Source organism: Dipteris shenzhenensis, chromosome 14, assembly GCF_047967505.1.
Source record: "Dipteris shenzhenensis isolate YYH24624 ecotype China chromosome 14, Dip_SZ_1.0, whole genome shotgun sequence".
Lineage (NCBI taxonomy): Eukaryota > Viridiplantae > Streptophyta > Polypodiopsida > Gleicheniales > Dipteridaceae > Dipteris > Dipteris shenzhenensis.
The window spans coordinates 51,512,008-51,584,096 of NC_141609.1; the positions used below are offsets into that span (position 1 = coordinate 51,512,008).

General features: G+C 40.8%; 2 protein-coding genes across 4 annotated transcripts; both read left to right on the forward strand.

Moving 5' to 3' along the window:
- Positions 1-3,537: 3,537 nt before the first annotated feature.
- LOC147894794 (uncharacterized) lies at positions 3,538-16,974 on the forward strand. 3 transcript variants are annotated; one of them, XM_087385380.1, is made up of 8 exons: positions 3,538-3,603; positions 3,737-4,085; positions 4,269-4,678; positions 4,872-4,991; positions 13,604-13,743; positions 13,921-14,818; positions 14,952-15,145; positions 16,477-16,974. In XM_087385380.1, the coding sequence occupies exons 2-8, from the start codon at positions 3,803-3,805 to the stop codon at positions 16,580-16,582; spliced, it is 2,151 nt and encodes a 716-aa protein (XP_087241506.1). In that variant the 5' UTR covers positions 3,538-3,603; positions 3,737-3,802; the 3' UTR covers positions 16,583-16,974. The 3 variants fall into 3 exon arrangements, with proteins under 3 accessions (XP_087241506.1, XP_087241505.1, XP_087241507.1); XM_087385379.1 differs by having other exon boundaries at positions 3,547-4,085; XM_087385381.1 differs by having other exon boundaries at positions 3,547-4,085; positions 16,480-16,974.
- A 42,760-nt stretch (positions 16,975-59,734) lies between these two features.
- On the forward strand, positions 59,735-62,236 carry LOC147894795 (protein trichome birefringence-like 18). Its single transcript, XM_087384591.1, has 3 exons — positions 59,735-60,218; positions 60,586-60,863; positions 61,161-62,236. Exons 1-3 carry the CDS (start codon positions 59,807-59,809, stop codon positions 61,941-61,943), a joined length of 1,473 nt encoding a protein of 490 aa, XP_087240717.1. The 5' UTR covers positions 59,735-59,806; the 3' UTR covers positions 61,944-62,236.
- Positions 62,237-72,089: the final 9,853 nt, after the last annotated feature.

The window sequence follows — 72,089 nt, forward strand, 5'->3', positions numbered from 1 at the left end:
ATTCAAACAAATGGTGGATACAGGCTACCTAGAAATAGAGCAAAAATTATATGGTGCCAAGGCTTTACAATAGGATCGACTGGCATGACACAAGTTCCACGGCCACTGGATTACATGCATGGCATCCCAACTGTGTGATCACAATAAGCCATAACTCAAGGACGGGTAATAAAATGTATTCGGGAGTATGTTGTCTATGTGACAACATGGACTTAGGTAGTACAGAATGCGTGTGTAGAGTAGTAGCAAAGCTCCACTTGTACTTGCATAAGGCTAGGAATAATCTCTATTAGGAATCCTCAACATGCAAGTTCTACTTGCAACTCCTACATGCATGTTCTACATGCGATTCCTACATGTATGTTCTACATGCGAGTTCTACATGCAACTCCTACATGCAACATTGAACATGCGAGTTGTACATGCAACTTGCAACTCCTACATGCAACTTCTATATGCAAGTTCTACATGTAGAGAGAGAATGTCTTACAATTTCTTCTCTAAGTGTCCATGCTTCCTTGCACTCCATGTCCAAAAGCATGTCCTAACCTTGCAACTCCTCCTCCCCTCTCCTCCAACCTTGCAACCCATGCTCTCCCTCTCCTCCTCCCCCCTCCTCCTCCTCCCGCTCCCTCCTCCTCCTCCCTTCTCCTCCTCCCTCCTCCTCCTCCTCCTCCTGCCTTCTCCTCTCTCTCTTTCCCCCCCATGCTCTTACACCTTCTTCTTCTCCCAGTCCTATGCTCCCCCTAAATCCTTAGTTCCTCAACCCTTGACCTCCATGATCTACGAGGCAGACGAGTTCTCCACCATGTACTCTACCCTGAACTTTGGATCCTCCTTCTAACCCTTAACCCTCTTCTAAACTCTGGAACCTCTTTCTCAACCTTGGAACCTCCTTCTAAACCCTGAACCTCCCTCTAATCCTTAAACTACTCCTAAGCCCTTCAACCCCCAATGAAGGCGAAAGCCTTCATTACCCCAACCATGATGATGCATGTTCGTTTCACACATGCATGCACTATGTTTGCTTACCACACTTAAGCCTACGTCTCTCACTAGAATACGACCTGAGGTTCTAAGCTATACTTATACTAGTAACAAATGACAACACCGATATATCTGTAGGTGACAAAAAGCCTCAGAACCCTGCATACTGAGAATACCCTGCTCTTCCTATGGAAGCCGTAGGAAAGAGTCAATAGCCAAGAAGTAGAATTATCGTTGCCCCCCTTGTACATGGTAATTGCAGAGATGTATCAAAAGTAGAACTAAGAATCCAAATAAAATGATGCTATACCTTGGATTTTAAATTTCAATACTAGCATTGAGAATTTATAACCATGTTTAACAACGCCTGCACTAAAAAGATCAAGCTAGACATTGCATCAAATTAAAAAAAGGAGGGAATGGTTGCCATTTCCCCCTTCTCTCCTCTCTCTCTCTCTCTCTCTCTCTCTCTCTCTCTCTCTCTTCCACTAAAAGGATCAACCTAGTCATTGCTGTAAATTAAAAAAAAGAGGGAATAGTTGCCATCTCCCCCCCCCCCCCCCCTCTCTCTCTCTCTCTCTCTCTCTCTCTCTCTCTCTCTCTCTCTCTCCACTTACATCCATTGCAAAATAAAGAAGATATGATTTCTAATATTCCCCTCTGAATAGGCTTCTAGAAATTGAGACACTCAAGGCTACAATTATGCTTCCAACAATTACTATATTTAAAGCCAACAATGATAGTTCTCCAATGATAGTGATGCCCAAATTAATGATAAAGAGAATGGGAGTATGTGATGAACCACACCAAAGCCAAGCAATATTTATAATATAAAGCAATTATATGAAGAAGGGAGGCATTTGGAATGTAGAACAAACTTCTCCCAAGAAGAAATTTGCTCATGTAGGCAAAAAGTAGAAGTGTGGGATGAACCTTTCAATGTAAAACTTATCACTTAGAAGTAATTGCATGAAGAAGAGAGGCATTCAGAGTGTAGAACAAATTTCTCATGAGAAGAAATTTGCTCTTGTAGGCTTGACTCAAGAAGCATGGCATGAACCTTTCAAAGAGAGAGAGAGAGAGAGAGAGAGAGAGAGAGAGAGAGAGAGAGAGAGGTATGAGCCAATCTAAAAGTACTGAGCAACTAGGCAAACAACTAGAGGACTTAAACAGTGCATGAGATAGAGACATGTAAGGGAGCCTATAAGTTAAAAGGTTGCACAACCACTAAGTTACTGTATTAGAATATTGTAAAGTGAGAATAAAATAAATTCTTCCAAGAACTTGTACAAGAGAAGAGCAGCGAGAAAAAAGCACATGAAGGTGAATACATATGGGAGGGGAGGAGAGAGAGAAAGGGGCTAATAAATGTTGGAGCTCATTTTCATAAGTTCTCATGCTAAAAGCACCATTTAACACTTTAAAGTATATCAAGGTAGTCTAAGCCACTTTTAATAGGGCTAGGTTGACCCAATAGTCATGAACAAGCTGGAATGACCACTAAGTTAAAAAGATGTGAAGTTAGAGAACTTTACAATAGAATAAAATCTTACAATATTATGTAAAAGTGAAAGACCACATGAGGCAACTTGGGATGGAAAAAAGCAATTGAAAGTAAAATACATATGGGAAGAGGAAGATGAATGAAAAGCGAGGGGAAGGAGACTGGCGAAAGAGGGGGAAGGGCCACGTGGACCATGGAATGGAACCTATTTACTTTAATTAAACTTAAGATTCATTTAGTATTTAATGTTGCCTTTAGCATGGAAGGTTAAGGTTTTTGAAATGTATTACACTCTAAACCACTTTTAATAGGGTAAGCTTGACCAAATACATATTAGGCCTTGATTAGGAAAAAGCATGATCCATAGTATAACAAGTTGAATTTGCATTCACTGGCCTGCCCTCGAGGAAGTCTGAGAACATGTGGCATGACAAAGTGAGGTATACAGCGAGGTATGCCTTGAAATAGAAATAGTTGGAAGGAATAGAAAGAAGAGAAAAGGAGGGAGAAAATGGTGGAGTAGAGAGAGAACCACCACTCGCACTTTGGCTCGTATCTTTTTACATGTCTGAGTGGAAACCTTAACTATAGCCTACCTAGAGAGCGCAGGCAAAAAAAAGGGGAGAGGCCCTAAACAAGTTGAATACATTCAAGAGTCCTGCCCTGGCAAACTGAAAGCTGAGAGAGAGAGAGACAGGGAGAGAGAGAAGAAGAAGAAGAAGCTTAGAGAGAGAGAGAAGAAGAAGAAAGAAGAAGAAGAGAGAGAGAGAGAAAGGGGGAGAAAATGATGGCCAAATCCGAAATTACTAAAATTGGATTTTCTCTTGTTAGAGAAATGGCCATGGGTTAAGGCCTAGCCCGGGGCAGGCCAAAAACCAGCTAAATTCCAATTAACTCAAAGCCAAAAAGGTGTGGAAACAAAAATATAACGTATGCATGCTATATCTTCACAATCTTAAACATGTATGGAAGAATAAAGATTCCCACATATAACGTCTTTCTTTGCCTGATTATGACCGAAGGAAGCTTGTTCGTGAATTTAGCTGATAAAATTCTATTTTTGCAACAGCTAGAGATCTCTTCAACGTGCATTGGAAGCAGCTCACGAACAGGTTTCTCTTTGTATTCCTTATATTCTACCTCAATACACTGTAGCGTCTTTGGATGCCTCGGTCAGTCTTATGCCCATATCAAAATGCATGGGGCATGCGAACATTTTGCTGATGTATATGGGCTTCGATGCAGTGGACGTCGCTTATTGTTAACAGACAACGATCAAGATCACAGTGTTCAGTTTCGATCTGCACTTAGATGGCCACCGAGATAAGCGCGTCGAGACCGCCTCCAGAATATGTGGTCAATGGGTCTACCGGGTGCAGAGATGCTTTTCTACAGTCAACCGTTGTTGGCTTCGATGCTTCTGACATTGGGGCCGACAATCCTCTGGTTGACATTCAGGAATTTGCAGAGATTTCCAAGGTGACAAGTGACCTTAGTGCAGCTCCAATCCATTCACAAAAAGTTTCTGCCGTGCCTATGATGTCCAGAGCCAAGTCTTCGATTTCTAATGGTGGTCCGTTTTTGAATAATGGAGGTATGTCAAGAATTGTTGGCTGTAGAGCTTTTGTAATCGAATTACCTGAAGCCGATACGTCATGCCAGCCTTTTGTAAAGATCCGTCAACCCAACCTTTGTAGAAGCGTTGTGTTTAGCTCAAGCATAGTGACGCTTGCAGTTGAGTTATGCTCAGGGGGGGATGCTCTTTTTTAAATGACAGGTGGTCCAACGCCTGTCTCAATCGAGGAGTCTACAGATGTTCTTACGAAGGATGTTCATGGTGATGGCGTTCTAATACAAGAGCAACAAGATGGAAGCTTTCAAGAATTCCCATTAGAGCAAGCTGCTCTTATAGCCGAGCCATCCAAGGCCACCGTTTCACTAAAAGATGGACAAAACTGTGCACTGGGATTAAATGCTATTGGCTGCCAAGATAAAAGTAGTGATGTTACAACAGTAGAAAAATTTGAGATCCCTAAAATCCTGGAACTGAAACTGGAGGAAGAGAGCTCCAACCCTTCAGTAGCAGAGAGCAGGCTAGTTTCTAAGGTTGAAGTGCTGCCAATTGTATCTGCTGAGGTGCATGTGCAGGATCTAGGAGAACAGACACAGCGTGCTGTGGAGAATGAGGTGGGTTGCAACTCCTATAGATGTGTGTTAATCGAAACTCTTAAAGCTCATCACACGATAATTAACTCTTGTTCGCTTTGCCATTTCTTCTGTTTAAATAGATCACTTGCTCATTTCGAACAGATGTGCAAATACCCAAAGGCGTGTGTCCATACACTAAGAGCATTAATATATTGAATGTTTTGCCTTGCAGCCAAATGTGGGCCAGGAAGTTGTAGACGATTTTAAGGGCAGAAAGGTTCTTAAACGTTTTGGAACAAAAGACTTTATTGGAGATGTCGTTAGCTATGAGCCCGAGTACAAGTGGTTCAAGGTAAGTGTTTGTCATTTGCATGGAATTACGGGAGGTTCCATTGGCATTCCTGTAAAAGTTAAAAGCTCTGTATGATGTCTGTGAGGATGTACAAGATGTGATTTCAATTGTAAGCAACCTTAAGGGTGATTGAAGGAGGCATGCACGAAGTATTGGAGACAGTAGGGGATCGTCGTATGTAAGATTCAATACAGAAGAGCTACTAGGTTTTAGAAGATAGCTTAGTTGGTCACATGGCGTAGAAATAGCTACTACCTCAGCAGCGCTTTAGAAGACAGTTCCATATGCTTAGTAGGAACATGGTTTGGGATAGTATTGTATTTGTAAAATGACCTGGCATCACTCCATTTCATTATAGCATTGATGTGGGAAGTTGCTTGGTGGCGCTTAGCTCTCATTGGGATTCATTTGGTGGGATACTATTATATAATCTGTACTGCTTCTGCAGTCATGACCAGTCGATTCCGTATCGCCAGCTAACTTTAGAGTTGCCTTGTGTTTGTGTGACGCATTGGGCAAATGCATTCTGAATTCGTAAATATAGCTTTAATTTGTTTTAATGGCTTCCTAAAAATTTATTAAGGTATGGTCAGAAATCCCTGACCTGGCCTTGGGGTTCAGGTGAGTTTTTCCCCCTCCCTGATTGTTTTTTCATACAGGTCTCATTTGTCACACTATTGTACATTGACTGGTTTGCCTGATTTATTAGGAAATCTCTTGAAGGAGTTTGCTTCGCTCTGTAAACAATCACGTATGAGTCAGGCAATCAGTGGGGCCTCCATAGACCCGTGAAAGAAAGATGTCAACAACCGATCGGTTGGATTTGACATTTTATTCACATTGATCGCAAAGCTTAGGCTCCAGACCATAATAATCTAAAGGAACTATGAGGAACTACTCAACCATGAACAATATGAGTCTCAAATTCTTGGAGTCTTTGACCCAAGTCCAAGGCTCCAAGACTTTGAGACTCATAGAGTCTCTCTAAATAATAATCTAAAGGATGCTTCATTTTTCAACAATACAAGAAAAATGTTACTTGTGTACACAAAGTGATATGCTTGATGTGGTTCTAATACTTGAAAAGGACCACCTAGGTGCAACACACCTTCCACTCTTCCTACAACTATTATAGAAGAGGAGAATCCTCCCCATCCACCTCTACCTTCTCTAAAGTTTCTTCTCCTCAAAGTTTGCAGTCCAATGGCATAACCCTTGCTTAGGGAATGGGGGTGCCGAGGGGTGGGGTTGAGGGTGGTAGTTGTTTAGAGGGGATGAATTGGCACCAAGGCTGCAGCCAACTCATGGTTTTGGCACCAAGGCTGCATGCAGCCAACTTGGGGTTTGCTTCATAAGAGGGCTCAGTCCAGGTAGGGTCTTCTCAGCCCAAGGGTCCCACGGCTTGGCACACTATGTGGCCTGGTAGGCTTGCTCGGCGTAGAAAACTTGTGCCTGTGAGATGCTTGCCATGTGTGAAAGGATGCACTGAGTGGGATTCCCTGCGCCTATCTCGGTATGTCCTGATTTCTCTCAATTTTTTATAATTGAGGCTGATGCTAGTGGAAGGGGCATTGGAGCTGCCCTAAAGCAGAGTCATGGAGTTATTGCCTTTGAAAGTCGGAAATTGAATGACAAGGAGTCAAGTTTCCACATTTATGACCAAGAGATGTTGGCAATACTTCATGCATCAAAAAGTGGCACCACTACATTTATGGCAGCCATTTCAAGGTCAAGACTGATCATAAGACTCTCAGATATTTTCTATCTCAGTCTTCTCTATCACCCAAGCAAAGGAGATGGCTATTTATTGTGCAAAACTATGACTTTGACATAGATTACAAGATGGGCAAAGAAAATATTGTGGCAGATTCTCTTTCCAGGATATGGGCTTGTACTTTATCATCTATTACTGAGGTTTATAAAGATTGGATCCATGGCATTCAAGAAGAGTATCTCAATGATCCTCAAGCAGCTGCTATGTTCCAAGACTTGCAAGATCCTGACTGTCAGCAATATCCCAATTTCAAGTTGCACAATGGGCTCTTGTGGTATAATGATAGAATATTTCTTATTGAAAATTCCTCCATAAGTTGCTAATCTTGCAGAAATTTCACTCATCTCCTATGGCTGGGCATATAGTTCTCAACAAGACGTATGATAAGGTAAAACAGAGTTTTTACTAGAAGGGGCTTTGGAAGGATGTTCTTGCTTATGTTCAAAGCTGTAAGCCCTGTCAACAAAACAGGGAGTTGAATTTGAGGCCAGCTGGTCTACTACAACCTCTACCTATACCTCAAGGTAAATGGACACATATCAGCATGGACTTTATTACAGGTCTACCAGTGACCTCTAAGGGTTGGAACAGCATCTTTGTGGTTGTTGATAGACTTACTAAAGCTGCCCACTTCATTCCTACTAAGACCCAATTTACAGCTTCCAAGGTGGCTAAGCAATTCATGGAGAATGTGTTTAAATTACATGGACTTCCTCAGGAGATTGTGAGTGATCGTGATGCTAAGTTCATGGGGCATTTTTGGCAAGAGCTTTTCAGTTCTATGGGAACACTTCTTACCCCAAGTACAGCAGATCACCCTCAAACTGATGGGCAAACAGAGGGGGTTAACCGCTGGTTGGAAGAGTATCTAAGTCATTTTTGTTTTGAGACCCGTGGGATCAATGGTCGCATCTAGCTGAATTTTGTTATAATACCATCAAGCATACTTCAATTGGTATGAGTCCTTTTGAAGTCATGTTTGGCTGTAAAGCTCATGTCCCATCAACCATTATTGATCAAGCATCGACAAGCCAGCAAGCCAAGGATGATTTGGCTCACATGACTACTCTATTACAGCAATGTAAAGATAATATGGTAAGGGCCCAAGCAAGGATGAAGGATTATGCTGATGAGCATAGGAGAGATCTTCATTTTGAAGAAGGGGATTATGTGTTTACATAAGTCCAGACATGCTTCTTTGAAAGGTAATACCAATGTTAAACTTGCTCATAGGTATTATGGACCTTACAAGGTTTTGAGGAAAGTTGGGGAAGTGGCTTTGGGGAAGTGGCTTATGAGTTGGAGCTTCTATCATCCTCTAGAATACACAAAGTATTCCGTGTGTCACTTCTCAAGAAATATTTGGGACCTAAGGAGCAAGTTATGGAAGAGCTACCTCCTATGGATGAAGAGGGCCAGATTGAGTATATACCTGAGAAGATCCTTGGATTTAGAGATCATGTGTTGAGGAACAAGTCCTACATGGAATATTTTATCAATTGGAGAGGTCTACCTGATGAGGAGTCTTCTTGGCAGCCATCTACAATTGTGGAGCAGTACCCTCATTTGCTTAGCTGATTTCTATGGCCAAAATTGCATCTTTATGGACAGATCTGATTTTCTTTTGCTATATGGCATATATGGATATGTTGCGGCCAGCATTTACTATTTTTTTCAGATCAGCATGTCTCTCACTAGATTATATGATCAGATCTGTTATATTGGACAGCATAGCTCTTCCACCCTGTTGCTTGGTCTCTTAGGAATATTATATGATCCATTTACAGATCAGCATGCCCACAGGGAGGTATTTGACTAAGAAACTTCATTGTTCAGCTGATATGACCAGAATTGAGCTACTCGGGTTTACAAGGAGAATTGTATATCCAAGTTTCAGCCTTTTCAAATTTGAGGACAAATTCTATTTGAGGAGGGAGGATTGTAACAGAGGGTGACTTTTACTTAGGCTAACAGTTAGTGGAAAGGCCTTTATTGGCTTGTAAGTGTTTGTCCTTTCTTTAGGGGATACCATAAGTTGCCACATGGCATCCTAGGAGGTAATCCCATATGCAATACTGCTTTGTACTCACCTGGGCCATACCTATATAAGGGCTCTAGTTGTACTTGGCATTAATTCATGACTTGTACTTCATTACTGAAATAGAAATTACAGCAAGAGTTCCATACTCAGTTGAATTCTAAAAAGGATTGACTTCCTCCTGTCCTTGTGCAGCCCCTCACAAGTCTCTATTGTAGGTCCAGCCCATATGACCTTCCACTCCTGCCTTTTTCCTAAAACATAAGGTACTTCACTACTCTAACTTTCCTGCACATTCTACCAAATTTAGGGGTGTTTACTGTCAGTTAGGAGCAGTCCTGTTGCATCCGGAGCTTCTACAGGCTGGACGAGTTGCTTTTTGTGCTTTTGGGGCTGTGTTTTTACTGGCTGGTCTGTCTTTTGCTGATTTCTAACAGAGACCAGGTTGTGGATGCCGTGGTTGGTCTATTGTTGGGCAGCTAAAGGCTGGTCGTTGAGATTTTGAGCTGTTTACAGGCTGGGCTGTCTTTTAGGTGATTGTGTGGTGAGATTACTTGCAATTTGTCAGCTAGCATGCCTTGGTGCGCATTGCAATCCGTCGGTTATTAGTCATGGGGCACTGTAACTGCCAAGAGCTGAATGCTGGCCTTGCTTTTCACGGGATTGATGCCGTAACAACTAGGTAGGGCTGAGATTATTGAGTGATTCCCACAGTGAGCTGGCAGCAGGTTGTCAGAAGGGTTTTGTCAGGGATTGGATGCCTATATGGTTATGATTGGTTGAGTTTGTTGGACGCAGAGGCTATGCTGTGGTTTGGATGCCTACGAGGCTTGTTGTTCGGTGAAATAAATAATAAAGAAATACCGCAAGGGCGCCAACTTACTGTGTCTTTGAACAGGAGCATTCAAGCTCCCTTGTGTTTTGTATTTACTGTGGGTGTGTTGTCAGTGGGATAATACTTGCTAAGTTGTGATTTTACCGCCGTTATTTTATTACTAGGCCGGTTGCATGGTTCCATTGCCGGGATATCACCAACTTTCCGAAGAGATGATCTCGTGGCCGTGTTTGGGAAGCAAGTATTATTGACTGAGTCATACATTACAGCAACATAACTCGCAAGAATCATGGCACACAAGGATACTCAAGTGAGTAATGATTGGGAGGAGGATGACCCAGAACAGGGTGATGAAGTCTTTGGTGAAGATCAATCCATTCATGAAGGAACTGCTGCAGGTGATCAACATGCGGACGAGCAGTCGGAAGTGAATCAATCTGACGCTATCAAAGATGTCGAAGCAAGGAGGGGATGAGGCGGATTCAGATGCTTTGCTTCGAGAGCAATATCAGCTCACCCAAAATCCATGCTTTGTAGAATTCATGCAAGGCTCGAGCCGTCTAAGGTTAAGGGGTGGACGGCCTCATCAAAGGAAAAAGGGTCAAAGGGTGATCAAAAAGCATCTTCGGGGCCCATGCCATAGGAGGGATAGCAGACTGCTGAGCAGATAGCACAATTTGCTTCCACACAGCTATGCTAGGTTTTGGAGTTGATTTGCAAGGCTCAAATCAGAATTTTCAGTTTGCAAAAATGGGACAGCAAGCTTTTCCTTATGCAAGTGCTCATATCAGATATTGGGGGAGGATCCGTGTTTTAGGCTATGGCTGGTCAAGCCGAAGGAGGCCCAAGTGTATACGGTAATTATGGAATGTGTTTCCAGCCATGTATGCAAGGCATGTTAGGGGGTATGCACTGTGCAGTCCAATATGATGTATGGTAATATTGGCATGCGGCCAAGGATGCAAGCAAGAATGCAAGGGATCCTACTAGTGTGCCAAATATGCAAAGTTCTGGGGATGCCATGCCTAACGCAGAGCAATGGGTAGTGATAAAGCCAGCCAGAATGTCAGTAATCCTGCTCTGATTCTTTTGTTGGAGCCCCCTGTGATAATTTGACTCCGAAAGGGAAAGCTAAGGATTTCAAAGAGGCTCAGCTATCAAATTTGAGACTTTTAATGATGTACAAGATAGATTGAAAGCTCTAACTTTCTTGCAGCAATTTGATGCGGCCTATTCAAGAGGAAACTTTACGGGGTCCAAGAATAGAAAGGTTGCTACTCTCTTGAAAGGTATTGGGTTGCAATGGAGGACGAACCTTTTGTTGCAGAACAGTGCACCTACCTCTTGGGTGGAGTTTAAACAGGTATTTTCAGCTTCCTGTTGACCACTACCTTCGAGGTTGTGATAGCCTGGCATAACTTAACCGCAGCCAGCTGCCATAATCTCGAAGAGTATAATAAGAAAATTTGGCAAGCACTATTACCTGCTAGCTACCTGCTAGCTCATATCGGCATGTGCAGTGCACTAGCTGAGCAGATTAAGAATATTGTTGTGGATTGCCTAAGAAGATCGTGATTATTGCACGAAGACATGTGTCACAAATATGTCGCAGTTGATTGAAAATGCCACAACAGCTTACGCCTTAGTGCAGGGGAAGTCCAGTGGATGGAATGGTTCTAAGAAAGATGATGTAGGAAAGTCTGGAAGGGCTGTTAAGGCCAATTTTGTTGCCAGTAAGAGGGCAGTGGTCCAAAGCATAGTTACTAGGGAACGGGGGGGTCGGAACGGGAACGTTTCGAGAAAGGGAAAAACATTCATTGATATTCAAGAGCCCGAGTCAAAACACAAAGGCAAGTCGTCCAAGCACCTCTCTCTCCACATACAGAGGGAGATTCACGGGATGATGATGCTTCAGTTCTTTCTATTCACAACCATATAGAGGGACGCTTCATGGGACTTTGCCCAAATGGTATATGCAATCAGTGTAGGATGCCAAAGTGAGACATTTGCGAATCAGTGATCATGGTATCGTGCATTCTCAATGCATCCAGGATTGAGTCTAGGCACATGTTGGATACATAGCTCTAGTGTCACATGATGTGGAGCCTCACACCTTCTTTCTAGCCTAGAATAGCTTTTATAAAATATAGCTTTTATTGCTTTTCTCCATAAAGAAAGCACTTTTGTCCAAATGGGGCGCCTTTTATTGGCTTTTGACGCTAGTGGGCCCCCATAAAGTGGGGCGCCACTTGTTCTTGTGCTTTGGATCTTGTGGGAGCTGTGTTTTGGCACTTGCCCTTTGAATTTCGGGCCTTTTTGCACTCTTCTTGGTCCTACATACTTAATAAGCATTTTCCAATACTTTAATCCCTTAGAGGTTAGTCAATTGCATTCTTGGACTAATCCCAGTCCCTTGTGGGAGTCCCCATAGTTCTATGCAAGGCAAAGTAAATAAAACTTATTCCAGTTAACCAAAGGCAAACTTTCTTTGACCAAAGTCAATCTAATAAAGACTCCTCTTTATTTCTTGGGAGAAGTACCAATTGGTGATAGCTTGTAGTCATTTCTGTTGAAGATTGATCTACTTAATGGAAGATTACAGCAGTGTGTGTTGTTTTCCACATATCTTCTCTGTTGTGTCTCAAATTTGAGGACAAATTTGGACAGGGATGAAACAGGGGTTAGCTACTCTGCCTTCTACAGGTAGCTTTTTGTTGGGCGTACTGGACAAGCTTGACTTGTCACTAATATGAACTGGAGGAGTATTGGTGGAGTTAATTATTTTCTAAGTCTAGGTCTACACACACACACTGTTTTTTTTGGGGGCGAAAAGCAGTATCTCATTTAAAAGGAATGTAAATTCATAGCTACCCTAGATGAACACACACACACACACTTTTTTTGTTCATTTGTCATTATATTACAAGAAAAGTCCCAAAGAGAGGGACAGCCGGTTACAAGCATAAGATGATATCATTATATATAAAACACACACGCATGCATGCGCGCACGCGCATGTGTGTGTGTGTGTCTGTGTGGAGAAATATAGTGGCAAATGAATGGATTATCCCACATATGAGAGTGACAGGAACAACAAGCTAGCATGTTTTACTTTAAGGTTGTCATAATCTCACATACATTAGTGCTTCTTTTGTATGTGTTGTGTGTAGAGAAATATAGTGGCAAACGAATGGATTATCCCACATGATAGCGATATGAACAGCAAGCTAGCATGTGTCACTTTAATGTTGTCATAATCTGACATATATATTAGTGCTGCTTTTTAACAGCCAGCCTAAAATCTGTAAGAGGGGCTGTGTACCTATCATTTTTTCGGAATCAACTGAGTTTCTTGCTCATGCTCTAACTTTACGTGGAGTCGCTCGTACGTGTCCATGTGTAGCTCCAACATTGCCCTGTTATGGATCCAGCCAATTACATGTACGTTTAAACTAAAAGGTACCTATCTTACATTGCTCACACCTCACTCTCAAAAATTTGCCTAGATACAATCCAATAGCTAGACGATGATTCACCCAGCTCTCAACATGTCAAGCCAACTCCCACCTGAAAAGCTCATCGTTGCCCCTAATCATCTCTGATAAAGTTAGTAAATTTCATTCGGATGAAATTTAAACCAAGTGCAAGAATGTCCAGAAACTTGCAGTGTGTTCAGTTTGATACAACCCTCTCTAGACCTCAAGTTCTACCAGCTTCTGGGTTGGTGCCGTCATCTCTCTATAGGACTGATCAAGATAGAAGGGAAAGGAGAACCAAAAGGTAGGAAGAGGAAGGCTCTCGGGCAAGAACAGTCTAGTTCGCTAGGGCTATGGAGTTATTGGAAGGGCTTTGTTTGTAGTTTTCACGTCAGCAAAATAAGCTGCAGTTGTCATTTTGACTCTTAGGTGAACCTGCATTCATTTAAGGTGAATCTGTATTTCCTTAGACTGCATTTGTGTTTCTAGGTTGTCTATGAAGATGGAGATGAGGAGGACTTGGAAAAGGAAGAACTTGAGGCAGTCTTACTTCCTCTTGGTGCAATGCCTGCACTTGCGTCACGGAAAAGGCCCCCTCCTGGTGTGGCTGCTGAGGGTGGAATTCAAAGGTCATTTTTTTCTTTATACTGAATTTTTAACTTTTGTTGCACAATGGACTGAGATCTGTATTAAATGTTTGATCAATGATCACAATGTGACTTTTACCAAGTAGCTTGCCTGTTGGGCTACAAGGAAGTTTAATTCTAAATCTATATATTCTGAGTACTGATTGTGTCTTTGCCTAGAGACTTCAAGAAAACGAAAAATTTGGAAGTGGGGAGTCCCCACAGAGAGATAAAGAGGGCAAGGCTTCAGGGATCAACAAAGTTTTGTAAAAATTTAGCTGTATCAATGTCTCGAGGATGTAAGGGCAAGGAAATGCTTGATGAACACATTTCTGCCAATAAGCTTAAAGGACTGAGAGGAAATCACACAGGTTTTGATATCAAATCAATTTCCAAAAAATTAGGAAAGCCCTCCAAGCGAACTTTCCAATTGGATAAAGAAGGTGAGGCTGATCATGGGAACCTCTATCCTGCACATGAGACTGAGAGAGCGCAAGAAAGGGAGAAAGGTTTGGATGCACCCAGATGTCAAATAGGGTTCTCCTCAACTACTACGGGCCAACACAAATTGAAATGTTTGAAAGGGGGAAAAGCAGGAAAGGGAAAGTTGTCACTTGAGTCAAAGATTGGAAAACAGCCGTTGCTTGAGCTGAAGGATTTGATAGGAAAGGGTCCTGGGGCTGCTAAAGGCGGGGTCAAAACAGGAAGGAGATCAGAGACAGGCATAACACTTCAAGAAGGTATAAAAAGGTACCTGCAGAAAGTCGAGGATACACAACGGAGAGTTATGTATGGAATTAAATGGAAGGGAGGTCCAGAAGAAAGCAAGAGATGTCAAAAGAAGACTTCAAAGAAAAGAAATATACACATACTAGGTGGTGCAAGTATGTTCAAGCTTGAAGGAGCTAAACGTTCTAAGCCAGGGGCCAGAGCCAATAAGCATTTGGCAGTGGAAAGCCAATACTCAGGTGTTGAACTAGGAGCTGCACTTCTGGGAAGGTCTACAAGGAAAAAATTCAGTGGAAAATTCTACACGGGAAGTGTGGTCAGCTATGATAAGAAAACAAAGTTCTACAAGGTGTGAGGAATTGCGTTTCTCCTGTGTTTCTTCTGTGAAAATATGAATCTCTTGAGTCAAACCAAAGTTCTGCACCTATTTCTTATGTTTTTAAGTCAAGTTCCCATAAGCTTGTGGAATTTTGCTTTTATAGGTGCGATATGACGATGGAGACCAAGAAGACCTTGAATGGACTGAACTAGAACCCACTCTTGTAGTCGAAGGGAAGTGTGATGCTCTAGTAAAATCGAATTCTGTTGAGTCCAACTCAAAGACAAACTGTAACAGAAGGAATGCCAAAATTAAGAGAGGAAGGGCAGCTCGTCGTCTGCCTGAGCCATCATCAAGGTGAGTCGACTCACAAGTATGGTGTGTGCAGCTTTTGGTAAAAGGCTTGATTAGCCAGAGTTTGCCCTTCCAAAGCATTCAAAAGAGAAACAAATGCACATACAGTGAGCAAAAACACTGATTATCTGGTATTTTAAATGTTTTTCTTTGGAAATGTGTACCTATTTCTATAGTCAGCGTAACAATCTGGATTTGTATGGCTTGGGGCATCAACAAGATTGGCCAAACGGATTGCACCTTAGGGTAATGCTTGCTTTAGGGACTTTTGTTGTGAAAAGTGTTGGCTGCGGAACACCAGAGGCCTGCATGTTTGTGAGTTCCAATTTTTGTATTGAATCGCTGTCAACTAGTGTTGCAGTAATGCCCCAAAGATGTCCTTCATCGTCTGTGTGTTCATCACATTCTGACCTCTGGCTATCTTATTCCCCATCATCTCCTTCTTCATCATTTGTGTGTTCATCACTTTTTGACCTCTCCTGCTACTCATGTCTCCTCTTTTGTCTTTCTTCGATCATTGCATTGTATACATGGACTAGGATTGGGAGTCTTGTTCTTGTATCAACCGGCCTTCCAGTTTTCTTTGTTCTTGCCATATAAATGATAGTGGGGCTATGGGAGATGTGAAGGTAGGAAGGAATGTACTAGTACGAGAGACTACTATGGTACGGAGATAATGAAGGTATTTGCATTTATATAGAGGTACATTTATTTTGCACGTCATTATTAATTATCCCTCCCCCCCCTCGGGTCCCCATTCGCTTTTTCAAAGGTGGACGAGCTAGCTTAGCAGTGCTCAACAATTTTTGTCAATTTTGTACTGCAGGAATACGTAAGAGAAATGAATAATGGAACCAAATGATGACATGTGGATTCTCAAATCAAATGGTTGCTAATATATGGTGTCTTCTTCTTATCGTTTTTCTAAATAAAAACTCTATACTCCATGCCTAGTTGTGCGATTTTGAACTTTTTTTTGGGAGCTTGTTGGGTCACATTGGTCCCGCAATGAACTTGGGAAAATCAGTTGAAATTAGACTTGCCTGTTCTGGAAGGTCCGAACTGCACTCCTTTTCCCTGTTTTATCATTTAGCAAGCTGCTTTCTTTTAAAGAATAAGCCAGGTTCTATTACAACCATCTGTACGTGGTTTAGCAAGCTTCGATTGCAGCTCTACCCACTTTGAAATCACGGCAGGGAGTTTCTTTAGGTAATACGCCAATTAAAGCAGCTTATGCAGGGTGATTCTGGCCGACATGCCCTTTTCTGCTGTGCAAGTTTCTGGAGGGTGTTCATGCCTTCTGGCATGTTTTTGTGTTTGCTGGTTTCATGCAGCAGTAGGACAGACGGTAATCTGCGGGGCTGGATGTGTTTCTGTCGGTGGCTTATTTCTGTGCAACTCTTTGCTTTGTTTACCTTCGACCAGAATGGGTTTTGCTGATTATAGGGTGCCAGCAGCTTCTTCCAAACCATAATGTTCAGGGAAGCTGGGCATGGTGTGCTTTTTGAGGCTTTATCTATTTGAAAGACTTTTCTTAAGGAGGCTGCTCCACAAAATAGAAGAGTGTCAGACAAGACAGCTGCAGGGTCGGAATTGTTTGGACTTTGGAGGGGTTTCTTGTGTCCCTCTTCTGGTTACAGAAAAGCTCAGACTCTGCTGGAATTGACTCTCTGGTTTAATTGGTGTCACAATGTCATGGTCGAAGGAGGTGAAAAAGTGGCTTAGAGGTGAAAGTGCCTTCTACAAAGGGTTGACCTTGATGGGGTCCTTATCTAGAAGCCCAAGTGAACAGGAGCACCTTCTTGTCATTAAAAGAGAACCCAAATCTTTTGAGTAAAAGTGTATGCTGAACATGGACATGAAGGTGGATGTGGAAATAGGATTCGAGGATGAGGGCTTGGTTCCTACATAATGGGTGGTCATCCCTGTTTGTATGGTGTGGATATTCCTACCCTTCCGTGTTATGAAGGCTAATAGCTAATCCTATCTTGTGAATTGGCTCCTATCTGAGTGGTCCTCCATCTCTCTCCGTTCGACTTGTGACCTTTACCTTTCTTTGAGCACTCTAGCATTTGTAACATGGTATCAGAGCAGGTAGCTCCTCCTCTCGTCTCTACCTGGTCGTTTGGAGCTCCCTATTTTCTAGTGGTTGATTTTTTTTTTTGGGGGGCCAGAAAAGTTCGGGTTGATTTTTCAATGTTAAAGACTCTATGTCAATAGGCTTTCCTTGAAGGCGGATAGTTTCCTAATGCTGTTTTGTGGTTACTAAAAAAGGCTTTCTTTTATCATAGTCTTTAAATCCAGGTGACTAATGAGGTTTCTGAGGATTGCCCATTCTCTCTTGTTTGAGCAACTTCTTTTGGCAGCTGGGAGCTCAGCTCAAGCAGCACAGACCTGTCGAGTTATTCCCTATGTTAAGTGCCGTTGCTCAGCTTCATTAGAATTTCCCACTGTTATATTTCGTCATCATACGAAAGGTTTTGTTGCTAGGAAAGCTTAGTCTGCAGGCGGCCATTGATTAGTCATCTATCAGAAGGTGCTTTCTTTTGCCTATTTGAAGCAATGTTCACAGTGGCACCACGTTTTTTAGAAGGTTCTTTCGTTGGGTGGTACATTTTGTCTCAGACCTTCACTGAAGGAGGGATTGCAGAAGCCACAGATTTTTAGAACTCACTGATGCAAATAATAGTTGTCAGAAGGGAGCTTGGACTATTATATCTTATTATCTTCAATCAAACAATTTCACAACAGAGTTGCCTTTTCTTTTTTGAGCTCTTTATTTGCTGCTTTGTGAGATGTCCCAATCTTTCATGCCATAGATGTGTATTAGAAAATCACAGATTCAGCCACGGCATTAGCTTCTCTAGCAGCCTGTTGTGCATATATGTCAAGATGATATAGCCCTCTATCAAGTGTTCTAGTAAGTACAATATAGTTATCATACTGATTATCATAAACGACACAGTGGTAACTGTAAAAAAGAACTCTAAAGCCATGTGTGGGGATGGCTGAGATAGAAATCAGATTCTTTTTGATACTTGGAACATATAAAACTTTCACAAGTGTAATATTATCACACTGTAGTGACAATCACTTCTTTCACGGGATATGTTGCATTATTTGCACAAGTGACAGTACCCCCCTTTGGAATGCCACTCAATGAGAGATTTTTGCATGAAGTGCTTTGAAGCATCACTATCAAAATACCTGTCTAAGGCAATCTGAGATTGCACAAGTTGAATCATGTAAAGTAGGACGATAATGACACTCTACAAGAAATCCCCACTTATCATGAGCAAGATTGGTTGGCTGTCCCTGCTCCTTCTCGGAAGCAATACGCTTCTGGCACTTGGAGATTTCATGACCTGGTTTCTTGCAATAGTTGCAGCGTTTCTTCTTCTTTCCATCAGCAGGAGAAGAAGAGGATGAGGTACCAAACGTAGGTTTGGGCTTGCTGTAATTTCCCCCCCTTCTCCTTTGCCCCTATGATTAGTAGAAGCAGCGCTGTTTTGACGACTCTGCTCCTCCTGCAGGAGTAGAGAAACAAGCTGATCAATGTGTCCGACCGGGTCAAATTTGTGAGTGGTTTTTCCTGTAGCTATTAAAGCAAAGATGCAAAGAAGATTCTTTGCTCAGATATCTAAACCTGAATGCCACCGTGACACCCTCCTCGTCGCTCGTTCTGTGCTTGGGCTCTGCCAATTTACATTTACATTTTCTATCTCTAAAGACTTTATTGTTGTCATCCATGTGGGGACAAACGCTTCTACGCTTTTGATTTCGCCCATCAATCTTATGCTACCAAATTGAAGCGATATTTTTTGAGCACTTTGGCAATAGTGATTTTGGCTCCTGTTCAAAGAAAAGATGCATTAGTAGCTACCATCATTTTGTTTAAATTGAGGAGTTTTTCACTGTTTTTAGGGGATGTTTTCATCATTCGTGTCACTTGTAGTTCAGTAGATCACTGCCTTCATTTCTTATCAGTTTAGGGATACTTTGAGTACCATGAGTAGTTTGGACAGAATTTCCAATGGTGATTTTTTGAAGAACAGTTTGAATTTACAGTATAAACATTGACTCTATATAAAGGACCTATGAACGGCCTTGACTGATACTCGAAGTATGTGAAAATATGCATGGAGTCCCTAATCTCCTTCTCAGGTTGGATGTTTTTTTGATAACCTTATGCTAGGAATCTGACTAGGATGAGCTAGTCCTTGGAGAACAGGATTACTACACTTAATGGAGGGTTTTTTTTTGTACATTTTGACATAATGACAATTTGAGGAACAATGCCATCTGTTATGAAATGGAAGAAATGATTGTTTTTGCAATACCTTATTTATGAATGGATTAGGGAGTTAACCAGGTAGGGTTAACATGGTTATGGTCAATGAAATCATAGAAAAGGAAAATTAATTATTTCAGCTCTATGTGAACGGGATTGAACATTAATAACAAGGATTAGGATCAATGTTGTCGGAAAACTACTTGAAGATGACTGAATGGAATGGGGTGGACACTATTCAATTTTACAAGGACATATATCCTTAGAATAGTGGAAAATAGAAAATTAGTAAACAGAAAAGGAGGTATGGATGGGAAATAGCTTGGCATATTACCTGCTTTATTGGGATTGGAAGAAAAGGAGGATTATGTGTATAAGAATGTATGGAATTTATAGCTAAGTAGATAGGAAAAAACACACACACATGTTTAAATGATATAATGCCATAGTAGCAGCAAGGTTTCTTACTCATCATGGACTACATTATGCCATATCATTCGACTTACGCTTCCATGGATACATAGATGCTGATTGGGTAGAAAGTGTAAATGACAGAAGATCCACATGTGGATACTGCTTTAGTCTTGGCTCTTGAGCTTTGTCATGGTGGCAAAGCAAGAAGCAACCAACAATGGCATTATCTTCCGCGGAAGTAGGGTATAGAGGATCCACCAATGCAACATGAAGTAATTTGGTTCAGAAGGCTTCTTTGAGAGAATGAGATACTTTCTGGAGACCCTACTGTGCCTATTCAGATAATATGAGTAGCGTCTAGGCTCTAAGGGGAGGCTTTAGCCTTGCATGATTCACCTATCTCTCCTTGTCAAATTTGTCTATTGGTTGCTTGGCTTTTTCATTTGCAATTTTCATTTTTTTTGTCCTTGCTTTTTCGCCAACTCACTAATTTTTTCCTTTTTTGCTATCCCAACCGTTTTGCTATGAACAATTTTGCTTGGTTATTTTGGCTTGCTCCTTCCTATCCTGGTTCGTCTTCACAGAGTCGGTTCTTGTTTTCACGAGATTCGAGTGTGCACTGGTCTTTTGTCTGGTTTTTCCTCTAATAAGTTCTATAAGGTTTGAATTTTCTATCTAATTTATTAAGCTTAATCCTTCTAAGGTTTTAAGGTCCTCTAGTTTGCACAAATCCCTTGGGGTGTTTTGTTTTCTTCTCTTTCCTTTTCTCTAGGGTTTCTTCTCTGCCCCTTTACTTTTATCTTTCTATTTTGAATTCTACGGCGTGATTTTCTATTACTTGTGAGAAGCTATGACTTCTCCTACTTCTCGCCAAGACATTTCTTAGGATCCCAAACGTTAACATGTTGATGTCTCCATTGATAGCTTCATGCATATGGAAACTAAGAATCTGGCTTCTTAGGCAAGCCAGATGCCCAATATGTTTATGACATCCTGCATGAAGATTTTTGACAAAGTCATATGAGCTAGGATACACTAGTATCGGCCTTCACTTACAAGATCTCTTTGTCCTCTATTGTAGTTCCAGTTAAAGAATATTTAGAAAACGCAATTATCATATTCTTACAAGGAAAGATGACTTTAATGGGGACGATGTTGCAAAATGGATAAAAGCTCTATAGTAGGGACAAGTGGTTGGGGGTGTCTATTTTGCTGCTCATGGATTTTACAAAGTTCTCCTTACTAAGCCCAAGCATCGGAATGTTTTACTTGAAGCAACACCATTTATGTTTGGTGTGTAGATGGTTCATGTTTTATGGTGGTCTCCTACCAAAAATTATCAGGCCAGTGTGGGTGAAGATAACCAGGTTAACCTCCCTGAATATATGTGGAAATATCTTCCTTTCATTGTTTCCTCTCATGGTAAAGTGGTTTTCCCTCCTCATCCAACATGGAGTAGAAATCGAATCTGCATTTTATGGGATGCAGATAAGCCTATTATAGCTTCTATCGCTATTGAGGTTGAAGACGTGAATATGAGAGCCAAGTATTTTGAACTCAAATGGGGAGTATTTGCAGTGTCATGCTTAAATTTGGTGTCTACAAAGTGTCCTCTTTGATTGCATTAGCCCCCCTAAGTGGTAGTACTGTAGCATGATTTGCCCCTGCCCAATAAAGTGACTACTGCGGTGCAGAATAGGAAAGTCAAAGGTAAATGGGTATTATATCTCCCACTGGGCCTTTGCCTCAAGACGTGCATAATGTTAAAGAAAATAGTCAAGAAAAGGGCAAAGAAAAGATACAACCAGATGGAGGACACAACCCTAAAAGACAAGCATCATCTTCTATGAGATCTCCAATATCATGACCTTGGATGAGTGTGAAGATACAACCAAATGGAGGACACAACCCTAAAAGACAAGCATCATCTTCTATGAGATCTCCAATATCATGACCCATTGCCACATCCCATAATGTTACCATGGTTGATGCCCTATGGACTGACATTGTTGAAGGGAAACACAATATAGCTGCTTCTATGCACCTTGGAAATGATATGGTTGATAGCATTGATGTCATGGCTCATGATGCCTGCTAAATTTCTTTTTTTGTTTTTTCCCACAATCCTTTCTCTTTCATGTATATACCTCTAAAGTTTCTCTCTTGTAATGTATAGGGCATCCGTGATCCCAAAAAATATGGAGGCCTTTTTGGCATTATGTTTTAAAACACAGTCGCATATAGTCTGCTCTCAAGAGTATAATCAACACATGCTTGTTGGAGAACATGGATATTTGTAGGGCATGATATATTTTACTCAAGTTGTGATGGATACTCAGGCACATTGCTGATGTGCAAACGATATCTCAATCCATGTCTTGCTTTCAATCATCCCAGTGGTTGATGTCTCATAATCCAATGCCTGATCCATGGCAAAGTATATGAATTTGCATTTGTTTATGCCCCACAAAATTTTGCCCTTAGAGTAGATCTATGGTCAGAGATTGCATCTTATTCATGGCATGGAAATGCTTTCGCATCTTATTCATGGCATGGAAATGCTTTCCTTTGTGGAGATTTCAATCATGCTCACAACATGACACATCGATATGGTATGCTCACTACAAAACACTCTTCTTATGCTACTATGCTATATGGTTTATATGCTTATGATATTTGGGTTTTGTCAAAACCCTCTGATAAAGGGTTACATTCCATCACAATGCACATTGCCAATACTAGGGCCGATTGGATAGGTGGTATTTCTTCTTTCCATGCAATACTCAGTCAGACACACGCTTCATCATGGATGCTTTAGAATTATATGGATTGCATGCTAGGTTACATAATTAGTTTTTAAGAAGTCTAAGCTTTTGACCTTTGACTGCAAAAGATTGGCATGAGCTACTATGGCTGGGCCACATTTTGGAACCAAAACAAATAGTAAGGTATTTGGGATATCCGATTGGCTGGTCTATATCTTTAAGGGAGGAAACTTCTTGGGTGATGCAATGCACACAACAAAAGATGGATTACTGGAAGCTCTCTACTTGGTCGTGCTGCATGTGTGCTCCCCCTCAACAAAATCAAAAATTAAAAATAACAATGACTAGGAAGATTACCTAAAATCATCCATCTACCAAATCATTTTTATATCCAATAACATGAACTCCACAATAAAATGTGTAGCATAGAAGAATAAACTATTTGTTACACAAAAGATTCACTCTCAACCAGTACAAGCCTCACTTAATTAAGATCGACTTGCCACTTTTATATTAACCCAAAAATTAATCCCACTCATAATGAGAGAAGTAAGAAACCACTAGGAACCAACCGAAGGGTATAACGAGAACACCATCTAAATTAATGTACGAGTTATTCATTACCATGTTCTTTTCAAAAATCTAAATAAGCTTCAAAGAAAGAATGAAAACTTACTTTTGACAAGCAAGAGACTCCTATAGGCTTTGCTTCTTATTTCGCTAGACCCTTATAAGACTAGAAGAAATAATAAACCAAATTACACTTCCAGCAAATAAAGCTTACCCACCGAGCATTTCTTTTTCTTTTAAACTTAATTCCTTCAATAAGCATTTCCTCTCTACTCATGGCCCAAGACATAGTAGAGAGAGTGTCACACAGCTTATTGACTTAGACAAAGAAGATGCAAAGAATTGATGAAAATGTTCCAAGGAAAAATACCCCAAGTAAGACCTCAATCAACTAATCAAAACACAAATCCAACCACATCCAATCATCTATCAAAAAGTGGGGTACTAATATGTATACGAACTATGTTTCTAGAGCAATATAAAATGTTCACAATGGATACCATGTGAAAATTATTCACCGTTGTTCATGTGATTAGCTTTTATTCAATGTTGTTCAACACATATTACTTAGTTTTTTGGCCAAGAAGCTTTTTGTCAATATTACAGGCAAAAGGTTGTAACATCTATATTTTCGTCGATATTATCATTGTTTGTTGTAGGTAGCATTGATATTTCGGTCACAAAGGCCTTTGGAAAAACAAAAAGTGTAAAAAAAATGTTGATATTCATCCTTGCTAAACCCTACAAAATTCAAATCAAATTGAAATGTTTTCACATTGCAACATATATTAGATCAATGTTATTTTCCATTTGTCAATCAACTGAAGCATCACTGGAATCTTCGTTGTGATATTGATGCTCATCCTCTCAATCATCTTGCTGGGATATGTGTGATCAAGGGCTTGCTAGGTGCATGTGTGCATTCACTAGTAGTCATATGGTTATGTGTGTGTGTGTGTGTGTAGAAGAGGCACACTTAGTGCTATAGGCCATGATACAAGTGATGATGTAATGCAAGGCCCCCCACATGGGGTGGTACCTATGATTGTGGAGTTCCTATGATTTAGGAGTTACCTCCTTTGATGTAGGAGAGGTGCCATTGATTTAGGCCACCCTCTCTCCTATTCTACAAAAGAGAGGAATTCCTCTCAACTCAATGGAACATTTTGCCATTTGGTTTCCACACTCTTCTCCATGATGTCGATCTTCTCTCCCACTCCCCAACATGTGGTATCAAAGCCTCCTTGAGCCTCTAGTCCATTCTAGCTCCAAAATGCCACCTTATCATCTTCTTCTCCATCCTCCACCTTCTTCCATTTCTACCCCCTTTCTCTTTAGAATTGGCTTATCTTTGTTCTCTGCTCTCATGCGACCTTTCCAGAGCCCTCTTAGCTGAAGTTTCCTCCCCTTGGGGTGCACCTCTGGCTCAAAGTGTTTCCCGACATTTTGCCTCTGTCGCATGTGCTGTGCTCTGCGACTTTTAACAAAATTGCACCTCTATAGATAGAATGAAATTTGGCCTACCCTTCAAGCACAATTTAGGCAATGTTAAGAGCTTGCTCCTGATGAAATATGAGCTCAAATGCTTGTTGGAGTGTGGAGAAACAACTAAAAGACCAGTCGAAGAAGGCGCTATTCTCATGAGCAACTTTGCACATATTTTTGGCAATCCTCCTAGGTGGACAAATCTCTGGTATAAGATCTTTAAATGTGCATTAAAATCCCTCTAAGATATGCTTCATAATGTTTCAATTTGGTTGTTGGATGCTTGATGCAAGCTTGGAGATGACTTATTGACAGAAAATTCTTACTTAATAATGCCTAGCTCTTGTTCATCTTCCATTGCTTCATATGTGAAAGCAAAGAACAAGAAACAAGCACCTAGATATGTCAGTAGGAAGGTAACAAAACTTGTGAAGGAAAAGTCACATAAACCATATTATTATTTTGATGCAAAAAGTTTAGGATTTTTTGATTTTATGGCTTGCAATATGCACTTGTATGATTGAGACTCATAAGCCATTTGTAAGAGAGCAAACACTACCTAAACATAAATTTAAGACCCTCTCATGGCCACCTTCAAGATAGACAAGTTCAATGGCCAAGGTTTTCACACTTGGCAAATGAAAATCAAATTTGTGCTTATGAAAAAGAATTTGTGGGACTTGGTCAAGCCAGGGAATCAATCATCTCAAGAAGGTGAATCCACCACAACCAAAGATAAAGGGAAGGTAAGTGACTCTTCTTCAACTACACCTATAGATGCTAAAAGGCTAGAGAAAGCTTATGCAATTATTGCATTAGGTTTGGGAGATGATTATGTGCATCATATTTTAGATTTGGAATCCCCTTCTGAGGCCTGGCATAAGTTAGATGTGTTATTTGGTGCTAGCCCTCATACTTCTAAGTTGAACTTGAAAATTAATTTCTTTGAGCTTAAGATGACAATGTTGCAGCTCATGTTAATACTTTGAGGAGTCCTATGACACAATTGGCCTCAATCAACTCTCCAGTTACTGAAGATGATGCTATGGTTGTGCTCTTGAAGAGTATGACTCAAGACTATGATTATGTTGTGACTACCTTGAAGAATCTTCCCCAACCCACACTAGAGGGCATCATCAGAGGAAGAGAGAAAGAACACTTCAAGAATGGGTGAAGTGCACACACAAGCACTTGCAGTAAAGTTTACATCAAAGAGCAAGTACAAGGCATGCAAGCATTGTGGAAAGACTAATCATCTTGAAAAAGATTACTACAAGATCAATCCTTGCACTTATTATGGCAAGAACAATCATTTAGAGAAGTTTTGCAATGAGAAGAAGAAAAACATGGCAAATTTGGTTGAAGAGAGAACTCCATCAGCAAATGAAGAATCAAACTTTGTGGTAGAAGATAAAGACTTTGTCTTTTGAGCTTTTTTTATCATCACTTGGTCAATTTTGAGGTTCTCTGCCTGAAGTAGTACTTCAAAAAGAATGATATTGTTTTGTGTTTTGTCTTTTGTAAATCACCTCTGGTCAACAATATGATGTAGGCCATGTGATATGTGTTTACTCCCATGGTATCTCTTGCAGACATGAGAAACTAGGTCCACAAAAAGGCCTAAGATTAATCCTTGTACATGCAAGGGAGGGAACCATTTGGGGGGGTTCTATCCCATTTTTGTAAACCTTGACCCTTGGGCATCTTTGCTAGCATGAGATCCAAGCCATGGATTTATCCTTGACCACCATGAGATGGCTTGTGAAAATATGTGACTAGATGTATCCTTGACATAGCAAGAGGCAAACCCTTGAGGGGGGGGATGTTGGGATATGTGCGATCAAGGGCTTGCTAGGTGCATGTGTGCATCCACTAGCAGTCATATGGTTGTGTGTGTGTGTGTGTGTGTAGAAGAGGCACACTTAGTGCCATAGGCCATGACACAGGTGATGATGTAATGCAAGGCCCCCCACATGGGGTGGTACCTATGATTGTGGAGTTCCTATGATTTAGGATTTACCTCCTTTGATGTAGGAGAGGTGCTATTGATTTAGGCCACCCTCTCTCCTATTCTATAAAAGAGAGGACTTTCTCTCAATTCAATGGAACATTTTGCCATTTGGTTCCCACACTCTTCTCCATGATGTCCATCTTCTCTCCCATTCCCTAACACATCTGTGGCCAAGTATCACACATCTTTAGCACGTAGATCGAGGTCTCCCAAATAGATCTAAGAAACCCTTTAACGAGCTCAAACTATATTCACTTTCCAAAACTCTGGTAGAAGGGGTATTGGAAGTGCTAGCTTCCAACCCATCTATTTCTTACTCTTTCATTTCAATCTCTGCTTCCACATCTTGAAATACATGTTGGTTTCTAGGTGCAACTTGAATCACAAGCCACCATTGGTTGTCCACTTGATCGGGTTGAAAGACCACCTAAAACAAAAATCCATGATATGTCCATACAATCTTTGATGAAGTTGAACGGCAAATGATATGCATACAAGAAATGCTTACTTGCTCGTAGTGTGTGGGTAGCACAAATGTGTCACTAAGGTCATCCCAAATTTTTGTTGAGTCAATGATAAAAATCCAATTGGATCCTTCCTGACTGTAGCCTGAGCATCTGTACATACCACTTTGAACCATTTCACATCAAATATAAATACTTGGAATTTCCTTAAGTTCACTTGCAAAATATCTTGTATGGTTCCAACATAATTCATTTCGCCTGTGATGAGATTTGTATCCCTTGCACTAGCTCTACTCTCTTGTGAAAAATTGGCCATGACTCCTTGATCAGATGTGTTGCACCTTACATCAATTTTCTCTACTCGTCGGTAATGATTACCATACACCCACAATACATCATCCCCCCTTGGCTTCATAATGGAAAACTTGGATGAAGTCACATAAAAGAAATAACATCAGTTTAGGAGGACTATCCAACGCTGAGTACCTTATAGACTCAATGAAAAACAAAATACTCAATACATATCATTTTAGGGGGACTACCCAAGGCAGAGGACCCCAAAATACATCAAGCTGTAGGAATAATAAAAAATAGATCTCTTAGGAGTAAGAGATGTCCTCCAAGTAGCCACTATACATATGTGCACATCCCTGCTAGTCGATGACAATGTTGATGAAGCACTAGGCATGGCATTTACTCCTTTCTTGAAATGGATCTTAACTGGAGTCCAATTCATTATAATGGGCCCTCCAGCTAGGCCCATTAAGACCATGTGGTCATCAATAAAGATCCACTTCAAGAAAGAAGTCCATTAAGTTCCAAGGGCTTTATTACAACTATGTGGTTGTAATGAAGTCCTTGGACTTCCACATGCTTCTTTCTTGCAATGAATCTTACTGACAACCATGTGTTCATAATCATTGCTCCAATTAGGCTCATTAGAATCGCATGGTCATTAATAAGGATGCATTTCAACAAAAAAGTCAATAGCATTCAAGGGCTAAGCAAGGTTTCATTACAACCATTTGGTTTCTCTTTACTTTGTCTCACAAGCCTCTTCTTCCCATGCTTCTTTTGCAAAGGGTAATCTGGGATGCATGATTGCAACTCTATGATGCCCTTTGCTAGGAGCCCTTTAGATGATCTCTCTTATGGGTTATTCAAGATCATATAGAGTTACACACTCTACATGCTCTTTATCTTAGTAGCTAGACATGAGTCATAGGTCTTTTTATTCCTCCAACTTTGATGAGGCAGCCTCGAGCTCTTCAAGGTTATAGTTGAACTTACTCTTGTAAGCCCTTATAAGTCATGCTATAATTGCTTATGTGTGGTTGTTTTCTAGACTTGCATGTTTGTTGTTATCGTTGGGGTTGCCAGCCCTTACAAATGCCACTACATTGGTTTTGTAGCATCACCTTATCTTTGGCCCATCAAGGGCCCACTTTGAGTCATCATGCTCCGAGTAATCATCACACATCAACATCTTTTGAAAGGGATGAGGTAGAAGTCATGTTTTAGCTTCTTTATGAGTGAATTCATTAAATTCATTTCACATACTAACTTTCGGTGCTTGAATTGATGAAGGCTGCTTTTAGCGGTCTGCTTGGAAAGAAGGTAACCAACTTATTCACGATGAACCAAATGGCATGGTCAAACCAGAGTGGTTGGGCTTTGCAATCCATTATTTCTTCATTGCATCTGCACTATATGGTCTGCCCACTTTAAAAATGTCATTGACATATTTGAGAGTTCTCCTTTTAGCTTCATTAATCTTGCTCTTACATCTGCCAAAAACTCCTACAGGAGATGGGCATTTGCCAGATACAAACTAAGCCATGGGGAAGAAACTGGCCAATGCATGGCTATAGACAAGGGGGATGTCAAAATTCTAAGCTGTGTGCTTCGCTTCAAATTTGATGTTCTTGGTGGACTATATCAGATCCATGAGGAACAGCCAAATGTCAATGTGGAATGGGGCCAAGAGATTCATATCATGTAGGTCCCATACCTTGTTATCATGTGCCATGAGCTCTGCTTCTAGCACTCCATGCAGGAAGAATGGGTTTGTATAAGTAGGGTAAGAGCTTTTTCTAGTGCTTGTCACCCGGGTCACCATCAAGTTTGAGAAGATTTTGTCTTGATCATCATGAGATAAGCCTTCCATATTGCAGAAACTATGTTGTAAGGGGGATTGCAGATTCTATGGAGGGATAAAGCATTTCAGGCCCATATTCTCTGTAGAGACCGGGGTGACCGGGGGCATTAGATTGAAATTGAGAAAGAGGTTCCTCATAGTATTCAGGGATGACTCCACAAATTCCACTAGGGCTTTGTTATCTTCCTATATGATCTAGTCCAATGATACTTGGAGTTGTTTAATGAGAGTAATTGCCTCCTCAACTTTTCCTTTACTGAGAACCAGGACCTTGCACTAGTCATTGAAAGACAATTGCATCACCAGTAATCTGCCTGAGTTTGGGTGATCTTTCAATTCCTGCAAGTCCAAGCTAATAATGGTCTCATGGACCCTCTGATGGAACATGGTCATGATGGCTTGGCATGCTTGAGAAGGGGCTGGCAATGGATCCTCGTAACCAACCTTGGTGAGGTCCGTGAACCAAGTGGGTGCCTGAGGGAGGGAAAAAAACCCATCAAGTTAGGATCTTTGTCATCTGGATGAGCTTGTCACGGTGTGTGTTGCCTGGTATAACAATAAAATCTACATCTCCCATTATACACTCCATTGGATCTTAAGTATAGAATTCCGCTTTTTCTTTTTCTTTTTAGCATCCATCCCATCTATGTAATGTTATTAGTGCTGCAGCTTATACTAGTAAACTTACCCAAGCTTAAGAAAGAAAAATCCACGCATATCACAGGGTACATTTGCTGTTTCTGTGATGCTGCTATCCAAAGAAATATTATCAAGTATTTACTGTTAAGCTACTATCAAAAGAATTCTGTAAAGTGCAATTTCTACCATTTGTCTATAAAGTTTTAAAGTATAACAGTTAAATTGTCATTGTCAAGAGGAATAAATTGACAATGAATAAATTAGGGCATCTAGTATCCCTATCCTACTTGAGCATTACATGCATTACTGTAGGTAAAACAACTCCCTTCTAGGTACAGCCACCCAAGAGCTTCCCAAAATGTTGCTAAGGGGTATTAAAATGGAGTAAGTATCCGGCTCTATATGATAGTCATTCCTGCCTTTAGGAACATGCCACAGTGAACCCGGCTCTATATGATAGTCATTCCTGCCTTTAGGAACATGCCACAGTGAACCCATCTTGTAGGTAAGCGTGTCATTATCTTCCTTCTTACTTCAACCAAAAAGCTGAGATAGGTAGTTGGACTCACCGGCATCCATCCATAAGCATTGCATGTTGGAACATGAACATAATGTATTGCAGGATTGCAGGCTTCGTGGCCCAACCACGGTTGTAATCCCTATCAGACCCAACATTTTGATTAAGAATGAAATAATAAAATGACATTCAGCGGCCACTAGGGGTCCTCCTTTTTTTTGTATATACATAAAAAACATTATAGATCCTAATCTTTGAAGGGGCATTAATATCCTCTTTCTTTTTCAAGGCTTTTTAAGACTAGTATGTAGAGTATTGTCAATGTAATAGAGTATGACCATCAACTGATGCTACTATAAGATGGCTTCCAACCAAAATTACAGTATAAACACCTTGCTGTGTTGATCCTGAATGGCCCTCCTAGGAGATGAGGCCGCTATAGCATACATATGTCCAAAAGAATGAATCTTTCATCATTAATAAACTTTGAATCTTATACATACTAATATCGACATGGTGGAATCTTTTATTCAACATATTCGTGGTGGTCAGTACATAGATAATGTCGGTTCCTTTCTTCCAAGTTTATGTCATCTTGTTTCAAAGTTGATCTTAACCATCTAAATGGTTCATAATATGTTCGAAAATTATAGGAAATGTCCCCACAGATTCTGCTAATGTCTCATTAATCAGAATGTAGGTACTGCTAATTTAGTTTCCCTCCAACCATGCAAAATAACTGGTCGTCAACATGAAATGAAGGGGTTTTTTATAAACCAATCCTAATATTTGCAGGTATCAGACTACACTGACTATTGCGTCAAGCAGGCTTGTACGAAGCATCTAATACTCTTCTTCTTGTTATGGAGGTCCTGAGCTGCCTACTAGGTCGGAGCCTAAGTAGCTGTCAGCTACAGTCAGGGACTATAGTATAGTTTGTCTGTATATGCAGCCTGGTCGACCAACAAGGTAGTAGTAGTTTCCATCATGCATACAAAGGCTGGGATCTTTGAAGGGGGAGTCATCATTTCGAGCTACTAGAGAAGGGTGCTCAAACGAGTGCATTCTCCTGACTATTAGAAGCTTATAGTGGTGGTAGACGAGGGATAGTTGTAAAAATGAAGAAACATAGCGGTACAAAATGGAGCACCATAGTGGTGTGAAAAATGTCGATCTTCATAGCCAAGGCAGAGGATAGCTAATCAATAGGTCTCACTAACTAGCTTACGTGCCCTGTGAAGCTTCATGTGCTATCGAGGGGGCATGGAACTATGCAGGCCAAGGACCATTGTTGGTGACAAGACACAGATGGGCTACGCTGTAGCAGCGGAGCATTTCGAAGCCAATTTTGTTTTTAAGATGAGACTTCTCATTCGTCGATACTTGGAAAGGTAGGCAGGGCTTCCCGGACCACAACTTTCGACACCAACTAATGCTAGGATCTATCAAAGCTAGTAACATCACATTAAGGAGTAAAGTTTTCGTCGTCGGCGAGGGGAGCGCTAGCACAGTCGTGAGCGGAGAAGGTAGCTTAGACAGCATGGGGTTGGAGGAACGTATTATCCCCGTATCCTACATCTCGTTCCTTCATACCAGCGAAGGTGGCGAAAAAGACTTATGTGAAATGATTAACTAAATTATTTTCATGCAAGGAGATGAAATTCTTTTGGGAAGTTTGAGATCATACGCATCGCATAATCAAAGTAGTGAAGAGGAAGATGCCCTAAATGAGGATGAAATAATGCCGGACATGATAAACACTTACTTGGATGCTCCTTTATCCCAAAATGAAAGACATGAAGATGTCGAAGTGAATAACATAAGTCCTGAAGAGGAGAGCTTATGACGTGAAGCAAAGACCATGTTGTATGAAGGAGCTAGCCACCTCCATTCTTTTGATCTTGAATTTACAAGCAACCAAGGATGGTCAAACAATAGCATTACGTCCCTCCTTTGGTAAGAGATTTGATGTAGTCTAAACTATAGTTTCATGCTTGTACTTCCAAATTGTTGCTTCAAATTCATTGAATGGGTCAATGTCCCAGGTTACTCCAAACCTACCTCCAAAAGAAAATACAATGCGAAAGGATGCAACAAAGATGCTGGCATCCTTAGGAAATGATTACAAGTCAATCCATGCATGTCCCAATGATTGCATCCTTTATAGAGGAACATACAAGCACTCTATAAGTTGTCCACAATGTGGTGCATCTCGATACCAACAAGACACAAAAGGAGACAAGATTCCAGGAAAGGTATTGCAACATATGCCAATCCTAACACGCATTGAGCACTTGTTTCATTGTGGATCATTAGCTGGACTTATGGATTGGCATTCTCACAACTGCTCAACGGATGGAATATTGAGGATCCCTACAGATGGAAAGGCTTGGAGACACATAGAGAAGAGGTGACCTCATGAGACCAGTCATGAGACCTCATGAGTCCAAACACCTCCACCTAACATGCAACGTCTCTCCATATTTTATACTCTTCCTTACTGAGAGACAACACAAAGTCACATATCTGTTGGACCCAATGCAAATGTCTAAAATTTTGTGGAAACATATGATTGGGGATAGAGACACCCCAAAGGCATGAGCTGACTTGAAAGTGATGAAAATCAAAAGAGCCTTTTGGCCAAGAGAAAACAATGCCAGCAAGGTGATTTTACCAAAGGCACCCTGGGTTTTGACAAAAGTAGAAGAGACCTTGGTGAAGAGCGTTATTGCGATTTTGAAAACTCCAATCAACTACATGCACAACTTAAAGGGTGCCTTTACTTCCCTTGGAAAACTAAGTGGTCTAAAGTTGTATGATTGGCACAAAATGATTTAGGTAACACTGCTTCCACTTCAATTCAATCCATTTTTGACCTCTTGTTTGAATTGGACTGAGACAACATTGTTTCTATAGTATATGCATAAGAGGCCATCAACAAGCTCAGTGTATTTGAAAGGTATGTTAGAGGCTATACAAGTGCATGCCTAATTTTTGTACTCATTGTTGCAAAAGCAAGTTCCATTGCTTACCGACATGTAAATGCAGATGGATATCATCAAAAGAGATCAAGAGATCATCCATTCTGCAAATGATACTTCTCGCAGTCGAAGCCATATGTTTGATTGAAAAGGCATTTCCAACGAGTATCATGGACATCCAATTGCATTTGGCAGATGAAGTGGCATATATAGGCACTTTGGAAAGCCAATGGATGTTTTTCTTGAAATGGTTTATGAAGGTGTTGAATGGGTACGTAAGACAAAAGGCAAGGCTAGAGGAAAACATGGCAGAAGACTGGCTGGTGCATGAGTCAATGTTTTACACTACATAGTTTCTTGTACAACTCATGCCAGACATGCCTCAACTTTGGGATGATAGCGAAGACCCACGTGTTGTGGGAGAGATCAGACAAGGGAAGGGAAAGCAAAAGAAAATGAGTATCGCCTTGCAACAAAAAGTGAATAGCTTTCATCTTTACAATTGTGGAGAAATGGCTAAAACAATATGAAGATGAAAGAGCTAAGGGAGCCATATGTATTGGCTTTGATAGGTCTATTTGTTTATCAGGCCTGGCTTGAGAGTTCCAGGATGTTGGTGCATTGGTCTCCTAGACCTCTGAGTTGATCATGCATCCATGCATGATGAGCCTTTGAGCCATGCTAGATGAGATTTCTATGTTATGCTCACTAGCCTCTCAACCATGCTCACTTGCCTCTGAGATTATGTGGGAGCCATGTCTAGTTCTAGATCGGCATGCACAATTTTGATGGCCGTCATTGTCATGTTCTGTTATTGGTTCCATTCCAGTAGTATCTCACCTTGCCTTCATGGGGGGGTGTTGGAATATGAAGCCAAAGTGAATCAAAAATGTGTATTCTAGGTGGTCTAGGTGGTGTTTTATAGTCTAATGAGTCCTAGATGTGCCACGTGTCATATTGGGAGATATCCCATAGACATTGTGACTTTCTAGAGTCTAGTGTCACACTATATAGTGTTGTACTTGTCTTGAGTCATTCACATCAGTCAACATCAAGCTATCAATACATTGTGAGTATTTTGGTTATTGCCTTGCACTTGTACTTTCTTTCCTTTCCATTTTGCCTTTCATTATGCTTTCCATATTTCCATTCCGCTCCTAGCTAGCTACCATGTCTCTTCAGTACTTTCTCAAACGGTAGCAATAAGAAGCACCTATATGAGGCAAATGAGGGAACAATAAGGGCCTTAGCCCATGGCCAAGTCACAACACCTAAGGGTCATGGTGAATATCCCAACCCATGGGTGGAGAAACGTCTTACCGAGGTGCAAAACTTGGTACACGAGTGCCAAGAAAAGTTTGCACAAAGACTCAAGGAAAGCAAGGTATTTGATATGATCCATCCAAGGCACCAGAAATCAATAGAGCCTCTAAATCCTTGCAACAATTACCCAAAAGAGTGGAGAGGAAATTACATCATGCTCTTCAATGCGAAGGATGTGTTTGAAGAAGAACCAGCCTTCCAACAACTAAAGGGGGATGACAACTTGTCCTTATATGGCTTAGAAGAGTCGACATCGATAGGTAGGGAATCTATCACTAGTCCTACCTTGAGACATCATAGGATTACCCTCATTTCTATCCACTGAGGTAAATATGCCCATCACGACACTATTAAGGGGTAATCCTAATCTATGGAGAGACCTCTTGGATTGGATGAATGGGCAAATAGTGACCTCACACTCCACTAGTCCTAAAAATGTTGAATCTCCCAATCAAGCTCAAGACCTTCCAAGGGTGCCACTCAACAAACTGGGCCAATAATTTGGTCTTAAAGACTCTTGGTGTGCCCCTATAACTGAGCTAGAAGACTCACTAAATTGGATGCATACACTAGCCACAAAACATCTGCCAAGTATGACGGGAACTCAATTCATGCACCTTGACAATTATAAACCTACTACCATTACTCCTCTTTATAACATAAGAGTGGTATTACCTAATCAAGTTGAACCTAAAATTGGTAATGTTATTGATCCTAATGACATAGATATGCCCAAGGGTACTTTGAAGGTGAATCATGTATTTGGGTTCCAGCAAAACCTCGACATCAAAAGACACCCCATCATGCAAAAAACAAACCTCGACATCAAAGAACAAAATGATGCCATCCACCAAGGAAGGTACAATACCGTTGGGTTTCCACAAGATTACTAGAGGCCAAGGGATATTGCCCTTATCTTTGGATACCCGAGGTACTTAGTGCAACAAGAGTGCCTCCATCATATTTGGATGCTCAAGCTTCTAAAATCTTCATCCTCAACAAATGACAGGTAAACAACAAATTTAGGCCTATCAATTATGAAAAATCAAGGCAAAGATTGGAGAGAAAGACCACAAGACCTACCTTGAAAAAGGTAGAACCACAGAACCTACTCACAAGGACAAGGGAAAATAACCACTACAAGAGGATCACATAGAAAGATATCCTCTACCTCCTATTAGGAAGTTACACAAGAACTTGTCTCAAAACAAGAGATAGTAACACGAGAACCTACTCGACCACCAGTCTACCAAAATGCTTTTGAAGTCATTGCATCATCTTCAAGACAAATGGCAGTTACACAAGAACCTATCTGCAAAAAAGAGATAGTAACATAAGAACTTGCCATGAAAAGAAGGGAATCTACTTTGGGAGCTACACAAGAACCTTCCTTAGTACAAAATTTGGCATCAAACTTGTGACATCTACACGTGTCACACCAACCATGCCAGACACAATGGAAGTCACACAAGAACCTTCCAATGAGAATGATGAATTATTTTCATTGGCAACTTTCTTGGGCTCAACAAAAATAGAATATCTTCGAGACACTATGGTCCTACTCACATTTGCTCCAGAGGACATACATCCCTTTATCATGGTGAGACAATGGAAGTTGAACAGGCTAGAGGATGTGATTGAAAAGGACACCAGAAACATGGGATTGGGAAGGACTACTACAGCCACAAAAATAAGAGGAGAGATCTAAAAGGTTTGAGTCTACAACACCAACAATGAAACATTCACCAATAGTAGGTATGCAAGAACCTACTCCTAAAAAGGGAGTAGTAACACAAGAACCTACTGCAAGCTCCACAAAGGATAAGACAATGCTGATTCAAGGCCTTCATCAATTTTCCCATGAAGAAAAACAAACCCACTCCTTTAGTACGACATTCAATCAACTCCATAGCAGTACACCCACAAGAACCTACCTATGAAAATGGAGTAGATCCACAAGAACCTGCGGCGACAAAAGATATTGGAGCCCTTCACAACATGTTGCTACCATGGAAGAAGCTCCTCACCAACAAAGGTCTAGGGCTAGTCAAAGACACTGTTACTCCTTTAGTACGACATTCAATCAACTCCATAGCAGTAGACCCACAAGAACCTACTTATAAAAATGGAGTAGATCCACAAGAACCTACGGCAACAAAAGATACTGAAACCCTTCACAACACGTTGCTACCATGGAAGAAGCTCCTCACCAACAAAGGTCTAGGGCTAGTCAAAGCAGTATCCCAAGGCACTCCTCCACATATAGAACAACAAGTGATCCTATACCAATAGCTCTACAGGATGCATTTGATTGTAGAGTGACTTTGATGATTAAAGAAGGGGTCTGGATGAGTTTCTTGTGATCCTCAAAGATTTGTTTTCACTTTCATTTACTAACCCCACCCTTTATTAGCTTATTCTAACTCTCCCTCCTCTTTTTATTTGTCCTTATTCTTCTTCTTTTTGATGCTGAACCCTAGTACCCACTTAACCGTTTGAGCCTTCCAATGTCATATCAGTTTTGATTCAGAGGACTTTCCTAGAAACCAAAATTCAATAAACCTCTTCAGCCATAGTCCTCATTTTAGGAGTTTGTATGGTGTATTATCAGACTCCTCTCAATTTTATGACTCAGACAAAGCCCTCAATGAAATATAATCCATAAAATGGATTTTGAAATAATTTCAAAGTAGAAAATCAAGGAAAAATGTCATGAAAAACTTCGGACTTACAAGCATGGCAAGTCAAAGAGATAGTCTGATAAGAATCCAATAAAAGTTCCACTCAAATAAAATATGGGACTTAAGGAGGAGGATGAGAATACTCTATACTTACTTTGCTATCGCTAATACCAATAGGGTCTTACGGCAACCCTACTAACACCTCAATACCTTACCCCTTAGATTTTTCTTTTCCTTTTCCTTCTTCCTTCTTTGAATGGTCACAAGCACTCAACTTGGCTCACTCAAACCCTGAGGTGCCAATTCCCAAAGAATCACTCATCCATACCAACAATAATTCCATAATAAGGATCCACTACATCCCTCTGTTGTAATGTAGCAAAAGAAGATATAGCCCTATGCACAAGAAAAACTACTTTGAAGGATCTTCACCACCAACAATGAACCAACAACCGTGAACTTTGCATGATCCAAAGGACTAGATCGATATTAGGAAGGGTAACTGATTGGTTAACAATATGCTGCCATTGGTTAGTGATGTCATTTGATGGCAGATACTAGCAAGTTCGTAGAGCTAGGATTGTACCTTGGAGCCAAATAGGCCCAAGTTGATTGTGAAGAATGAGGAAAGAGAGTAGTATAAAGGGAACAGGGTTGGCCTCCCTTCAAAAGGTGACATGTACAAAAGGCCAAGTGGCTAACTTTGGTATTCATTGTTGGATGCAAAACTTTGGAATACAAGCTCCCTCTTCTTTTCCAAGAGTGTTTTTGGATGTACTCTTGTTTCCTTTGTAGTGCCTTTGTGTTTACCACTCCATCCCCATTCATTCTCTTCTTCTCCTCCCCTTCTCGCTCTCTTCTCCCATCTCTCCTTTCCCTCTTTCTGTTGTGGAAACACATTGCAATAGTCTGGGAGCCGCTTGAGTGACACTTGCGGATGGCTCATGCTTGGCATTGCTCTCACAAGAAGTAGCTTGGGGCAAAGGCTCCATCGGCATTCCTTCAAGATCCCCATGACATGCGAGTCATTGTCAAGACCACACAAGGTCTAATATAAATGTATTCTAGTCTAATCCACCCCTTTTGCATATCTACGGGGTCATTTCCCTTACAAAGTATTACGGTCCACTAGAAACAGGCTTTCCAAGAATAATACTCCGATATTTACAATGAGGAGTCTCTCCACACTGTCTTCTTACCTTTCTGCTACTGTGGATGGAAACCTATCTCACAACATAGACACAAGGGGATGGAGTCATAGTAGTTTAGTAGAGATTGTACTCATTCTCTTCGCTTGTTCTTAGTAGAACATAATGTACATCATCACAAAGTTAGTCAGAATTAATAGTGACTCCAACTAATACTGTGCATGCATGAAATTGTAAGGGAGCTTGAGAGAGGGTGGGATCTATCCAATGTTCTTCCACTCAAGTCTTGCCTACAATTGTCATGGCTATTCAGAGTTGTATAAATTGAATAGATCAAGTTACAGCTTGCATTATGGTTGCAGTGCATGAATAGACAATCGAACATATGTCAAAATCATCCTCTCTTGAACAATCAAATCATGACACCATTTTAGACAAAACATTCATTGTGTAACTATTGAGTGTCGATGACGACGAGTGTGTTCTTGGGGTTAGAATTTAATGTCTTGCAAGTATAGTCTCATTTAGATATCAAAATGAATTTATCCCTATATATCTCTGCCCATTGATGTACACGCAGGGAGCCATAGGGTGCTGGTAATCTCTACAGCATTTAAAGGCATCGTATTGGAGGTATACCCACTAGCCACCTTGTGTATATGCTTGGACCCATCAGCCATAGTCCTAAGCATAGGAGCTTGCAGGTGGATCATTCCTTGGTAGCTCAAAATTAGGCTGTTTCTTGCTTCAATGTCTCACCTCTCAGAATGGCAGCAGACCTCATGCAGTGTGCCAAGTGATATGCCTCATGTTCCAAGCTTTGAGTACTCTTCTCTCCCTCAATTCCTACCCAGACTCTAGATCTTATGGATTCTTTCCATGGTATTCCTCCCCATCTCACTTGCAAAGGTGGCTGTACTGTGTACTTCAATGCAATTCTTGCACTATCCCATTGCTTCTCCATACGTACTACATTGCTCCCCCATGTCATGTAGCAATCCTTAGTGATACCATCATCGACTCAAAGGACCATACCATCTACCAGCCTAGTAATTGGTTGGCAAATCTGTCAAACCACATCTCATGCCATGAGATGTCGAACATCTACTTGAAGGCGGTGTCCATCAAGGACTTGCTATCCATTAGCATTGTAGTAGGTTGCCCTCTTTACAAGTAACTACACCAATAGTGTGAGGATTATATTCCTTATTATGTGAAGGTATTTTAGCCTAATCCTCTCCATCAAAATCCCAATTCAAAATTCCATGGGATATCACAGGCCATAAAGTGCCTTATTAGTGAAATAAAGATTTCTTGTTAGACTTCAGCTATTCCTCCTCATGGGCGATTAAGGTTAGAGAGGGTTATTCTTGTTGCAATCTTATTGGTCGTGATGAAGTGTCTTGAGGTATTGTGATTGGTCCAATATTGAGACCAGGTGAGTCATGCATGGGTGACAATGTGGCTTCATTGCATGTATACTGGTATGTAGTAGGAGGTCATGGCAATTTGCCTTATTCCAGAAAGCTCCAAAAGGTGGTTTGAGAGTCGACTCCCATGAGCTCGAGAACGTGGTGTGAGCTTTGGCTTCTATCCAGAGTCGAGGGCAGGATAGCTTGCTGGAGGTCTTGACCACATGAGGCAGCAAGTCACTAGCGGTGTTGGTAATGAAAACTATCTTTAACATGTTGATTGTGAGTGTGAGCTATAGTTGTGTGTTGTGCGTTTGTGGTAGAGCCTTTGTGGCTATCTCTGATGCATTGCAGTGAGAAACAAGTCCTATAGGGATGAGCTCAGTGTTTGATAGTAATTTAAAACATCTTCTATGAGAGTTATTGAGTCATTTGATATCACATTTTTTCTCCAATTCATAAGCTACTGGTTTCAGTTCTGAGTTAAACTATCTTGTTTAAATTCATTGCATGCATTGAATTGTTTGAATCAAGTGAGAAACAAGTCCTATGGGGATGAGCTTAGTGTTTGATAGTAATTTGAAATGTCTTCTATGAGAGTTATTGACTCATTTGATATCACATTTTTTCTCCAGTTCATAAGCTACTAGTTTCAGTTCTAAGTTAAACTGTCTTGTTTAAATTAATTGCATGCATTGAATTGTTTGAATCGATAAGCAAGTCTTGGGCTTCTGCCCACAGGCATCAAAATCATGAAGAGACATAGGAGCAGATGAAGTGACCGAAGAAATTCCCTCCATGTACTTGTAGAGGCTTGCTTTTGAGTCCTAATCAACTCACAAAGATTCTAAACATGGACTCCTTCAAGAAGGATAAGCATGGAGCTATTTTGCATCCTGGCAGCTGGTCACTCAACTATTGTTCATGCAGAAGGGGCTATGGAGCATAGTCTTGGGCATAGAGAAGAAACCAAAAGAAAGATCTCATGATGCACATAAGATACCTCTTTCAGAGAAGAAGGATGAGAAGACACTAGGTTATTTGGGCAGAGCTCTAGGGCTAGAGTACTTTCACCACTTGGACATCAAAGCAACTGCAACAAAGAATTGGCATACTTTGGAGTGAGAATGAAACATTCAAAGTCTAATTTTAAGCAAGATCTTTTTGACTTGTAGATGAATGAATCAGAGATTTTGGGAGTCTTTCTCAATCATATGCAAGCACTACTCAGATAGTTAAGGGTGCACATGTAGAGGACAAGGACAAGAAAGCAATGTGACTTAGGAGTTTACCAATAGAATAGTGTGGAGAGATTGTCAAAATTCTCAAACTCTAGGATGATATGGACTTCTTGGATTGTGTGGTTGTGCTTCTAATAAGTGAAGAGAAGCATAGCAACTTCACATGGCTCAATAGCAAGGCATATGCAACTAGTGACTAGAAGAAGAAACAAGGATGGGATACATGTAAATGCAATTACTGTGGCAAAGAAGGACACATTGAGAGATATTTCTATACTAAGCAATGCGACAAGATCCTAAAATAAGATAAAGGCAAGAAGAAAGAATTTGTAGCAGATAGCAAAGAGGAGACAACTATGATGGTTGAGGTTGATCACCATAGTCATCAAGACTAGGCCTTCTAGTATCCTTGTGGTCATGGGAGGTCTGTGATTTGAGCTCTTTGTGAGAAATCGTTGGTCGATGAGTCCTTCATGGACGTAGATACCTGTGTGCTCTTTGTGAGTGTAGTTTTAGTGTTCTTTGTGAGCTTGAAGTTTTCGTCTAATCTTCCATTTTCGCTGAGGGAGGGTTTGTTAGGTATTCGTCCTCATGGGTAATTAAAGTTAAAGAGGGGTCTTCTTGTTGCAATCTTATTGGTCATGATGAAGTGTCTTGACGTATTGTGATTGGTCCAATATTGAGACCAAGTGAGTTATGCATGGGTGACAGCGTGGATTTGTTGCATGTATTTTGTTATGTAGTAGGAGGTCATGGTGATTTGCCTTCATTCCAGCAAGCTCTAGAAGGCGGGTTAAGATCCAATTCCCTTGAGCTCAAGAACATGGTGTGACCTTCATTGTAGAGTCGAGGGTAGTCACTAGTGGGGTTGTTAACCAAAACTATCTTCAACAGGTCGATTGTGAGTGTGAGCTGTAGTTGTGTGTTGTGCCTTTGTGGTAGAGTCTTTGTGGCTATCTTTGATGCATTCTAGTGAGAAACAAGCCTCATAGGGATGAGCTCGGTGTTTGACAATAATTTGAAATGACTTCTATGAGAGTTATTGAGTCATTTGAAATCACGTTTTTTCTCCACTTCATAAGCTAGTGGTTTCAGTTCTGAGTTAAATTGTCTTGTTTAAATTCATTACATGCATCGAATTGTTTGAAGCAATAAGCTATCACAAGTCCACCTAAAAATCTTTCCTTCTCATCTGATAAATAATTATATTTTTCATGGTAATCTAGTAATATAAGGGGCACCCATAACTATAAAACCCCTCCCTTGTAGAGTCAATGTCCATTTAATTTCTCTTAATCTAGGGGAGGCCTAAGTGTGTGTGTGGATGGAAACAATGGTTTCTTCCAATTGCGTAGTCCGTTCTATACACTGTATCTCAACGACCGCTTTTTACTGATTGTGTGAACTCAAGTCTGTTCATAATTCATTTACTCCTAGGTATAGGGGGTTCCACTTTTCCATTATTTTATAAATGTCACTAATTTCTCAGGGGTATGTATACTCTCCTACCTTAATTCTTTATTGTTCCAGGCAAGAAATCCCTATATAAGGGAATAAGTGTGTGTGTGTGTGTGTTTAGATTCAATAATCCCATCAATAAATGAACCATGCAATTGATTCAATCATAGAATAGCTTAACAAAATTTACTAGAAATAATGCAAGTATGGAGAATAAATACTTGAATAACTTAAATTAAGTTTAATTTCAAATGTATTAGTACAACCAAGCCCCGGTAGGGTTACAAAAAATGAGTAAATAAGTGTCAATTCTGTTTGGTAGTCCAAGCTCCAAGGTCAGGGTCCACTTACCTACTACCATCCAAATAAACCATATGTTAGAATATTATAGCTTGATTTGGGTAGACAGGTCTGAGGTAATGCTTGTTTCCTCTGGCTTGTTATCACTTTACCTTACGAATAAGAACATCCCCCTAGATTCTAGTGTATAAAAGTATAATGATTTCACAAAGGAAAGCACTAATAAATAATGCATTAAGTTAGTTAAAGGAAATGTACCAATAGACTAAAGTTGCATTTAAAGGAGTAAATTAATTAAAGAATAAATTAATTTAAAAATGTTGTGTAAGTGTGTGTGTGTGTGTGGCCCACCCCCAACCCAGAGGGTAAGACCACATGGTAGGGAGTAAGCACACCATGTGGAACTTACTCCCCAGTTAGTAGAAATCTGTGACTTTTGTATGGTAGAAATGGACAAGTATGATAAGTGTGAAAAGTGTTTTTATAAGTAGCTGCATAGTCCAAATTCAAAAGAGATTGGATCCATTGTCTTTGCACAAGAAACAAATAGTTAGAAATCAAAGGAAAGAGTAGCCATTACTGAACTAAAAACCAATTGTATGGTACTAGCCCAACTAAGGGCTAGTTGGGAGATCAATGTATGTGTTTAGACTCAATAATATAATCACAATAAATGAACCATACAATCGATTCAATCATAGAATATCTTGACAACATTTATTAGAAGTAAATTTGATATGGAGAATAAATACTTAAAGAACTCAAATTAAGAATGCTAAGTGACTTTTGTATGGTAGAAATGGATAAGTATGATAAGTGTGAAAAGTGTTTTTATAAGTAGTTGCATACTCCAAATTCACAAGAGGTTAGATTGAGTGTTTTTGCACAAGAAACCAATAGTTAGAAATCAAAGGAAAGAGTAGCCATTACTAAACTGAAAACTGATTGTATGGCACTAGCCCACCGACCAAGGGCTAGTTGGGAGATTAATGTGTGCATAGATTCAATAATCCCCTCAATAAATGAACCATACAATTGATTGAGTCATAGAATAGCTTAACAACATTTACTAGAAATAATTCAAAAATTGAGAATAAATACTTGAAGAACTAAAGTTGAGCTTAATTTCAAATGTATTATTACAACCAAACCCCATTAGGGTAAAAAAAAATGAGTAAATAAGTGTTGAATCCGTCAGGTAGTCCAGGCTCCAAGGTCAAGATCCACTTACCCCCCACCATCCAAATAAACCGTATGTTAGAACAGTATAGCTTAATTTAGGTAGACATGTAATTCAATTAGGTTCCAAGATAGATTAGCTTGGACTCATAAAGAGAATCTTGAGATAGTGCAAAGTGCTTGATTTTATATTACTTTAAATGAACCTCCCTTTTATAGGTGAGGGTACTTACATCCATATTGCTTGCTCACATGTGGAATATCTCCTCCATGCAATGTGGTAGCTTGCCCTTTACTCATACCTTTGCTCTACATGTGCTCATGGCACCACAACTCTCAACACCTTCCCTTGGTGCCATGATCCTTTGGCTACTGTAAGGTGGTCAGATGTGAGTTACAAATCCATCACTTCCCCTTAGTGCATGCATTGCTACTTAAGGTGGTCAAGTGTGGTTTTTACATGTCAATACCTCCCCTGGGTGCTTTCATAGCTACTCTTAGGTGGTCAGGCTTGATTTACAAAATATAGGCAAGGTTGGCAAGGTTTTTGTTTCTCAATATATTCCATTGATGTCACGTTTTGGCTCATGGCTTGATGACGATGGCGTTTGCTTCTTTGCTCGGTGTAGCTTCATGCATGATGCTTTGTTCTTCCATGTGCTTTGCTGCTTTATGTGTGGATGACAGGCTTCGTGCTATGGTCATCTCATGCACTTGTGCTTTTGGCATGCTTATTACATTCATGCATTGCTTTTCCATTTATTGCAAAGGTCTTACCAATTTATTTCTTTCAATATTGGTAGTGTCTAATTGCTAACAATGAATTTAACTTGACATGCGCGTGGAGCTTGAAAAGACAATCACTTTTCATTTTTAGAGTGTGTGCAAATTCCTCTTGGATTGCAAGTTACGCCTTGTCGAAGTTTTGATCAAGAAGAGGGACAATCGGTGATGTGGTAGAGGGATTCACATGTTGTGGGAAGACTGTGTCTGTGGAGAGGTAATTGTGCCTGGCTGGCACTGTGTCTGCCATGTGGTTGATGATGTGGCACTTTGACTAGTCCTTCACTTGACTAGTGTTGATGCTGGATTTGGTTGGCCTGACCAAGATTAACCCTTATCTACACGAGGCATAAGGCTGACCAAGCTTGGGTGTGGTTAGATATCTGCCATGTGGCAGTGTGTGAACCAACCTTGGGCTATGAAGGTTTTGGAGAAGAAAAACAGAGACGCATCAATGAAGAATCCTGAGGAGTCCACAACTATCATGAACCAGAGATTGGAGAATGGACTAAAGGGTTTTTGACCCTTTTGGATGCAGTGGAATAGATGAAATCCAAAACTATAGCCTCTAGCTATGGTTTCCAACACACGGCTGGCTTGACGAATCTCTGCTGCTCACGATTCATTTGTCGATGACTTTTTATTTTCTATTGTTGAGATGCCGTTTGCCTTGCTTGTTTTTGGAATGCGATGGAGTGGAAGCTGCTATGTCGGCTTGCTTAGTCATTGCTAGTCAGCCATTGTGAGAGTACTCTCGTAGATGGTGCTGCTTTGTGTGTGAGCCGCGGCTATAGAGGTGCCTTAGGCTAGCCTTGTAGGAGCATTGCTGGAGAAGGCCACCTTCAAGTTTGGTAAGCTACTGTCGTAGATGATCGTGTGGTAAGCCGCTCTATTGGGGTCACCTTGGAGCTCGCAGGGCTAGTTGTCACGTGGAGGAGCATTGCCGCATCTAGTCATTTGAGCACTAAGAAGGTGTTTGAAGAGGCTGATCATGAGCTCGTCGACGGTTTAAGGCTTGAGAGACTCCATCAACAACAATCTCTACAACAACCCTTGGAAGTGTGACAGAGATAGTCTCTGAAGTAGCTGCGTAGAGTGACACTCCTCAGACAACCGAAGATGCTTCTCCTTCCCTCCAGACAAAGGGAAAGACTGCCTTCATGATCTGAATCAAGCATCGCTCTTTGTACAACTATACCGAAATCCAAGTCTCAGCCGACGGTCTTAGGAGGAATAGGCAAGGCCACCGCCAAATTGTTTGTGGAGGAGAGCGCTATGGTGGTTCTTGTTCTTTTCACAAAACCAATGGACTAGATCTCTCTCCAAAGCTCTCTTTCCCTTAACAATGGAAATTTCCTCATCTGAGAAGAAGAAGAAGAAAGGGCACTTAACTCATGAAGAGAAATTCTCTCACAATGGAAATGAACCCAAGGAATCTCTCTCTCAAAACTAGAAGCAATAAACTCTCTAAACTTACATTCTGAAACTAATCTAGGAATGGAAGCAATCCTAGTGAACTACTAATGAGCTAAACTAGGAGAGCTAAACCTATGCTTTGATACCATGTTAAAACATGCATGCCTCAGGATCTATGGAGCACTCTAAGGTGGATGGAACCTGTGTGGAAACATGATGAAGAGAGTGCTCATGACATGTACCTCAAGTCAATTAGGTTCCAAGATAGATTAGCTTGGACTCATAAAGAGAATCTTGAGATAGTGCAAAGTGCTTGATTTTATATTACTTCAAATGAACCTCCCTTTTATAGGTGAGGGTACTTATATCCATATGCTTGCTCACATGTGGGATATCTCCTCCATGCCATGTGGCAGCTTGCCCTTTACTCATACCTTTGCTCTACATGTGCTCATGGCACCACAACTCTCAACACTACCCGCTATATAGCGATGATGTAGAGCTTTTGATGTATTTGTTTTTGAGCAAAATGTAATCAGCCCTACCTTCTCTTGAAAACAAATAAAACTTAATGGATATCCATTATTCTTTTTTGTTTAGGAAATATGGGGAAAATATTCATTTAGAAAGACATAGTGTGGAAATCACATATGCTGTGAATTTATACGCCCCCCACCACACACACACAAATATATACATACATACATACATAACACACACACATTCCTACAATCAAATGCAAGAACACACACACACATTCCTGACAATCAAATGCAAGAATTGATGAATTGTAATTGCCATCTTTTTGCATGACATTTAACAAGTCAAAAATCTCGTGGCTTGTTATGATCAAAGATTGACTCTTTGTATAGCAGCTCCAAGAAAAGTGTTTTTTGTGGCTTTTAATGAGTCATGAGGCTATAAGGAAAAGGAAACAAAATGGGATAAAAGCATTAAACCTATCAATTAGCGCATGACCTTTATTTGTGACAAAATCACTCAAACACAAAGGGTTGCTTATTGATAAATAGCATATTATTAACTGTTCCTTATTGGTTAAGAAATAAGAATTTATGCAAAGCGGGTTTAATTAGCAAGTGACCCTTAATTTTTACAGAAGGGTTTAATTAGCAACTGACCCTTAAGAATTTATGCAGAAGGATTTAATTAGCAAGTGACCCTTAATTTTTCAGGCATATGAATAGGAAAAGGCAAGGTGGCCCTTCATTTCATGGGTGACCCTTCATTTCTTGGGGGACCCTCCATTTATGGGGAGGACACAACTATAAATAACACATGGGAAGCATAGAAACTCATGGCATGGTGGGATAGTCAACTGGCCATATACTTTGATCGTGGACTTCGTGAGTCGTAACCTTCTCCATCAAATGCTCAAAAGCTTTAATAATATGAGCATACCATCCTCCTAATGTGCCTTCGGCTTGTATAGTGACTATTTGTTGTGATCTACAGTCGAGGCGTTAGGTACTGGATATACGAATCTGTGGGTCGAGGTGACTTCTAGCAGCCTATTACCTTGCAATTAGCTTGGCATTCATTATAGAGTTGGTAGATGGGCTGCATGCTACACATTGTGCATGATAACCAGTGCATGGCTATGCAATAACACAGTATTAGGTAGCACCTCAGTTCGTATCCTTGTACTAAGATGAATCTACGTGGTACATAAAAGTGGGGTCACAATTGCTGAGCAAAAGAGCTACAGTTTATGCCTCATTGTCACACAAAAGACCATCATTGGCCGAGCACACACGAGTTATGCACAATAGGCATTAACGTGCCATTAATAGCCTGTGCACAGAGCAGCAATGCTTGCACAGACTCTGACTAAGACTACATAATCCAGCGCAGATGGCACAGAATTGTGGATTCCAAGGTACCTCGGGTCCTATGGCCACATGCCCTGAGAGGAACATTAAGGACATTTAAGGTGACCTTATGCTTTGCTTACGTTAAAAATTAGTAAAAGCTATTCATCTAATTTGTCTAGGACCTTAGGACCTATTATTTATACCTTGGGACTTTGATACCTTTTAACAAGACCATGAGACCTTTGGACAGGTGTCCATGGTGGCCCTTTTGAAACCCTTTATGCTTAAGTAGTTAGCTCATGGCCTTTTGGCATTTTTTTCCTTATTAAAATTCTTTTTTCATTGGGTTTTAGGCAAAACATGAGATGTTTTAGAAAATTAGAATTTCAAAGAGAAAAGACATTACCAAAATGGAAATTGTTATTATAAAAAAGTATATGCCTATATTTTTCTAATGGCATTAGCTTTGTTATATGGCTATATCTTTATAAAAGGATAATTAATTTTATGCTTATGTGGGGACACACACAAACACACATGCACGCGCATGTGCGCATGCACACACACACCATGGGAAATGCAATATGATTACTTCTTGGAGCATCAATCCATATCCATCTCTACTTGTACTCTCCATATATGCATACGTTATGTTTCAAAAAGCCCTTGCATTTCTTAGAGCAGCTATCCATGTCCATCTTTACAACTCATACTCTCCATATATAAATAGATTATGTTTTAGAAGGCCCTTGCAATCTATGCACGAGCAAAGGGCCTTCTTTGCAAATTATCATTGGCATTCTTGAAGAGGACTCTCTACCAAGGATGGTAGTGAGTGGCCATGGTAAATATGACTAGGCTCCACACATATAGGTGGTGGTGAGTGGCCATGCCAAGTATGATTAGAGTCCACATGTGTAGTTGGTGGTATGATTGATGAGGAGCTACACACATCCATCACCTGTAAGACAACGTAGAAGTGAGCAACATTTTTATATATAATTGTAAAAGAGTTTACTATTGTAATTACATTATTGTACTAACTTTTATTGGTTTATTTTATAAAATGCAAGCAAATAGTGCAAAAGGACAAGGTCACAAGGCATTTGAGTGTGAATATAATTGTAAAAGAGTTTACTATTGTATGTACATTAATAAATCTTATTGGTCTATTTTAATAAAGTTCAAGCAAACAATGCAAAAGGACACTGTCTCACAAGGCATTTGAGTGTGTCAAAGTTCTTGTTCTTGAAAAATAAAAGAGGACATTGAGGATCCAAATACTAGAAAAGTGATTAAAAAGGGCACCCAAGGGTGAGGGTTGAGAAGGATGGGACCACACAACTTTGTAAGGGAAGCACAAGGACCTCTCTTGTATAGTTTGTAAGTACCAGAGCACTTACAATCATGTTCAGAGTTCATAGGTATCATCATTTGGGCAACTAGGAACTAAAAACATGGTTGTAACTACATTTCAACATACTTGATGCATATTTTTTTCTCATAGGATTTGAATATTTTTAAAATTTACGTTTTTCTTTTTTTTTCATCCATAGTTGAAAGGACATGAGCATAGAATTCCACTAAGGAGAAACTATCCCCCCCTCCCCCTTGCTCTTTAATAGCAACTATGACAGCAATGAGTGGAGCCTCTTTTTGAGATCTACATTTCTTTTCCATTCAAATTTAGAGTTGTTAATTTCTTATAGATGTTTTCTTTATTATATATTATGAGGCATATACTAGTGATGGCAATGATGTCAAGAAAAATGTATATTTGGTCTACAAAACCATGTTTAAGTGACACTTGTGTTGAAGGAACATAGGGTTGGAGAAGACCATTGGGTGGTTTTAATGGTTTGCACCACATCTTGTTGGAGGGAAGTTGAAGATAAAGATGAGATGCTTGAGGTGTCTAGCAACCATGAGTTGGAGGCCAATCCACTATCCTTCCATCCAAGCATGTCACTACTCTCAACTCTCAACTGATGTTCCTCCACTGGAAGAGAAGAAGGGGGAGAGAAGAGGAGGAGAGAGGGAATTGACCCGGGGGGGCCACTATGTAAAACCCCATATAGCATGTGCAATCAAGGGGTGGGTTAAAGCATGGTTAGGTGGTACCACTTTTCTTCTTTCAAGTAGAGGAAGGATGAGTAATTTGCGGGTTCCTATTCAGGTTTCAAATTCTAAATAATATTCTTCAAAGTACTTCTATGGACAAGAATCTTAAAAAGTACTACTAGTATTTCCTAAATTTACCTAAAACTCTCCAAAATGAAATAAAAAGTAGTATTAAAAGCGATGTCAAAGACACTACTTTTTGTACCATGTAACCATGCTTTACGCCCGGTATTAAAAAGAACCCCTACCTACTACGGATTTTATAATCTATATACACCCCTTTTGTAAAATTTGAGATGATTCAAGTATCCCTTATGTATGAAAATTTTCACTTTTTGAATTAAAAATCCCTTATGTATGTAGATTTTCTCTAACTCCATAAAAATGTAAACCCCTTCTATTCATTGCGCATGCTATCTTACGTATTTCTTATGACCCCCCGGGGATTTAAGAAGAGGTTAGGGCATGAGGATGATGAAAGGGGAAGGGAATGAAGGTGTTAGCAACAATGATGATGAGGAGTACTAGTAAGCAAACGATTGCAGCTCAACAAAAGAGATGTATAAAAGTGAGATCTCCTTATATTCCACACAATGCATAATGCTGAAAAATGTCAAAAGTTTTCTTTTCTACAAAAGCTGTTTGAAAAAAGGTTCAACCTTAATTATCCATGGTCCCTCCACTAACATCTCTTTTCATCCTCTCTAAAGCCATTGTGGCCTTATGATATCATCCTACCTAGTCCTAATACTACTTTTCAAATCATTGAATTTTAAAAATTATTTTGCATGTACAAAAAGATAAGCACCATATAACCAATTTGGTTAACATTCCCCTTTTCTAAAGGTCATACAAACCTTGAATCAATTAGTTGAGACAAAATAGAGAATATCTTTGACCATTCAACCAAGTGGTGGAAAGACAAAAGGGGATCTTCATAAAAAAGGAATAGTCTTGGCATGCATGTCCTCAAAGGCACAAATGTGATGGCCATGGAGGTTGCAGACTCGAAGGTAGAGGCGGAGGTCCTAGAACTAAGAGGGGCCGATGTGGAGGTTGAAGACAATTTGGCTGTTAAGATTATGGAGCTTGTCGTCAATTGGTCGATTGTGGGTGGGGAGATCACGGAGGAGCAAGAGGATGAGGTGGTTGAAGTGGACCACTCCAAGGACCGTGAGGTCCATAATAGATCTGTAGGTGTCATCAAATGACTAGAGGCGGAAGCAAAATCCCTTTTGAGTCATTTCCTTGGAAAAATTATACTTTCGAAAGTTGTAAAGAATATTGGGGTTGCTCTTTTGGAGCTCCCAAAAGTGGGCCCTAGTCCATCATTGTTCCATGGGCATATAAAGGGGGTGGATCCACCGGTTGATGTGTGTGCTACAATAATAGTGCCAGGCTGAAGGTCAGAGTCATTGAGGGGAACAGGTGCATCGGGAGCGAGGTGGTACTCATCACATGTGCGCTTTGGATGGGTGTGCTGCCAGTTGTTGAAGGATTGGGTAATGAGCTAAGTGAGGGGGCGAACTTCCATAATTTTGTAGAGGTGGAGGGGAGAGCCTTCGAGCTGAGTCTTCTAGTGACACATTAGGGCAATGTCGCGCAATTCTTGGAAGGATTGCAGATCGGTCGCCATTGGTCATCTTTGGGTGGGGATGAGAGGGGTGCTAGAGGGACATCATCGTCGTCCATAGGCATAGGTTCCTCCTCAGTAGCCCCTGTGGGCAACTGATCGATGGGCGTAGGTACAAAATTTTTCGACTTTAGGAGCGTGTTGAGTGCCTCATCCAGAACGTCGATAGGAGTGTTGGAGGAGATGGACTAGAAGGTCTCATGCTGTGTAGAGCTTGTTTTGGAGGCATTAGAGAAGTACTCGGGGAGGTTTGTGCAGGGTAGTGGGGGCGGGATGGGATTGGTGGGTTGCTAGGGGGATTGGGTGGGATCTATAGGAGGTGGCTGTGGGATTTCGACAAGGGGGGGCGGTGGAATTGGACTGCTATGGCTTCTTGCCCTTTCTTCTCGGTGACATCTTTGGGGTATACTACATGAATAGTTTCAAAATTGTTGACCAGGGAGTCGAGAGAGTCCTAGAGAGCTTGTAACACCCAGTTATACAAAATGATTATGTCGAGGGGATGGTAGGTGGTGGAGCGGTACACGACTATGTGCCCTTGTGTTTGGACAGTGGAGGCCTAGCCGTAGGAGGTCTGCCCATTTGATATCGGTTTGGAGGCTGTTGTGAGTGTAGACCCATGGGGTGAGTTCGTTGGGCTTTGCTAGTTGCATCACTTCATTGTCTTGTAAATAGTTTGTGGACTCGGTGATGACTTGGCACCACGACTGGAAGTTGAGCAAGATGGGGTGGGCAATGAGTAGGGTTTGGACCAGGGATTCACTGACAAAGAGTTCATCCTTGAGCTTGGTGAGGGAGACTTCCAGCTCTTTGACCTTGGCCCAATATTCCCTGCTCTATCGAGGTCAATTTACCCTGTAGTTTGTGTGGTGACCATAAGCATGTGGCTGTTGTGTGCACTGAGTTGTGCCTAAAGGAGAGAGAATGATAACTAGGAGGCATGCTCTTCCCTCCTCTACAAGGTAGTTTGTGCTATCTATGGGAACTGAGCCATCGCATCTAGCAGCAGAGCTGGAGGTCCATCTGATTAGCATGTGAGAGCTGCTCAACTAACATGGTGCTGTAGCCACCCGAGGTCTAGTACTAGGGTGCGATGCAAAATTGGAGGGCTTCTATGAGCTCGGCCCACGAGGATGAAGAGGATCTGATGATCAAGGAGGCAGTCTCTTGGGAGTGGGCGGAAGCTGAGGTCGTGACTGGTGGAGCAGAGGTGGTGGTCTGAGAGCCTCGCCTCCAAGGTGGAGGCCAATGTGGACAGTATCATCCCCAAGGAAGTCATCGACATTGATGGGGTCTTGGGTGGTGTCCTTGCCCTTGGAGCGTGGATTGAAGTGCTCAATTCGGTGCTGCCTGCATAGGAATTCCCGCACCTAGCGATCTTTTGTATTGGGTGTGCAACTGGCTATCAAGGGGTGGCTAAGGGGGATGGTTGGAGGGGTGGCACTCAGATCTGTCCTTGGTCATTTAGGTACGGCCACTATCTCTCCTTCTTCGACTAGCATAGGTCATGTGGTTGCTCTGTGAACGAGCCCATATCCAATTGGCAGTTGTTGCTGTAGCATGTGGTAGAGCACTGTCATATAGAGCATGGGGTTGCCGAGGACTTCGCCATGCATCTTGAGGTCCTCCCGCATCTGGGTGCAGAAGTAGTCTGCCTAGTTGGTGACCTGAGGTGCTACCAATCTTGTGAGGATGTTGGGCATGATGGATTGATGGTGGTCCATATGCTTGACCTGGGTCAGCCACACTGGAGGGTGCATGCTGATTTCTCCAACTCTAGCTTGGTGATTTTGGAGAAGTGGATGTAGCCCTTTCTTCTTCTTCTAGTCCTAGTTATAGATATGAGGGCTTCATGCAACTTTTTCTTTTGTGAGTACTTTTTTGCGATGATGACGGGGAGGCCAAAGGCAGCGAGCACCACATCCACATTGAGGTGGTAGAAGTGGGGGGTGTCTGTTGTGTCACGCAGGATGTTGGCATTGGTGTTCGAGTTGTAGGCTTGAAGAAATTCCCTAAGCAGCTTTATGTCCAGGTGACAAGGGAGGTGGTCCGCCAACGGGTCCAAGGCCTATCAGTGCGAGGGAGGCTTGCACCTCTGGCTCCTTGAGTGATTGGTGCGCGGCCGCATTGTGGTAGTGGATACGAGGCTTTCTCCAACCTGCAAACAAACTCAGGATGAATAGCATGAACATAACCTACTGGCTGCTCCATAAAGACCTCTTCTTGCAAATCACCATGCAAGCAGGCATTCTTTACATCCATCTGATGTAAAGACTATCCCTTTGATGCAGCCATAGCAATGACTGCTCTTACAGTTGCCATCCTAGCAACCGGACTGAATGTTTCTTCATAATCAATGCCATATGTTTGTGCATACTTATTTTCGATAATATTTTCTCTGTAATCATGCCCCTTGTAGGCATATCTGCATTGGATCATGTAGCCGTTGAGTTGTTGCAGCCAGGCTTCTCCAAGCAGCGAGATCATATGGGACCACACAATCTTGTACTCCCCTTGCATTGGAGCTGGAGTACACTTCCTAGATGTCTGGGGGGAGTGGTCAGAGCTGCTGTTGATGGTTCCCGAGTGGCCTACTACATCAAGATTTCCTCCTCTGTTTCAGGTCCTCTCTGGGAATGTCTTTGGGCATTCTGATTGTCCCTGAGATTCTACTTTGACATTGGAAAGGCTAGTGGGTTGTGGGTTTGGGGGATGGAGGCCGAGTTCTGTCTCAAATTCAAAGAATTTGTTCTCAGGATCCATGGGGAAAAAGGAGGGTAGTTGCATGAGAAGAGAGTCAGTGGAGGAGGATGAGGCCGAGGACATTCAATGGGGGTTGGAAGAGGGCAGAGGGATGGGGAAGATCTAGCAAAAATTTGGCAAAATTTTGCTTCTTTTGCTAAGGCGACGACCCAATGTCTCCCTCTCCCCTTCCTGTCTTGCCACCCTCTCCTGTGCCGCATTTTCCAAACTCCCCTCCTTATCCGGTCACGGCTGTGCCTCCCCTCCCTCTTCCTCCATCCCGCAATCCCTCTCTCTCCTCTTCTCTCTCTCAATAGCTCTCTCTTAATTTTTTCCAAAAGTAAACATGAACTTAAATTTTCATAGTTGGCTGAAAGTTGGTAGATAGGAACTAGACTCCTCTCCCTAGTCTTCCTTGCTCTCCTTGCTCCTCCTTGTTCTCCTTGCTCCAATTGATTGAGGGAAGAATGAATGAAGGAATGGAGACCTTTTTAAACTTTTATAGGGCAAGTTAGGATTTTCCTTCCCCTCTTCCTTGTGCTTTTCTATTCCTTTCCTTTCTCTCTTCTCTTTCCTTTTGATTTATAAATTGAAGGGGCAAATTGATGTGTGTGTGTGTGTGTGTGCCTATGGGCTTTGAGTCCTATGCAAGAAGTGTGTGAGTGTACGTGTACTAGAAGGTTCTAGTTAGGTCAGGTTGGTGTGATGTGAGTGAGTGATCATAGGAGGTGATTGATTGAGATAATCACGGAGATGATTGGGGATCTAAAATCTACCAACATGGAGGCAGTTGCCTATATATGTGGTTCACTCATGAATAAAGTGTTGTTCAATGTGCCTCAACATTTGCTCATTATCTACACTGTTCCAACATAAATAACCTAATACAAAAAATTGTCCATTAATATGCTCCATACAATTTATAAATAGGCTCTATAGATAGCCTACTAAGCATAATTGTTCATGACAGCCACCTATCCATCCAATCATGCCTTTTTGAAGCCATTGGATCTAAGAAAGATCTAACAGTTTGCAAATGGCGCCTATTTCACTAACAATTAGATGAAGGGTTGCTATAAAACCACCACGAGCATGTAAACAAGCACATCACTTGTACCCTTAGATCCATTTTCAAATTCTATGGACCGTTCGATTGGTGACAAGTGTCCCTACCTCCCCATCGCTTTTGATGACAGTCGATCGTCTTTTCAAATTCTACAAACCGTTCGAATAGTTTGATGGGTGACAAGTGGATCAGTAGTCATTTACGTTGATGAGGATTGTGAATGTTACTAATGATGGTATCATAGCCTGATTGGATGGTCTGTATTATGAGGAAAGAAAGGATTTGAAATGGAGCATGCAATTTTTGAAGATTTAAAAAAACATGTGGTTTTCAATGATAAAGATAAGGTATACTACAATTTCAAAGGACTTAAAGAATATGCCAACGAGTCAAGCTTTGTCCCTTCAGACATGGATGATTTCAATGTACTCAACTATAGAAGTGACATCTTATCATGAGTGGATGAGTTCATTGGTACCGAGAAAGCAAAAGATTTCAAAAGTGATGCCTTATCTGGAGTGGATGAATTCATGCACATTGAGAAAGGCAAAGATATCAAAATAGTTGTCCCTTTAGACTTGGATGATTTCAATGAACTCATCTATAGAAGTGACATCTTATCAGGAGTGGATGAGTTCATTGGTATTGAGAAGGCAAAAGATTTCAGAAGCGATGTCTTATCTGGAGTGGATGAATTCATGCACATCGAGAAGAGCGAAGATTTCATTAGTGTTGTCCCCTCAGGCTTTGATGATTTTAATGCACTCAACTATAGAAGTGATATCTTATCAGTAGTGGATGAGTTCATTGGTACCGACAAACCAAAAGATTTTAGAAGTGATGACTTATCTGAAGTGGATGAATTCACACACATTGACAAGGGAAAAGATTTCAAAAGTGTTGGCTAATCAGACATGGATGACATGGATATTGATTTGGATGGCCTTACGATTGTATCAAAGGCAAGGATGAGATCAACGAAGGACTATTTGGTATTTGACTTTGATTGTGATAAGATCAAGGATGCAACATCCCATGAATATAAAGTGACAAATAAATCTGACGGGGAGAAGTGCATAGATACAAATAAGGATGTACAGAAGCAACGAAAATGGACATACAGATGCATGAAGAGAAAGTGAGTCTAGACAGATCCAAAAAAGCAACCAAAGAGAATAAGAGTAATGAATGAAGATATTATGCTAAAAACAATGCGACTTACATGTTGTAAGCATAGATGTATGCACTCCATTAACTTACATGACATCAAGGGATGAAGATATTCTGCTAAAAGCAATGCGACTTACATGTTGTAAGCATAAATGTATGCGCTCCATTAACTTACATGACATCAAGGGGTGTAGAGAACAGGTGTGACAAAGGAGAGGGAGAAAAAGCAATGAATACCTACTCACAAGACTCTCTTTCTTTCTTCTAAATGACACGAAAAGGCCAAGTTCATGTTAAAAGATAAAGCCTCTTATAAATAGAAAAAATATTTGGAATAATGCATATCACATTATTACAGGATTATCACGTGGCACATATTGGTATTTGGCTAATAAAGCAAAGGATGGAGTAAAATTTAGCATTCATGGTAACATAGGAAGGCCCAAAACAAGAGCCACAACTATTGCAGCAACAACAATTTTGAAAGATTACATTCATGAAAATGTTTTACTTCAACCCCATCTATCTAAAATTGACAAAAAAAGAAGTATTTAACTCTATTGGAGAAACATAGAGGCAAGGAGGGCATGCTCAGACATCTTTTCATACTTTGTATACTCTTTCAAAAAAGAGCTTTGGACATGTTAAAATCCCAAAGAGGCAAAAAATGTCAAACCACTTGTACAATAGTTCATTTATTTGATTAAAGTAGATGTTTTTGAGAGTAAAAGATAGGAAAATGAAAAATAAGGGAGAAAGTCTAATGTAGGCAAGTTGGGCTTATCGGCTTATCTACACTCACAAGCATGAACTTATATAATTTTATTTAATTATATGTGTCATGCAAGTTGGGCTTATTTGAATTCACAAACATGAAATTATATGGTTTTATTAAATTAGACGTTCCTACCTCAAAATATAAGTTGAAAGAATATATATTTCTTTTGACTTTTGGTTGTTAAAAACAATTCTTATCAAATTGATTCCTTTCATGCTACAGGGTGCAAAGTTTGCCCCGCTTTAAAAATATAAGTAGAATTTAGAACTTTTTGGACGGAATATTCAAAAGCAATAGCTTTTGTTAATATGTGATAGTGTTTGTAGGAGTCCTCCGCTCTTTATTTAGTATATATTTGATCTATGTACTTTCGTACATACGTTCCCCGCTCTTTGCATACTGTGTATTTAATTTAAGGAATGTTGCACAGTCTTTTAATTGCTTTGTTTTCATTTTGTAAAATAGACTATGATCATAGTGGGAGCATGCATACCATTTCGTCATTACCCTTGAAACATACTAGCCACTCTTATTTTATAGTTAAACATACTAGCCACTCTTATTTTATAGTTTTTACCATTCTCTCCACTCCAACTCATTATTAATCTGTTCAACTCAAAATAACATTCCACCATGTGGAGAGAGATTTATACCCAAGGAACATCCAACTCTTCCAACTCAAATTCCTTTTTATGCTATTCAATAATTTAGCATTCTATCCACATGGCATTGTTATGGTCCCATTGACAATGATTGCCTTTAATGTCAAGGGTAGGGAAAATTTTAAAAAATAACATTGCAATCAACAAAATATATATTCTTTTTCGTTCAAAATTATGCTTTTGCTTAGATAAGTCATCGGTTTCTGTGAGAATGGAATATGTGGATGTGAGAAAGGGTATTGGTTTGCTTATGTTTAGATTAAGCCAAGTGGTTCTACGAGGTGAGATTGCTTATTAAAAAGAGAGAAAACATCTCTCGTAATGTAGAACGGATGGGAGTATGATTTCAACTTTATCATAGCATAACTTGAAAAGGCATCATGCGTTTGGAGATGTTCATTAAAACTAGTGCTCATCGAAAAGCGTGAAAATTCCCTTTACACTCATCCACATGGTGCAAGAATTTCCCATGCACACCCATACAACATAATGAGGCCTTTCTTGCCACTAGGATCGTAAATACCTAGGAGATGAACATGGACCTATGATAAGCAAAATCCATGTGAAGGTTAACCATGTAACCAAAACTTGTGATTGGCATGATGTGCTCAGCCTAGGATGGAGTCATTAAGAACCAATGTAGGTGAGTAGAAATGTGGGCACTTAGACTTGCTTGATAATCTTTAAGCTCCATGCTATGGTGGACCTAGCCATTGCAATAGTCTTTCTAGCACTAGTACTGGTAGGAAGGAGCTATGTGGATCCCTTTGATTGTGCTAGCTAGCTTGGAAGGTGGTAAGAAATGTAGGTTGTAAGTGTAGAGAAAAGAGCAAATGTAGAGTGCAAGCTTCTCATTGGTTGGTTTCTGAATCTACATATGATAATCAGAACTTTAAATTTGAAGCGATGATTAGGTGCAGTGTGCCTTCTCCAAATGTGCATATACGATGGGTAAACAGAAATGTAAGAAGTGACATGGGCATCATTGGAGGGACGACCCTAACACCAAGTTGTTGGGGTCGAAGTTTTCTTAGAAATTGGTTTTAACATATGGTAAGTGAAAGGTGGAAAATGTGTCCCTAGAAATGGTGAAGTAAGAGTGGCTGAAACAATTGATGTGGCCTGCCTGAAATGGTGCACAGAAAAGGGGGCGAAGTGAAAGCTGAGAGAGAGAGAGAGAGAGAGAGAGAGAGATTTGGCGGGGGACATAAAAATCCAAATGAAAATAAAATAATTCCTAATGTGCCCTTTTGCCGGCTGAAGGAAAAAGCAGGAGGGTGGTGGTGTACACGTTACAACGCATTAACAAGAAAAGCTTAACCAAATCTAATTCTAATCACGTCGTCCTCTCTTGCACTCGTCGTCCCCTGCCCGCTTCCCTTTGTCTTTTTGTTCATGGCACTCCTCCTTCCCTTCGCCCTTGAATGGCCTCTTTACAGCACGGCGTGCTCTTCTCCTCGCATTTTCCCAAAGCCTCCTGCTCCATCTTTTCTCTTAGCTTTGCTGCCATCTTCTTCACTTTTGCCTTTAGCCTCCTCTCTCTCAGGTTTCCTTTCAGACCGGACTTCCGGACCTACATCTTCAACGGTATCTCGGAAACGAGATTTTCCAACATCTCTGATTTCAGAGCTTTGATACCTTCTTCCCCTACAACTCAAAGAACAGAATTGCTTCCTCCTGATCCTGCCTCTGGAGCTCTCCCTAAAGAGCGTGACCATAGCAGAACGGCAAAAGATCGAGCTTTTCAACCCGTGATCGAGGGGCAAGACGATGCCGAGACGTTAAAGCATCAGGAAGTCGATGTCTTTGCAAATCGATCCTTTCGCGGCAAAGCTAGTACGGCAAACATCTCTCCCTACGGGGCCACCGAGCTTAGATCGCACCGGGGCTCCGAGCACACCACCTGCAAATGTCGATTCTGCGTAATTTAACGGAAGAATGCACTCATCTTGCATAGGATTCCTTGTTAGTTAGTTAATCAAATAGTCTACATTTTCAGTTGTATATGAACCGTTAGATACAAGAGATGACAAATCCCCTGCGTGTTGCGAGCTACATCCAGTGCCCAAGACTGGATCTCACATTTGCGCCAACCGTCGTACTTTTTTAACTCTTTATTCTCCTAGTAACTGCTGGGAATATTGGCCATACAGCAAGAGAAGTGTCTGTCATGTGATATATGATGCCAAGAGGTTTGCTGCAGGGGGTTGCAATCTTTTTGAAGGACAATGGGTGCCTGATTCGAAGGGGCCTTTATATAAGAACGATTCATGCCCTATTCTTAGCCAATCACAAAACTGTCAGGGCAATGGAAGACCGGACAGAGGATATGAAAACTGGAGGTGGAAGCCCAAGGGCTGCAAGCTACCTCGTTTCGATGCGAAAGAGTTTTTCCGGATCATGAAAGGGAAAACACTAGGTTTCGTGGGCGATTCTGTGGCAAGGAATCACATGGAGTCACTGATGTGTACCCTATGGCAGGTAGTGACTGGGCACAGCCCTCCATGGAGCGTTCTTTTTTTTGATACGTCGTATATAGAAAAATTTCGAGTTGTTATGTTGGCAACCACGATAACTTCAAATTCCCAAAGTGATTATATGAGCTTAAGTTTTTGAGTAGATCTGTACGAGTGTAAGACCTCGTACAGATCGAAATTTCTAGTTTCCACTCTTTCAAATGGAACCCTTCTAGAAAGCATTCCTTGCAACGAGTGTTTTTGTTTGAAGGTTGATTTTGGTTCTCTTACAAGGCAGAAAAACCTTGATTTGTCCTGGCAGGCAGAAGTTCCAGCCAACCGTGGCTCCCAGAAAATGCAAAGGTGGTATTTCCGTTCCAATTCAGTTACAATCGTCCGGATATGGTCGGCCTGGCTCGTACACACTGCAACTGCAGCGTTTGACTTCGCACCAGAAAACATAACCAAACTTCACCTTGAGCTCCCTGATAAAAGCTACATGGAGTTTCTTTCCAAACTGGATGTATTGGTTCTATCCTCAGGTCACTGGTTCACTAAGAAGACAGCCTACGTTTTAGGAGGCAAGCTTGCTGGTGGCCAGCTTTGGTGGGACGATCGCCACCCTAGAAAGCTTGAAAATCCAGATGCGTTTGCAATCGCCATGAGCACTGCTTTGAGAGCTGTAACTTCAGACCCTGATTACAAAGGGCTCACCATTGTGAGGACATACTCCCCAGATCATTATGAAAAAGGAGAATGGAACACAGGAGGTTCTTGTACAGGCAAGACTCGACCTTTCAAACGTAGAGAGGTGGCATTTAATGCGTATACAGACCTCATGCGGAGACACCAATTGGAAGCTCTTGCCCAAGTGGAGGGGAACATCACGAATGCATCAAAATTAAGGTTGATGGACATCACCCCTATGTTTGAGTTTCGTGCAGATGGTCATGCAGGTCCATACCGTGACCTTGATCCCAACAAAATTACCTCAAGAGGCCGCAAGGGGCAGCCTCCACCTCAGGACTGCTTGCACTGGTGCATGCCTGGTCCTATCGACATATGGAACGACCTCTTACTCGAGATCCTAAACCAGGAACTCTAACCTGTCCAACTGATTTATTTCACCCTTTATCTCATCCTCCCTTAAAAATGTGCTCACAATTCACTGCAGTTTTTCAAAATTAAAAGAACAGGATTGTTCATAATTTGCTTACTGCCTAAACAGGTGTGCTACCTGTAATTCTCTTTGTACCTTTTATAGTACAAAAGTGCAAATCCATTGCAAAACCTCTACTTTCTTTGAAGGCACAAAGGTTTTATCAGTGGGTTGTGCATTGCCAGCATTCAACCATTGGTAAATGGCAAAAAGATTTCTCTCTACATAGTACCAAAAAAAAAAAATCATTCCCAACAACTTTTTCCCTTGGGGTTACATGGCCATTCCAATAAAACTTGATAATTTTGATATCACCTTAGTGTCCTTGTCGAGTTGAAAATTTTGTCATACTAGAGGATAGCACACAGCAAAGTGGTTGTAATGTTTAAAAGGATTAATGAGACATTGCCACAGTAGATGATAGCACTCATGTGGCAAAGTGGTCCATCACTCTAGTAATACATCATTTAAGAGATAAATCAAGGAGATGTTAACCTCCTTGCTTTATCCTTGCATTTGATTTAGAGGTTTTGAGACCCCCTTCTATCACGACAGGGTTTATGGTGTACATTTGAAGTTAGGATAGATAGGTATAATGGCCAAGAGTGTTTGACCATATACAAAAGACAAACTCACACATGCTAGGTCCTTAGGTAGTAGGAATGGTGCACTTGAGAGGTAGGTTGAAATACTTCTCTCTTGTATGTTCAATTTGTTTTTGATACATTGTGGAACACGCTTTGCATCTTGCATTCTTCACTACTTTGACTCTCTTGCACTTCCCTTTGGTATTAGGGCCTCCCTCTCACCCCTCCTCACGTCTCTATGCTTGGTGGTCCAAGTCCGCGTGATCTCGTGATAAGTGATCAACAACCCTTTGGACAGTCGAAGCAGCTCGTTTTTGCTGTGTACCAAGTGTTATCAACTCTACTAGACATTGTGTGACTTGTGCTAGTGTCAGATGCTAGTTTCAAACACTTTCGAGCACGTTTCACATTTCATTTTTGCATTTTATTGCCATTGTGGGGTGGCATTCATTGGAAACTAGCATTCCAAGCTAGTTTGTGACATTTCTTAGCAAAAACACATTCTGAGGAGAGATTGGCTTGAAGATTTTAGCACATTGTGTGTGCATTGTTGAGATATTTCCGAGTTCTGGCATTGAGAAATTTTGTTGAGTTTCAACATTTGAGACTATTTTGCATGTATTTTGGGCATTTTGGTACTTTGACACATATCTCAATGCAAAGGGATTTATGAGATTTATGCCATTTCAATAGTATTACTATGCATATGCAATGTGTGTACGTAGTAGATATATAGTCCAAAGTAATCTATAGCTCTATTTTAAGAGCACACATCCCAAGGCACTATTTAAGCTTTCATTGATGTCATATAAGACAATTACAATAAATATTTTCCACTTTCAATTTAGTGCTCGGCAAAGCATATGCTAATACTAAGTGCAATATTTACTACAACCATCTGTAATTTGGAACTTCCGTTTATTTATTCTTGCTTAATATGTCTCTCTTTGAGAACTTTGGTACTATGAGCTAAATGACACACTTTGTTCATTTATACTCAATAACATTCTGGTCATAGATTACATATTCACATAATCACGTGCACTTTTTGCATGATTGTGAACGTCTTTTTCATGAAATGATGCACGCAATGATGACAACACCTTGCCAGTCAAAAAATACGAGAAAGTGACAACTTATCAATCACTAGTAATAATATTAATATTGTTGGATTGTTGGTAGAATTTGAATTAATCATTGATAAAAATGAATGTACACCATCACCACTACTATTACCATCGACAGAGGTGATAGCACTTCTCATAAAGTCTTAAGAAGGTGGTACCAATAGTATTTGCCACATTAAGACTATAGTTAGTACCATCGGTAATGAGCATACTACCACTAGTATTGGGTCTATTAATGTTGGTATCAAAGCTATTATAGATAGTACTTCCAATGGGAAAACACAAAGAATGGAGAAAAAACAACAAAACATACACATAAGCTTTACATGCGCATGCGTGCGCGTGCACACACACACACAACGCATTGGACACACACACATACAACTCACATATGCTCATGTACATATAGGTAAAGGTGCAAAAACATACAGACACATGTGTGCAAGGATAGACATACACATGAACATGTACACAACTCACATACAGGTAGGGGTTGCATACATATACATACACAAATGCAAGCACATAGGCACTCACATGCAAGTGTGTGCAAAAATATATACATAGTTGCATATGCACACATTGACATGCACATACTCGTGCGAACACACATATACACATGCATATGCACATACCACACCCGTTCACATATGCATACACGTACACACACACACACACGCACACACACACAGACCCATGATTGTCACACGTAGGATAAGATTCTAGTTGTAATTACTACCTCTTGTTAGGGTAAGGCCCAAAAATGGAGAAGTTCTAGTAATAAAATTCCCCATGTGAGCACCATCACATCAAGAAGCACCATGATGTCATGTGAGCCTCTTGAAAAGAATATTTCAATCAAGATTTTCATGGATACATGATATGCCAAGTCAAAATTCAAGTACATATGAAATGCCACTTTCAACAACACCATCACAAGTTTAAATTACAAAGTTCAAACAAGCTATGAAACAAGAAAAAATTAGCAATATTCAAAGTTTTTAATTTTGAAAGAAAACTTTCTAACACAACAATCAATAGACATGCATGAATTACCAATAGCTATATTTGAAGATACACATCTATATGTCAAAATATTTTCTAGGACACACACACACACCCCTCCCCTCCCCCTGATAGGGTGGTAATAAAGAGGGGTTTGGGATAATACCCTCCGATTATGGGGATGTCAACCAAGCCACTCCGTATGGCACGAGAATATAGGGACTAACACTAACACCAAGGAAGTACGCGAACTCAACAAGTGGCAAAAATTACTCCCATTTCGATTGCTGATCCGAAACATAGCATTTGAGAAGATCAAGGGCAGTGGAGTTGGCTTCTTTAGATTGCCCATCAGATTCAGGATGGAAAGAGGATGAGAAATTCAACGTGGTACCCATATTCTCAAAGCTCTCCTGCCACAATTTCAAAGGGGGCTTTCCTCGTGGATGAGTGTATAGTGTTGTTATACGCGAACTCAACAAGTGGCAAAAATTGCTCCCATTTCGATTGTTGATTTGATGCAGCTGTTCTGAGAAGACCACATCACGACTTACTATTACCTTCTTGGTAATAGGGTTATAGAGATGGTAACCCTTCGCCTCTTCACTGTAGCCCAAGAAAACACTTCCAGCTCTTCGGTTCCCATTTGGTCCTGCTAGCATCAGGGACATGCACAAAACAATCACATCCAAAAACTTTGAAATGTGCAGCTGAAGGTTTCTTACCAGAAAAGGCCTACAGTGGAGTCATCCCATTCACAGCCTTTGTGTAGCTACGATTCAGAATGTAAACTGCCGTGTTACATGCTTCAGCCAGAAAGTCTTTGGCAAACCTTTCCCTTTCATCATACTCCTACCCATTTCGCAGATGATGTACTAACACAACTATGGAAGGGGTGGGGTCACCCTATGTTCATATGCATAAGAGATATAGTTACCCTCTATCACTAACATTGACCCGTCTACCCTCCGGTATGGACTAGAAATTTAGAGGCTTATTTGTTCTTACTAAGGGTTAACTATGAATTTTAGAGATAGGAAGAAGAAAGGTGGATATGAAATTTTAAAAAGAATTTTTAGTAATAAATTGGTATTAATTTTCAATGTTATGGGACATATTAGATTATGATACCCTAGACGAATTACCCATATGGTAGACAACTAACCCAAAAACCTATGATAAACTATACCATGGGAGGGACAAACAAAGACATGGGCACTAGAAAGGGCATATAGTAGACACATGGTGGTCTACAGGACACGAAATGTGGGCACAAAAAGGGCCTATAGTGGGCACATGGTGGTCTATAGGACATTGAATTGCTTACTACACCATAGTTAGAAGACTAGCATCGAAATACTTGGAACTGCACATAGAGTCCCACATACGGAATGGTCCCCACCGTTAGTGACCTCAAGTGTACCATTGGCGGCCCTATTATCAGCTTAATGGAGTGAAGTGGTACATGTAATAAAGGGGGTGGGCACGCAAATACATTGGTGCCAAAAGCATTCAAGGAGAAATTTAGCACGCAGGGCTCTAAAGAGAACGAATGCGTCTCATGGCATCATTGAACGTTGTTACATAGTAACCCAGAAGTCTTTAGATGCCTTGAGAGTAGTTCAGGCAGTAACTGTGAAAATCTAGAAACAGGGAGCCAGGAGAGATCTGGACAACATCCAGAAAGATATTGCGCGTGGCGAACCTGACACCTTAGGGAAGAGACTCCTGATAAGGAGGGACGACGGTGAACGAAGCTTGGGCCAGAAGCGATTCGTGATACACTGCTAGATATGGATCAACCCCAGGTGCGTTGTGTATGTTATGAACCGCCCCCACTTGACGAGACAACGAGTTGCGAGCGCACCCAAGAACCTCGTGAGGGAGTTTAGAAGAACCCTTTACCCCCAACAAAGTCCCTAGGCAAATAAGCACGAGGATGCTCCCCGCAGACCTTTTGAAACTTGGCTCATAAGGCCCCACGTATGACTAGGACAAGCGACCAGGTGAGAATGTGATGATGGGTAGCATGCGGGTTGAGGGTGGGGATGAACGCATTTGGGAGAAGGAATGAACACACTAGTCATTTTTTGTGGATGAGTCCTTGTAGGGCTCCAAGTTTACATAGAAACTATGGGTGCGCCACAGGACTAGATGACTTGTGCACCACCGGACGAATATATGTGTGACAGTAGATAACATGAGAATGCTAGTCTACAACAAATATGATACCAATGGTTAAAGGCAATGAACTCGAGCCAATACCGAGAATTAGCTAGCGACAAGCTAAACTCTGAGCACCAAAGCTTCGTGCTGATGGAGAAGCTCAAACTTGCCTCGACTCTCATTCGTGCCCTAGATCTCACCATGATAATACATTGGCAGAGGTCCAGTTGATACACCTTAGAGTCGGGAGCCTCGAAGACTCACTCTATGTTTTTCATGTGCGCATAGTAAAATCATCTAATATCACTAATAACTGTTTGAGATACATGGTTTGTTTAGTGATAATCAAATATTTGATAGATTGTTTAACTTAAGGCTACCATCTTACGTATCAAAGGACTGATGGTCTTGGAGGTATGCTGGCTCTTACATTGGTCGCAACGACCTCTTAACGAAAGCCTCTTAACAAAAGTCCTGAGTAGTTAGATGGGTGACCCTTCTGTGGTTTATGTTAAGATCGACAGTTCGCATGTCGATAGTCTACTATTGTTGTATTGTAGTGCATGATTCCGGGTGGCCAGCATATGACTGGGAAACACGGTCGGGGAAGAACGTCTTCCGACAATAATGTGCAATTTGACGAGGGGAAGAAACAGCATGGGATGAACATAAAAGCATAAGTCGGGTTTCCCTACGCAGAATGTAGCGACCGTTGGCCGCTGTTAAATGTAGGACTTTACACATAGAAATGGAAAAACTCCCCCGAGTGGGAGCAGCGAAGGAAGCTTCACCTTGCACATCTCCCTAGGAGAGTCTCATAGCCCTACTAGCACCATAGTCTACACTTGGGACTCAGTTTCTATAGTTGAGTACCCTTCGTGTAGTCCGAGCACTGCCTTATCACCGATGCTATACAAATATTGAATACATACCAGGAAACTAGTATGTTTTGTAAATAGTAAAGTTCATATTCCATTTCCAATAGAGGGATGACCTATTCCCAAGATCACATGGACCTACCCAACTTTTCCTATCATATTTCAATACACATAAGGGATAGCTTACTTGTTTACATACTTATTGCATTGTTATGGACACTAACTAATTCATGCTCACATGAATATGCATTGTTATGGACACTACTAATTCATGCTCACATGAATATGTAAAGAGAATGCTCATACAAAAGAAAAGATACCGTCATTAGCATTCAAGAAGTCTTTTGAAGATGTCATGAGGATAACATTGCTTGTCACATTGAGCTCCAGACTCAAAGGTCCCAACCGTTACAAAAGCCTGGATGCACTTTTGGAGCATAGAACAAGCTCTCATTGCTAGAAATCCACCGATGTGTTTGAGATGAGCAAAATGTGAAAAGGCCCTATAATGCACCGAACTGGAGGGAGATGTGGACTTTCTTTAGAAAGCAATGGGAGGAAGCTCATAGTCTGTTGCATAGCATTAGGTACCTCATTGATCCAAATTGGTGAAACATGGAACCAATAGACATTTTTGTTGTTGTTAATGATTTCCATGGTCATTTAAGCATGTTATCCACAGGATGCTACATTTTCCAGGTGTTGTAATGAGCTAGCTAAGTAATGATGCAAGGAGGTTTATTTGCATCTACCAATGTACAAGCAATAGCCGAAATGACACCTACATGGAAATGGTGGATGATGCTAGTTGTGAACTCCTATGTTGACTTGCCATGAGGATTTTGGCACAACCATGCTCCAACAAGTACATCCATTGTACATTCAGGAATAGATTGCTAGAAGATCAAGATAAAAAGCTTGTATATATTTGTTGCAACCATAAAATATAAGCTACCTTAGGAGATGCGGGATACTAGGAGCAAGCTCCAAAATGGACATATGATGATTCCACCCCTTGCAAAGAGGTTCCTTCCATCATTGAAGCAGCCATTGTGGTCCAAACAAATGAGGAGGATCAAGAGATAGAAGGTGAAACTACCAATGAGGACGAGGAGGAGGATGAAGACCTTATTGGCCTTCCAAATCACAATGATGATGAGCAAGATATCAATTTCCTAAAATGAGTCCAGAGATGTAGAGTAATCCCTTGTGTCTATTAATGCTGAACAGCTGTGGGTAGATGGCGAGTACTTTCCTGTTGAATCCTCATTGTTGAACAATGAAAAAAAGGCAGATGATCTAATGTAGTGAGAGCTAGCTAAGACCACTCCTATGAATCCCAATCCAATTATGTTAGAGGTCTCCTCTAAAATATCCAAAGTATCTATTGGGGCTCCTATGTGACGGTTAATTCGGATGGGTATGATGATGACTCTGGTCCTTGCAGTCGTGATGATTAAATTTTGTGCAATTGTAGTAAATTTTTGTATTTCTTTAAGTTTCGACAAATGAGATAGATGTTTTGCAACTGTAGTAAATTTTTGTATTTCTTTAAGTTTTGACAAATGAGATAGATATTTTGAAACTTGAATTTTTTGCATGTGCTTCCATGCATCGTGTGTGCATTGGTTTGATGATAGCATGTATATGCTAAACCTACATACAAACATACAAAGTGAAACCTATGGCCGTAAGACATGATACAACATGAAAACTAGATGACAAACAAGACATGATTGAATATTCATTGGTTTTTGAAAGTGCCTCCATTGGAAAAGTTTGGTTTGAAGGAGGGCAACACCCAAAGTTTGGTTTAAAGGAGGGCAACACAATAGCATCACTATGTCCTCTACCTATACCTTGCTCGATGCTCCATGCACTCTTGCCTTATGCATGCCTTCAACGTGGTTAGCTTTGTAACTCTTCCTACAGAGCCGTGACAATGTTTTGTGTACCTCTACTTGTAGAGCTATGATAGCATCTGTCATTTTCCTTGCAAGCACTGAATCTCCTCAAAATAAGCGTCCTTTTCATCACAAAGCTTCTCCACTTGCTTTTATATTGTGTTTTGTAGTGCCACCAATGCATCTGAGAGTGTCTTATACCCCCACCAATGAATCTGAGAGTACCTCTTATGTTGCCGTAACATCCCTTTGAGGCTTCGTACATTTGTTGCTATATGAGGAGAAGTCTATTGAGAGTACTGTCACAAAGTATATATACATATATAGCATATTTTCCAAGTAAAAGGGACATCCCCATGGTGGGTCTCTTTGCTAAATACGTCAATGTATATGTCATGTGCTTAAGCTCGGATCTATGGGTGCTGACAGTCAATAAGCTTTCATACCTCACACTTCTCATTTAGGTGAGAACCTAAGGCCAAGCACCATTTCCTTTTTTAGCTTTTCTCTGCAATAGATTGCTTCTCTGCATCTAATGGAAAGCTGGATAATGTGACATCCTTGGCATCAAGCTTGATGTCCTTCCAATGAGTGCTAGTAGGATTTGCACACTACAAGGCTCATTGGATAGGGTCTAGCAAGTGTTAAAGAGGTGTGGTGGCAATCCTTTGGAGATGCTCAAAGTGTATGCTCCTCTTAACCTTAAACCTCCTCTCATGTAATTGCTCTCTTCTAGTTCTGTCATCGTGATGTTACTTGTCTCCTTTCAACATTTCAAACAGGGTATGTGAAGGTAGGTGCACTTGTGGTCATGTGTGAATTGCAGCAAGGTATTCTGCATGCATAAGTTCAAGCATATGGACAAATTTATTATCAATGCATGGAGGATGTTGTGGGGGTTAAAGGCCACTGTACCTTAACCCCGGTTATGTACAATACTCAAAACACATATATAAATGAATGACAAAGAAGATGGGTGCTCTATACCCACCAAAACTTGTGTGGCTCTGTTTTGGCTCTCCCTCTCTCTCACCCTCTTTTGTTCCACTTCCATTAAGAGCACTCTCAACTGATATTAGAGCCTGGGTGGTCTATCTGACACTTGCGAGTGGTCTACCTGAGACCGTGTGTGTGCCTAGAGCTCAAAGCCTATTGCTGTAGCTTTCCAGGAGGATGAAGCAAGCCTGTGGGTGCTTGTTTGAGTTCCCTAGGTGGTATTTGAACCTTGTGGGAGCCTGTTGGGTGTTTTGGATGGCAACAAGCAGGATGCAACCTTAAATGTGCAAAGGGGAAGATCATAGTTTAGGGGGAGGTCCCAAGAAAGAGGGAATTCTTGTAGCAAATCGAGGGCACAAAACATTGAGTGCTACCATTATGGCAAAAAAGGGCCACATGAAAAAGGATTGCTACAAAGGAAAAGTGATGATCGAGGAGATCAATACAGTCACACTGATGATAGTGACAATAACATTCTCTTCATGTCTAGTCTATCTGCAGAGTTTCTTACCACTTCACAGTGATGCATATTCCCCAGATTGGATTTTGGATTCTGGTGCTTCATTCCATGTTACACCCCATAGGGAATGGTTCTTCACTTATGATAGTGGAAAAACACGTTGTGTGCATCTTGGAAATAACTATTGATGTGACATAGTGGGAGCCGGTGACATAAAGTTTTCTTTTGCAAATGGGTTTATTTTGGTTTTGAAAAATGTAAGACATGTGCCTAAGATGACCAAGAGTCTCATTTCAACACGTCAGCTAGATGATGCTGGTTTTTAGACCACCTTTGGCTTTCAGAGTTAAAAAATTCAGAAGGGCTCTATGGTTTTGGCAAGAGGTGCCAAGTGTGGGACATTATATCCCTTACATGTATCAGGGGTGCCTGATCATATTGTTGCACCATTGCCCGTTGGGGCACATGAGCCAGAATGGAATGAAACTCTTATGCCATTTGGGTCTAGACTGCCTGAGAGATTTGTTCCAGGGGTAGACTATGTGATGCTTATTGATTGTGGGGAGCCTTCTTGCTACAGAGAGGCTATGATGCGTGAGGAACAATGTAAGTGGGAGTATGCTATGCAATCAGAGATGAATTCACTCATGAAAAATAAGACTTGGGACTTGGTTTCTTTGCCACATGGAAAGAAAGCATGGCCATGTAAATGGGTCTACAAGATGAAGGTCATCGATGATGATGTGCCTAAGTATAAGACCCGTTTGGTTGCTAAAGAGCAAGAGAAGGGTGTGGATTTTGATGAGATCTTCTCTCCGATTGTGAAGATGACCAAACTTAGATGTGTACTTAGACTTGTGGCAACAGAGGATATGGAGCTTATGTAGATGGATGTCAAGGCAGCTTTCTTGCATGGGGATCTGCATGAGAAAATTTGCATGGTATAGTCAGAAGGATTTGAAGAAAAGG

Bases quoted from the DNA above. Each gene is read 5' to 3' on its own strand.
- LOC147894794 (XM_087385380.1), top strand. From the start codon at position 3,803: ATGGCCACCGAGATAAGCGCGTCGAGACCGCCTCCAGAATATGTGGTC. The intron at 4,086-4,268 runs GTATGTCAAGAA...TTTAAATGACAG, and splicing joins TCCGTTTTTGAATAATGGAG to GTGGTCCAACGCCTGTCTCA. The intron at 15,146-16,476 runs GTGAGTCGACTC...GGTTTCATGCAG, and splicing joins CTGCCTGAGCCATCATCAAG to CAGTAGGACAGACGGTAATC.
- LOC147894795 (XM_087384591.1), top strand. From the start codon at position 59,807: ATGGCCTCTTTACAGCACGGCGTGCTCTTCTCCTCGCATTTTCCCAAA. The intron at 60,219-60,585 runs GTACGGCAAACA...GGTTTGCTGCAG, and splicing joins ATCCTTTCGCGGCAAAGCTA to GGGGTTGCAATCTTTTTGAA. The intron at 60,864-61,160 runs GTAGTGACTGGG...TTGTCCTGGCAG, and splicing joins TGATGTGTACCCTATGGCAG to GCAGAAGTTCCAGCCAACCG.